Source organism: Panthera leo, chromosome E2, assembly GCF_018350215.1.
Source record: "Panthera leo isolate Ple1 chromosome E2, P.leo_Ple1_pat1.1, whole genome shotgun sequence".
NCBI classification, from domain to species: domain Eukaryota; kingdom Metazoa; phylum Chordata; class Mammalia; order Carnivora; family Felidae; genus Panthera; species Panthera leo.
In genome coordinates, this window is record NC_056693.1 from 3,379,814 (window position 1) to 3,450,704 (window position 70,891).

A 70,891-nucleotide genomic window follows, 5' to 3' on the forward strand; every position below is an offset into this window, starting at 1 on the left:
GAACGTGAGCAATTATATGGCCAATCTTGTTTGTTTCCGTCTTTTGGGCATCATCATCCAACACTGCATGTTACTCAATGCCTGAAAGAGTTGTTTTGTAAATTTTAACCTCTATTGCTTTGTTGAAAGGCAAGACTAGTTGTGATCATGCACTTCATGAGGTTGTAGTAGGAATCTTCAACTTTTTTTAAAGTTTTATTTAAATTAATTAATTTTATTTCGATTTAATTTAAGTTGTATTTAATTAAATGTTTATTTATTTTTGAGAGAGAGAGAGAGAGAGAGACAGAGCGTGAGCACGGGAGGGGCAGAGAGGAGGGAGACACAGAATCGGAAGCAGGCTCCAGGCTCTGAGCTGTCAGCACAGAGCCCGACATGGGGCTTGAACCCAAGAACCGTGAGATCATGACCTGAGCAGAAATCAGAGGCTTAACCATCTGAGCCACCCAGGTGCCCCAATCATTCACACATTTTGAATTACAGACACAAAAATAAACTGTAGAGAGACAGTGTGTGTGAGCAGGGGAGAGAGGCAGAGGGAGAGGGAGAAAGAGGGAGAGGGAGAGGGAGAGAGAGACCAGAGAGAGAGAGAGTTCCAAGCAGGCTCCATGCCTAGCACAGAGCCTGATGTGGGACTCAATCCCACAATCCTGGGATCATGATCTGAGCTGAAATCAAGAGTCAGAAGCTCAACCAACTGAGCCATCCAGGTGCCCCAAACCAGATTATTATACGAAATCATCTTGCTATTAAAAACATCTTAAGAGAAGTAAAGACATATACTTTCCCTTTTATATAAAAAAAGGCCGGGACGCCTGGGTGGCCCAGTCAGTTAAGCGTCTGATCATGACTAAGCTCAGGTCCTAATCTCACGGTTCGTGAGTTCGAGCCCCGCATCTGGCTCTGTGCTGGCAGCTCAGAGTCTGGAGCCTGCTTTGGATTCCGTGTCTCCCTCTCTTTCTTCCCCTCCCCTGCTTGTGCTCTCTCTCTCTTAAAATAAATAAATATTAAAAAATATATAAAAAAGGCTGTATAAGATATCAAATGCCTAAGAATTTACATATTTCTCAGATTAGAAGAAGGTCATTGACCATTCCAAGCAAATTAAAATAGTCCTTTCAAGTGAACTGGGATGATTGCCCCCTCAGAGATTTCATTCTTAGGTGCAGTAATTCAGGAAAAATTTTCTCCATGACTTAGTTGACTCCATGACTTTTCATACACACGATCACTACAGAGAAGCCACGTCCACAAGTCTCCCAGACATACTCCCTGGCTCTACATTACCCTCCACCAAATTTTCAAGACTGATTTAGGTCTGTAGCTCCATCCATAACAGTTTCACTGACTTCCACATATTAGATTCTCACTTCTGTTTTTTTGTTAAACCTCCTTCAACATCTGGTAGCCGAAATACGGGTCACTGTTAGGAGCATTACGCACATCTCCAATGTCTTTGCGGTTGTTGAGATTACAGCAGGAAACCCACAGAGCAGCTCCTGCCTGAGTCCAGTGTTCCGGTGGAGGGTCAAAAGGCAGAGCCATGTCTTGCAAAAGCAGCAGTTGCTCTTTGTGTTTAGCAGGTGCACATCATGCTGTGTGAAGGCTCAAAGCCCCAGGCTGCTCCACCCGTGGGTGGGTCCTGCTGAGAACACTGTGGGTCCAGTGCTATGTCCCTGGGGTTCGCTTTTCTGCTGGGACTTGGTGAGTGTTGCAAAGGGGGTTGTGCGGGAGGTGGCAGGGGAAGAGAATGCCGACACGGAGGTCCCTTCCATGGGATTCTTCTCTGGGAGGTCCTGGGCCAGTTGGTTATAGAGAGATCACCTGTAGGGTCACCATTCTCCTATTGAACGCAGGTCTGGTGTCCAGTATGAGGTGTTTGGGGATCAATGGTTTCTAGGGTAGACCTCTCTCACCAGGTCTCTCTCTCTGTTTCAGTGTTTTGTCTGGAACAAAGGATTTGGGCAAAAAATGGTGAGTGTTTCCTCCTAAGCAGTTCTGACATGGGCTGAGCTTAGGCAGCTTTGGTTGAGTCCCAACTTTCAACCTGTGTCATCCCCTCACTAACCCTCTTCAGTTCTAATTTTTAAATTCGCATCATCACACCCATTTTTGGCGGAAAGTCTTTTTCCTTCTCCAGAAAGCTTCCGGATGCCTGACTCTTCCCTATCAGCACGGCTGAGTCAAGAAGGGGACCTCCAGGTCCTTTAATAATGCTGAGAGGAAACACAGCCAAGGCTGGCACTTAGAAGGCAGACGCAGAGAGCTGGGGAGCTTGCCTCACGTCCCCAGTGGATCTGAGGCTGTCGCCTACTGGGTGTGTTGGGTGTCCTTTTCCATTGGGCAACCCCTCAGCTGCTTCCGGGTCCCTTCTTTAAGGAGGGGTCAGCTCACAAGGATGGCACCCTTGCTCAGAAGACAGACCTGAAGCAGAACGAAGACCGCAACGTTCGGTAGTCTTGTGACTTTTTGCAAGTAATTTCCTGTACTTGAGCCCTGAGTTCCTCCTCCTTTGTAACATGAAATAATGACAGAGTGTGGCACCAGTTAAGATACAAGGCATGCCAAGTTCAGAAAACAGCCTCAGATGAGGTACCATTGTGTAAAATTAATAATGGCCACATAAAACTTATTGGGGTTTTGCCCCTGCTGAGTGTTGTTCTCAGCTTTTGCATACATTATCTTATTTTAATCTTAGAACTCCTCCAAGAGGTAAGTTAATTCCTTCATATTGCAGATATACTGAGCCTTTGGTGTGACCTCCACATTGTACTTTGTGTCAGAGGAAAGGGCTTTGAATGCCAAAAAATGTCTTTGCCCTCCAACTGAAGGGAAATAATGCTAATAAAATAGATAACCAAGATCTATAACATGTGAGGTGTTTAATGCTAAAGAGAAACATGAAGAATGAAGGGGCGCCCAGAGAGTGTGTGTTTGGGGAGAGGTGCATTGGAGGAAGGCATTCCCATGTGGACACTAAAGTCTGGAGCGGGGAAGGGAGGCAGAAGCTATCAGGGAGAACACCCTTACATGCAGGAAACAAATGCTGATGTGGTTGTGCTGACGTGGAACTAACTAGGCTGGTCATCTAGATGCAGGCCAGTGGGTCTGGAGGATGGGCAGCGAGTGAGAATATTGTGTGTGTGTGTGTGTGTGTGTGTGTGTGTGTGTGCGCACGCGCATGTGTGTGTGTGTGTCGGGGGGTGAGATCAGGGAGCCAAGAGCTTTGTAGAGCAGGGCAAGAGGTTACTCAGAACGAGATGGGGCTATTGGGGCTGTGAGTGGAGAACTGAGTTAATGGGACTTATTAAACAGGATCATAGCCTTTGGTGTTTGCACGAGGGCATGGGGAGCAGTTGGGGAGTTTTGTAGAAGAAGAGGACAAAGTAAATGCAGTGATCTGATGAGAAATAATGGTTTCTCAACCCCGGGGGTGCTAACAGCAGGTGATAAGAACATAGACCCACAGCGTTCATTTCCAAATAGGACACAGCAGTGGCAAGAAACCAGTCAGCAATGATGCCAAGGAATGTCAGTTATTCTTAAATTGATGGGGAAGACTAAGTTGGATTGGATCTTTGGGGGATATATCAGGAACTCTAATTTGGATACAACTAGTTGAAAATTCCCAGTGTACATGAGAAGTTCACAGTTGGATAAATCAGTCTAGAGTTCTGGTGAGTGGTTATATTGTGTGTGTGAGACACACAGGAATAGTACACGAGTATCTATGGGTATATAGATGTCTATGTATAGACCGATGACAGAAAGCCACGTTGGGACAACCCAGGAGTGAGTACATACAGAAAGGAAAAACAGATTGAAGGACCAAGCCCAGAGGCATCCCAAAGTTTAGTGGCTTGGAGATGATGAGAAACAGCGAACCAGACTGAGAAGTGTGTGCAGGACAGAAATCAAGAGTGTGGGGTCCTGGGAGACAAATCACCTTCATCAGGCAAGGATTTCAAATATTGGCTCCGGGGGTCCCTAAAAGACCAGGTTCAGCCACTCACCACTGACAAACTCCAAAGGCAGAGACATAAGCAGTGGTGGACAGGGATTTATCTCAGGGAGGCCAACCCTGAGAAGACAGTACACTAACATGTCACAGACTGTCTGCAGGGCACTGAGAAACTTCCAGGTTTATATAAGGAAAGTGGGGGCAGAGGTTGGTGGGGCCACGCAGCTGGGCAGTAAAGGCCGGGTTGATCACTGCCTTGGGGTCAGTCATACAGGGTCTTTATTGCTTGAGGAGATAGTTTTTGTTTCCTTCATGGGATGCTTTGCCCACCAGACCTTTTGCCTGAGTTAAGAGATAAGCCAGAAAGAAGAACTTAAATCAATTAGAAAGTACAGACTGAGGTCAAACTGGAGTTGTTAGAACTTGTCTCTCGCCTCCTGGGGATGGAGAAAAGGTGTTTCCTGACATCAGCATATTTGGGGTTCGTGTCCCGTTTGTCTTCCAGGATTATTACCCCAGCCCTCCATCTGGGCACTGCCCGGGACTGTGATTCCCCAGGGCAGTTCTGTGACCATCCACTGCAGGGGACCTCCAGGAGTAGTCAGATGGCAGCTACTTAGAATAGGAACTTTCATCTCACGGTACGACAGAACCTCAGATGGATCCGAGGGAGTTTCCACGTTTTCCATCCAGTCTGTGACATACATCAATGCAGGAATTTACTACTGTATATACTGGAAGAAAGGAGTCTGGTCAGGACGCAGTGACCCATTGGATCTGGTGGTGACAGGTAAGAGACACCCCCAAGGGCACATCCTTAGCTCCTATCTCTGCTGCCCACCACCCTAGGCCCGATGTGTCCCTATCATAGGACCCCTGCCCTCTGTCTCTGCCCTCCCACCTTATCCATCTGGGTCTAAATCTCTGTGTTCTGAATGTGGTCCCATATCTCTTCAGGAAGGTGGCTGGAGTCCCCAGGGGACTGTCGTCATGGGGACAGATACTAAGCTCCCCCTCCATATATATGGCCACTGCCTGGTCTCTGGTTGTGGGAAAATGGAAAAGTGTTTGTCTTGTCCTCATAATCCCTGTAGAGGAACAATTGTTGAATTTCAACCTACTTCTCCCTTCTTTCTTTTAGGTTCCAACAAGAGAATGGTGGTGTTGTGTGTGGGTCCCTGATAATGTTAAGAGGCTCTCTTCTCTTCCAGGCGTATACAAGGACACACCCTCCCTGACTGCTCTTCCAGACCCCAATGTGACCTCAGGAGAGAATGTGACACTCCTTTGTGAAACATCTCAGTACTATGAAATCTTTAATTTGACTAAAGATGGAAGGAATGTCTCTCCTCAGGATTTTTTACGTCAGGACCATAACACCTTCCTGATCTCTCCTGTGACCCTTGCCCATGGGGGTATCTATAGATGCTATGGTTCTTCTAAAATCTACCCTCACAGCTGGTCACTGCCTAGCAACCCTGTTAAGCTTTTGGTTACAGGTGAGGAAAGAGGCTGGACTGTTAGCCCTCTGCGCTCTGCTCAAGGATGTCCCTTGTGATGTCTGGGGTGGGGAATCTCTCCCACGTTGCCTGTAAGATAAGCTGGAAAGAAGAACATATTCAATCGGAAAGTACAGACTGAGGTCAAAGTGGAGTTGGTAGAAGTTGCCTCTCACCTCCTGGGGATGAGGAAAAGGGGTTTCCTGTGCACTGTATAAAAGGACCCCTGCTAAGATCACTCCATTCAATGTAGAGACCCTGAAACTTAGTATTTATTAGGACAACTTGGCATAGATATAGGGAGATTTTCCTTGGGAAGAAAGGTCTTTAACCATCTACACGAAAGTGCTCTGTGATCTGGGGTGGTGGTTCTTGAGAAGCAGAGTGCGTGGTGGGTGTGTGGGCACGTGGTCATCCTTTACACCCTCCTTGATCATTTCCTCAGGCAGTTCCATCTGCAGGTGAGTGGGTGACTGAGTATCATCACTAGGCGATAGTGACAGAAAAGGGAAAGGAAGGGCCATACTGGTTTCTTCATCCAAGACTATTTTCATAAGCCCTGCATCATCCAAAAAAGATTCTGGGACCATAGGAGTGTCTCTCATCAGCCACCAACACAATGGAGAATGCAGAAAATTTACAGAAGAATGTCCAAGATGGGCTTATGATCAAGATCCTACAAGGCTGTGGGTGCTGCAGACAGGGGCAGCTCAGCTGTCTTGGTGGATGGGGGTGGAGTTCTGTAAGCCATAACTTTCCTGGCTGGCTGACACTTTTCAGGGTTTCAAGGGAGGGGATCACGTCTGAGCATGGGGAGCAGAGGGGATAGACACACAGGTGTGAGACAAGCATGCCTGGTGCCTTCTGGGAACTACAGGTTAGTTGTGGGAGGGTGCATGAATTAGGGATGGACAGATGGACACAAGGAGGCAGGGACCTGAGAAACAAATGGCAGGGATAGAGTAGAGAAGGGGGTAGTGGTGACTGGAGAAGTTTGTGCATGACCAGCCTGCAGGCAGGGTGCTGTGTAGCATAAAAATAATACATTTTAGTTGTTCAGTATCTGCTGATGGCTGCTAACTTATCACTCCCATCAAAAATGCTCCTCTGGGTTTCATATCCATGGATTATTGTACATCTACTCAGATACCTATTAAGCATCTCAGGAAGGCTCTTAATCAGTAAATCTCAAAATCTCCTCCTTATACTGGTCTTCCTATCACAGTAAGGTCCATTCATCCTCTCCAATGATCAGGTCACCAATAATATTTGATGCTCCTCTTCTGCTCCCAGTGCCCACATACTCCATCACCAAACCTCAACTGCCATCATTTCTATCCTCGAAAACTCCTCAAGTCCCTTTCCTTCTTTCTCCCACCACTCCCACCACCCCATTGTTAAAACACAGCCACACCCTGCAGCACATTCCCTGATGCCTTATCTTTCCACCTGGCTCCTTAAATCCATGTGTCACACAGAAAAATGCAGTATTTAAAAAATACATAGCTCTTTGCTTGTCAATCCCTTTGTGGTTCACTATTACATTTAGACCTAAACCCAGACTCTTCTGAGCCACTCTTCCCGTCCTTCTGTGTATGGGCTCTTTCTCACCTCTGAGTTGGGTTATGTTACACTGTTCCCTCTGTTTAGAGGCAATTCTCCCTGCACTTCAGAGATCTGGGTGTTTCTTATCTTTCAGGGCTTATCCCCAAAGAAACCCTTTTATTTAAAAATATAATTCGGCATAAATGGTTTTGCCCTATAATTTATCTCTATGTGTAAAAATACTTCTAGACCATAGATTCTATTGTTGGGAGTGTTTACTATGGTTTCCCAAACATCCAATAACTTGCCTCATGTAGGGAAGGCACACGTTAAATGTTTATTAAATGGATAAATTAATCCAGCAAGAGCTCAAAAACAGACCTTTACTGTTTCCTAATTCCTAGATCCACCTGCTCCTGGAAATGGACACCTTCCCATTGTGACTGGGATCTTGGCCATCGTTGTCTTACTTCTTCTCTTCCTCCTCTTTCTCTTTTACCAATGTTGGCATCGGGTCAAACACGGTATGTCCTGATGGTGGGAGGGTTAACCTGAGAGGGCTTGGTGGATCCCCTACCGAGACTCTGATCACTGACTCTCCTTAGGGAACATTGATTGTGAGACCGAGAACCAGGTGAAGTATAAGAGGTAGGAAAATTTGGACTCCCCCAGTAGAAAACCTTCCGCCTTATTTCTCAGACTTGTCTTAATACTTCTATCTTTTCTTTCTCAGCTCCTTCCCAGTCATGGATTTCCAGGAAGAAAATCAATGTAAGGGGGAGTGAGAAGGAGGAACAGCTGGGGTGGGGAAAGGGTGTGTTTGGGGAAGACAGAAGGCAAATTGGAGGAAGCAGACAAGGTGGGGGCATCACCTTACTGGACATGACATCACTGCCCTTCCCTATTTCAGTCAACCATCTCTGAAATAAATAAATACACACACACACACACACACACACACACACATATACATATTATAGGACTGGGTAGTTTTAAGGCTCTTTCTGGAGGCTTACCCCCACATCTTTCCTTGCAGATGATGTCTTAGATGACATCCAGCCTGAGAAGGACAGACAGATGGCTATGCAGGTGAGTCTCTCCTTACCTACCTACTCTCCGGCCCCAGTAACCTTCCACAGGTGCTCTCTTTTCACTTTGTACCTCCATGCTGACAGGTCCCCATAGTGGAAGACTCTCAGGAGGTGACCTATGCTCAGCTACACCAGGAAACCCTTAGGGGGAACGTGGACACGCTACTCTCCCACACCCATGAGGATTCCTCTGGCCAGCCCTGTGTGTATGCCACCCTCAACTTGTCCTGAGTTTAGAGCCAGGACTGGCTGTGTAGACTCCAGTGTTCAAGTGCTCCTTAAAGAAGGTCAGCTCCATGGGGTGTCCTACTCATGTTCCTCAACATCAGCCATCACCTTGGAGCTCCCCAAGGACTTAAGACTGGAGTCAACTTGTCAACTGTCAAGAAATTCTGGGTCCCATCAAATAATCTCTCAACAGATTCCTGGTCCCTTGTATATTTACCCATTCAGTTGCCTATTCAAGATATGTTTACAAAAGTCAACTCTTTCCTTGGATCTGTGATGGGGATATACATATTATGAAGATATAGTTTTTAGTCTCAAGGACTCATGATTTACTGAGTGAGGCAAGCCCATGATCTGACCCTTGGAAAGCAAAGGGGGTGACCCACTGGAACAGGTGTAAGGATGCTTTGGGTCACTGAGCAGACACAATGTCTAGGAATGTTTAAAGAGCGCTCATTGGTATAAAATACAAGGAGAAGTCAAGAAATAAGAGTCAGTTTGGGCACAGAGGACATTCCTAATGGCATTTTGGTACAATGTTCTAGGTGTCGCTGAGAGTTGAAGCCTTCAAAATACTGAAACTGAATAAGGAAGCTTCTTTGTGAGGGAACCAAGTTGCAACCAATTTGGCCACAGGATGGGTGGGTTCCTCCTGGGGAGGGGAATGGTGTAGAGGGCATTTGGAGGGGGGATTTATGGTTTCCACCTGATTTTGATGAATTCCTCTTTTTCAGTTATGCAATTAAAATAAATAGGACATAGTTTTTAAAAAGATGTGAATGAGAAGGAGAGGCCCTGACGCTGGTATGAACAATAACTTTTTCAGTAACTTTTGACAAAAGGAAGTAAAGTAGAAAGCTAACAGCAGGTGTGGTGAGAACCGGAGAGGTGGTTTGGAGTGAGGGGTACGAGAAGTAGTGGGGGATTGAGCATGTGTGTTCGTTGATGGAAATAACCGAGGGGAGGAAACAATGTGGATGATGCTGGGGAGGGAGGGACGGTTGACACTTGGTGGGATGGGCTATCAGGTAAGAGTTTAGACTCTGGAATAGATGAGCTCACCTGGGTTCATACTCTCCTTTGGCAACCACCAGCTGCATGATGGTGCATACATTTAAACATTCTTCTTTAAGCTGGAATTTAATTTAATTTAAGCTGGAATTTTAATTTACAGAAGGGAAACTCCAAGCTCAGGTGAGCAGGCGATGAGATGCTTCACCTCTTTAGCCATTAGAGAAAAGAAACTGGCAAAGATGAGGAGGCTGGGCCACCTCAGGTTTTGGGCGTGTGGGCACCTTCTTGTATTGCTGGGAGAAGGAACTGGTACAGTGAGTCTGAAGTGCCATTTGGCCGTGAGTAAAAGATTGGGCAATTTCCTGTTGGAAATGTAAACATAATTTAAAGATATTCTCACATGTGTCCATAGGGGTGTCTGCAGAATGATATTTAGCTCAGCATTGTTCACAATAGAGATATTTGGATACAATGTGTCTGTCCCTTATTAGGACACTGTGGGGATTACTGTGTTGAAGCAAGTAACTGTGCTGTAGACATATGAGTGGTCCATAAACCCCGAGTGTGCAGTGGAAAGATGAATGACTTCCACAGCATTAACATTTGCAAGACGCAAAATAAAGTTCTGCAAACACGAACAAATTCGCACAGACTGTGATTTCAGAGCTGCTCCTTGAAGCTGGAGAAACGAAATGAGAACCACAGGGCAGAGAAAAATCACAGAAGATGTCGATTACCTGGATGCACGTGTGCATGTGCTAAGCCGGAGGTGATCGATCGATTACTCAGCTCCCGGCATCCACGCTTCAAGTAGAAAAATACGTTTTCTTCTAAGCTCACGTTTTCCCATTTGAGTAGGACTAAAGCTGTATCTGCTTCTCAGTCTTGTGTGAGGGTCAAAGGAGGTGGTGTCTGAAAAGTGAGTCAGGTTACAAAGAAATATTTGGACACCCAAGTTTCTATCTTTTTTTAAAAGATGTTTGTTTATCGGGGCACCTAGTGGCTCAGTTGGTTAAGCACCCAACTTTGCCACAAGTCATGATCTCACAGTCTGTGAGTTTGAGCCCCGCGTTGGGCTCCGTGCTGACAGCTCGGAGCCTGGAGCCTGCTTCAGATTCTGTGTCACCCTCTCTCTCTGCCCCTCCCCCATTCATGCTGTCTCTCTCTGTCTCAAAAATAAACATTAAAAAAATTTTTTTTAAATAAAAAAATTTTTTTGTTTATTCTTGAGAAAGAGACAGAGCATGAGTGGGGAGGGGCAGAATGAGACAGGGAGACACAGAATCCGAAGCTGTCAGCACAGAGCCTGACATGGGGCTTGACCCCACGAACTGTGAAATCATGACCTGAGCTGAGGTCGGACACTTAACCAATTGAGCCACCTTGGTGCCCTTATTTATTTATTTTTTAATGTTTGTTTATTTTTAAGAGAGAGAGAGAGAGAGACAGAATATAAGTGGGGGAGAGGCAGAGAGAGAGGAAGCACAGAATCTGAAGCAGCTTGCAGGCTCCGGGCTATCAGTGCAGAGCCCAACGTGGGGCTTGAACCCATGAACCACGAGAACATGACCTGAGCCGAAGTTGGATGCTCAACCGACTGAGCCACCCGGGTGCCCTGTGCACCTAAGTTAATCTTGCCTTTGGAGTCCCTGAATGATCTAACCCAGTGGTTCTCGACTGGGCGTGATTTTGTCCTCCAAGGGACAGGTGGCAATGTCTAGATATTTGCAGGTTGTCACAACTGGAGAGGGTGTTGTGCTGGTGATATCTAGTGGATGGAGGCCAGGGATACTGCTGAACCTCCCAGAAGCACAGGACAGCCCGTCCCTACATCGACAATCACCTGGTCCAAATGTCAATAGCACCGAAGTTGGGACACCCTGTATAACCTCTATGATAACCTCATCAGCCTCAGCATTTTGCACTCTTGATTCCAGCCACACTGTTCACTTCCTGGTTACGCGAAAATGCCAAGCTCTTTGCCTCATCGAGGCTTAGGGGCATGCTAAACATGCTGCTATTCCTTCCTGAAAACTTCTTACCGCCGGGGATAATCTCAGATGTCCAACGGAAAGCTCCATGAAACCATCCCGTGAAGGAGATCCTTTAGCTAGCATTCCATCTCAACGCCTCAGGAGGCAGACACAGTACCACCTTGGGCTGGTGGGAGAAGATAAACGAGCTTCTGCGAGCTTGTGAGCAAGTCACGCTACTGAGGGGACGTCTCCAGCTTCATGAGCCGCAATTAGGAAAGGCCAGGCTGCTGGGGGAAGGGAAGAGAGGGTTCTGGATCCTCACCACATCCTGTGTCTCTGCTCCCACTCCCTGCAGCCTCCCTCCTGGGCTACAGAGCTCTGGACAGGCTGAAGGACCATGGCCCCGTCCCTGTCTGCCCTTCTCGGTCTCGGTGAGTCCTGAGGGCTGTTCTGGGAAATGCCGCGGGACAGGCAGTAGGCTGTGAGACTCAGAATGTTTTAAAACATTGGATCGGAAATGGATTTCAGGGCAATTCGGGGGACCTATGAGGTCCCTTGTTGGGTGGGAAAACAGGGCCCCAGGGAGGTGGTGTTTGTCTGTTGCTCTGTTATATTCTCTTCATGGCTCGGTTGGGAACTGTACGGGTCTTCGGCTTGGGGTTCTAACTTTGTCTCTATGTACCATGTTTTAAAAATGGACTTGGTGACATCAGGACTAGATTCTGTCAGCAAACCCTGCAGCACTGGAGGAAATAATCTGCCATTCGCAACAACACAGATGGACCTTGAGGCCACGACGCTAAGCGAAATAAGCCAGGCGCAGAAAGAAAACACTGCATGATCTCACATATATGTGGCACCCCAGAAAGTCTAGCTCACTAAGGCCGAGAGAGTAGACCAGTGGTTGCCGGGGGTTGGGTGGGGGGGAAACGAGGAGGTAGATGGACAGAGAACAAACTTCCAGTTATAAGATGAATGAGTTCCTATTTCTCCAGAAGAACATTCTTGCTAAAAGGACAGAGGCTCCAAGGGGCCAAGCAGGAAGGAACAGCTGTGTTCTGGGGATAAGAAAACGCCATGAGCGCAAACTGCCTGTCAGTCATTCGTTAACACACCCTCATGTAACACTTACTATGGGCTGGGTGTTATTCCATGGTTTTTTTTTTTTTTTTAATGTTTGTTTATTTATTTTTGAGAGAGAGAGAAAGCACAAGCTGGGGAGGGGAGAGAGAGAGAGAGAGAGACAGAGAGAGAGAGACAGAGGGAGGAGGGCAAGCAAGCACGGAATCCAAGAACCACGAGATCATGACCTGAGCCGAAGTCGGAAGCTTAAACAAATGAGCCACCCAGGTGCCCCTCGACTAATTTTTTTTAAATCAGTTAGCTTAACAATTATATTAATGTTCACCTATCTCATGTTTACTCTGGTATGTGTTATAGCTCAGTAATTTTGCTTAACAGAGAACAGCTACCTTTGCCCTATCCCGATGTTACCTCACTTATCCTCTCACCGTGGCCGCTGCTATGAGCTTACTACAGAAGCTTAGCACATCTCAGGTGGACTATGCATTAAGATTCTGTTTTCCTCATCCACCGGTGTCTCCAATTCTTTTTTTTAAATTTTTAAACATTTTAATTTATTTTTGAGAAACAGAGAGTGTGAGCGGGGGAAGGGCAGAGAGAGAGACAGAGAGAGAGAGAGAAAGACACAGAATCTGAAGAGGCTCCAGGCTCTGAGCCATCAGCACAGAGCCCGAAGCGGGGCTCGAACTCACGGAGTGTGAAATCATGACCTGAGCTGAAGTCGGGCATCTAACCGACTGAGCCACCCAGGTGCCCCCGTGTTTTGTTTTGTTTTGCTTTGTTTTTTTAAACAGACATTTAACTCACCTCTTCCCCACAGCACTCTGAGTAGGTAGGGGCTATTATTACCTCCATTTTATGGAGGAGAACACTGAGGCCCAGAGGGATTAAGGAACTTGTTTAAGGTCGCATATCTAGAACTTGAATAAACTAAAGAATCTGGTGCCACGTTCACATTCTTTACCACTAAAATATGCTGCTGGTGTTAGAATCTACCTCCTACTGGCTGCAGGACAGTGGACAGGAGACTGTCTCTATAGGCTGATCTATAAAATGGGGCTTACAGCGGTCCCTAACCGGTAGGATTGCCGTGATTCAGAGTGCATACAGGAAGCGCTCAGAAGGGCACCTGGAATACCTCCAGTCACGTTAGAAGGTTGCAGGGAAACCCATGGAGAGGCTGAGAGGGGCTTGTGTCTTGGGCAGTGGACAAAGATGTGGGTAGAGAGTGGGTATAGGGAGCAGAACCCGGGGCTCAGAGGGGGGCTGGAGATAAGCAGTCATCCGCTGAGCCCTGGAGTCAGGGATCATCCAGGTTCAGCCATTTCCCATCTGTGTGAGCTGAGAGAAACTGCGTCGCCTCTCTGTCCAGCTTCCTTATGTTTATAATCAAAACGATAACTACTCCCCCTTCTAGTGTGTGCGCATGTGTGCATAAGTGTGTGTGTGTGTGTGTGTGTGTGTGCGTGCAAGGATAAGGGTTACCAGACAAAACACAGCAAATCTCAGGGAAATTTAATTTCAGAGAAACAACAAATAATTTTTTTAAGCCTATGTATATCCTATGCATCTCATGGGTCACACTATAAAAAAATATTCACGGTTTTTCTGAAATTCACATTTAAGCGAGAGTCCTATGTTTTTATTTGCTAAATTTGGCAATACTGGTGAGACTAAAACAGGAAATGCTACCAACTCAGCCGAAAGATTAAAGGAAAAAAAAAGAGTCTTAGCTTGAGAGAAAAAAGGCAGCTGTTCAATGTAGAGAAGGTAGAAGGAAAATGGGGGAAAGGCGCCTCTAAGGGAGAAAGCGGAATTCATAGATTATACAGGTTGACAGGTGTATAAAATTACATGGGAGACTATTGGGAACCGTGTAAAGAATCAGACATTAGGGGGGCGCCTGGGTGGCTCAGTCGGTTAAGCGTCCGACTTCGGCTCAGGTCATGATCTCGCGGTCCCTGAGTTCGAGCCCCGCGTCGGGCTCTGTGCTGACAGCTCAGAGCCTGGAGCCTGTTTCAGATTCTGTGTCTCCCTCTCTCTGACCCTCCCCTGTTCATGCTCTGTCTCTCTCTGTCTCAAAAATAAATAAACGTTAAAAAAAATTAAAAAAAAAAAAGAATCAGACATTAGGGTCAAGGAAAACTACGAGGATGGACATAAGCCAGGCAAATAGTGACTCTAGGAAAAATATACAAGGCCAATACTACAATCCTCAGGCATGAATAATATTTGTTCACTCATAATAATGCAATTATACTTAAAAGTTTACTTATTTATCTTGAGAGAGAGAGAGACACAGCATGAACGGGAGAGGGGCAGAGAGAGATGGAGAGAGAAAATCCCAAGCAGGCTCTGCTCTGTCAGTACAGAGCCTGACACAGGGCTCAAACTCACGAACCATGAGATCATGATGGAACTGAAATCAACAGTCGGGGGGCACTCAACTGACTGAGCCACCCAGGCACCGCCCCCCCCCCCCCCGGGATATGGGTTAAAACAGTGGGGAATCCATGATTAACACACCTCCAGATCTCTTGACAAGATATAATGCAACAGACCCCATCTGGATCTAATGCACAGCATGGTGATAAAGCCAATGGTGCTGTGTTGCAGAAAATCCTAAGGTTTCTCACCACAAAAAAAGAGAAATGGTAATTATGTGACATGATGACATGATGGAGGTGTTAGCTAACAATGTGGAGGTAATCATTTTGTGATATATAAATGTATCAAATCAACACACACACACACACAAACACACACACACACACACACGCCTTCAATTTATACAATGTTATACACCCTGCACACAGCGCCCTTTTCAGAGAGAAGGTAATTCTCTTTATGGTTGCCAAAAGTGTGTGCATTAGGAGCAGGGCAAGGAATCTCTGGTTGGCTTTTTAAAAATTGTGGTTGGAGAGCCTGGGTGGCTCAGTCGGTTGAGCGTCCGACTTTGGCTCAGGTCATGATCTCCCAGCTCGTGAGTTAGAGCCCCACGTCAGGCTCTGGGCTGACAGTTCGGAGCCTGGAGCCTGCTTTGGATTCTGTGTCTCCCTCTCTCTCTGCCCCTCTTCTCCTTCACACTCTGTCTCTCTCAAAAATAAATAATAAAAACACTAAAAATATAAGGATTGTGGTAAAATAACAAACAGCATAAAATGTATCATTAATAACATTTACTACATTCACAATGTATACAACCTCCACCGCTACCTCTATCTTGTTGCCAGACGTTGTAACCACTCTCAAAGGAAACGGTGTCCGTGACAATCCCCTTTCGATCCCCCCTGCCCCCAGCCCCTGGCAACCACACATCTACTTTCTCTGGGCAGATTTACTTATTCAGCACGCTTCAGGTAAATGGAACCCTACAATATGCAGCCTTTTATGGCCAGCTTCTTCCGGCCCTTAAATTATGTGTGTGTGTGTGTGTGTGTCCTCAAAAAAATAAAAAATGAGGACAAGAGAAAATGGATGCATGCAAATGTCTTACCACCTGCTCTGCAGGTGTGAGTGTGGGCTCTGCGAGGTCCTAGCGTTTGGTCCTTTTCTTCTCTGCTCAGGGCTGTGTCTGGGGCAGGTGGTGCAAAGTCGGCAGGGTGAGTCCTGGATCCCTCTGGGTTCAGCCTGCACGGGGGAGGGGCGGGCGGGCAGGGTGAGGGCCCCGGGAGGAGGGGTCTGTTTGGAAGGCGCCCTCCACCAGGCTCCCCTTCCCTTCCAGTCTCTCTGCCCAAGCCCTCCCTCCACGCCCTGCCTAGCTCCCTAGTGCCGCTGGAGAAGCCGGTGACCATCCAATGCCAGGGGCCTCCGGGTGTGGACCTGTACCGCCTGGAGAAGCTGAGGTCTGGGAAGTATAAGGATCAGGCCGTCCTCTTCATCCCGGCCATGAAGCAAAGTTTCGCCGGGTGCTACCGCTGCTCCTACCAGAACGGGACCCGCTGGTCTCCCCCGAGCGACCGGCTGGAGCTGGTGGCTACCGGTACCTGGATGGGTGTGTGTGTGGGGGGGGAGGGGGTGGCTGCACCTGTGGCCTGGGGGCTCCAGGAAGGCCAAAAGGGGGATGGTAATGACAGTGAACCCTGAGTCCCAGGGGCCCGGATTAGTTAGGATGGGGCGAGTAGGGCCCTAGCCTTGCCCATGCATTTAGGGGAGGTGCCGACCGCCCGCGGTGATCCTCATAATATGTCTATGTAATATCTTTCTAAAACAATCAAAATCAACGCAAAAACATTCACGCTGAACAAAATATCACGCTTTTTTAAAACGTTTTATTTTTTGAGAGATGGAGAGAGACAGAGGCATGAGCAGGGGAGGGACAGAGAGAGAGGGAGACACAGAATCCGAAGCAGGCTCCAGGCTCCAGGCTGTTAGCCCAGAGCCCGGCCTGGGGCTTGTACCTATGAACTGGGGGATCATGACCTGAGCCGAAGTCGGTGGCTTAACCCACTGAGCCACCCAGGTGCCCTCATATCATGCTTTTAAGTAAAGGCAGAACCTGGCAGTGTGTTTTCAAACCATATCTGAGCCTGATGCAAAAGGAAATGGGTGTAGGCTCTAGCCACATTCTTTTTTTTTTTTTTAATTTTTTTTAATGTTTATTTATTTCTGAGACAGAGAGAGACAGAGCATGAGTGAGGCAGGGGCAGAGAGAGAGGGAGACACAGAATCAGAAGCAGGCTCCAGGCTCTGAGCTGCCAGCACAGAGCCCGACGCGGGGCTCGAACTCACAAACCATGAGATCATGACCTGAGTCGAAGTCAGTCTCTCAACCCACTGAGCCACCCAGGCACCCCTACTCTAGCCACATTCTAATGCATTTTTATTTTTTGATGGCATAAAGTGTTTGCAGCTTAGGCTTTTATTTCTAATATATTTTTTAAATGGTTCTATTCCAGATAGATTTTGAAAATATCATTGATGAGTTTGCTTCCACGAAAGCCAGGAGAGTCTGATGATAATAAATTCTTTTTTTTTGGGGGGGGGGTAGGGGGAGGAGAGTGGTACAAATGAAATAAACTTAGAATAATTCACGAGTTTTAATAACTTGGTTTTTCAGTATTTTTTTCAACTATGTTAATAGTGTGGAAAAAATTAACCATAGAAATACACAAAAGTGGGGCGCCTGGGTGGCTCAGTCGGTTAAGCGTCCGACTTCAGCTCAGGTCACGATCTCGCGGTCCGTGAGTTCGAGCCCCGCGTCGGGCTCTGGGCTGATGGCTCAGAGCCTGGAGCCTGTTTCTGATTCTGTGTCTCCCTCTCTCTCTGCCCCTCCCCCGTTCATGCTCTGTCTCTCTCTGTCTCAAAAATAAATAAACGTTAAAAAAAATTAAAAAAAAGAAACACACAAAAGTGTTTTGAACCTTTTGCCTCAGGCTTCACTAGGCACAGTTGGAATCTTTGTTTAAAATCTTGATATTTTGTTCACTATGAATTATTTGCATTAATTTTGGTTTGACGAATGCATTGAAATATTATTTATCTTCATTGCTGAGGGTTTTTTTGGCACCCCTTTAAACTTCGCATAGCCTAATCCCTGAGCCAGCGCAGTGGTCCGTATGCCCCACGCAAGGGTACCCGCTTTGCCTTTGGGGCTGACTCAAATGCTACCTTCTCATTAAGTATATCCCTTCCTATTCACAATTGCCTCCAAGTTTAATTTTTTCATGTTTATTTATTTTTGAGAGATAGAGAGAGAGAGAGGCAGAGAGACAGAGGGAGACACAGAATCTGAAGTGGGCTCCAGGCTCTGAGCTGTCAGCACGGAGCCCGACGCGGGGCTCGAACTCATGAACAGCAAAATCATGCCCTGAGCTGAAGTCAGATGCTTAACCAACTGAGCCTCCCAGGCGCCCCTCTGCCACTTAGTATATTATGGTTTTGGGCAAGCTATTTAGCATCGTACACCCAAGTTCCCTTTTTAAAACCGGGGTATTCATAGCGACGAATTCACTATGCTTTTGTGAGGCTTCAATGAGGCGATATGAGTCATAAGCTTGGAATGACCCCTGGAAGCTGGCATTTTGATACAGGTTTACAACATAGACTGTGTTCTGTAACACTGGCTTGCAGTGTGAGATGAGCTTCAGTTATTTTGTTACTACCATCATAGTTGGGGAGCTGGTGATCCAGTAGGCACTCTGGTAAACGCTTGATACATAATGCTTCATCCAGCCATGCCCATTTTATAGTAAAGAACACTGAGGCACAGAGAGAGGGGGAGACTCATCTCCAGGCGCCCCCCTTTCCCCCCCCCCCCCCCCCAGCTCCTCGGTGACAGAACCAGGATTTGAGTCTGGGCACTGTGATGTGACTCTGGTCACACTCCCTTAAACTTTTTGTGAGCAGGTAGCAGGGCGAGTGCGTTCTCTAGGAGGGAAACACCTGCCAAGTTCCCTAGTTCTTAGGAGGTGGGGGGACCTTCCCATACTCAGGCCTGACACGCTGGCCACTGTCTTTAATACCAGAGCTCTCTTTTTCTTCCCCAGGAGTTTACGCCAAGCCCTCGCTTTCAGCCCAGCCTGGCCCAGCCGTGTCCCCAGGAGGGGATGTCACTCTACAGTGTCGCAGCCAATACGGTTTTGACCAATTTGCTTTATACAAGGAGGGGGACACTGGCCCCTACAAGGGACCTGAGAGGTGGTACAGGGCCGATTTCCCCATCATCACAGTGACTGCTGCCCACAGTGGGATCTACCGATGCTACAGCTTTTCCAGCCAACACCCATACCTGTGGTCAGCCCCCAGCGACCCCCTGGAGCTTGTGGTCACAGGTGAGGGAGGTGCAGACCCCGCCTTTCTTCCGCAGCCCTTGCAAACTCTGCTGGAAGTTCCAGGGGGAGGGACCAGCAGGTGCACAGGAGGTGGGAGACCAGGAGAAGCCTGAGGCGTTGGAGGGTGTATTCGTTTCCTAGAGCTGCCTTAGCAAATCACCACTAACCCACTGGCTTAAAATAGCCCAAATGTATTTATTTGTAATGTGTATTTATTTATTGGGGGGGGGAGGGAGAGAGAGAGAGACAGAATGAATACAGAGCAGGCTCTGCACTGCCAGCACAGAGCCTAACGCAGAGCTTGAACTCACGAACTGTGAGACTGTGACCTGAGCCGAAATCAAAAGTCAGACTCTCAGCCGACGGGGCCACCCAAGTGCCCCCACAAATGTATTATCCCCTTCCGCTTCTGGAGGTCAGGTCCCAAATGGGTCTCACAAATGGGACAAAACAAAGCCGTCAGCTGGGCTGTGTTCCTTCCAGAGGCCCCAGGGAGGAATCTCTCCCCTGCCTCTTCCAGCTGTTAGAGGCCCCTGCATCCCTTGGCTCCCGTGGTCCCTCCCTTTATCATGAAAGCTGGCAGTGTAGCATCTTCAGTCTCTGACTCCTTCAGTCTGACTCCTTCAGTCTCAGACTCGTCTGCCCCTCTCCCCCTTCTGCTTCCATTTTTAAGGACACTGCGATTACACTGGGTCCACCTGGATAATCAGGATAACCTCTGCACCCCGACATCCTTAAGTGCACCTGCAAAGTCCCATTTACCATGCGAGGTGCCGTATTCACAGATTCTGGGGGTTAGGACACGAGCGTATTTGAGAGGTTGTTATTGTCTCTATTACAGAGTATATACACTAGAAAAAATAATTCTTAATACTACAGAGAATGTCTTGTGTCTCATCTAGGTTTCAAAACAAACAAACTTAAAACACACACACACACACACACACACACACACACACACACACACAAGCAAGTAGCAGCAAAAAACATAGGGAAGTGACTTAAAAAGTGTCCGTGTTCCAGGAAGGAAACTGACTCCCTTCATACAGTCACCATCCTTTCAGCCTTTCTTATTCGTAAGAGTCGAAGTGCGAGGTATCTTTACGACAAAGCCTGCCGCTAAGCCCTTTGCATCAACTGATACAAATGTAAAAACCATTGTTGATACTTTATGATCACCACTGTTTTGTGGTTATGTGCCTTCCCAAGTATCGAAGCAACTGAATTATTTAAAGTTTGTCTATCTATCTATCTATCTATCTATCTATCTATCTATCTATCTATCACCTATATTTAAATTCAAGTTAGTTAACATACAAGGTAGTCTTGGCTTCAGGAGGAGAACTCCGTGATTTATCTCTTACTTATGACACCCAGTGCACATCCCGAAAAGTGCCCTCCTTAACGCCCATTTATTAAAAAAAAATCTCTAATAATCTCAAGCCCCATCATGGGGCTTGAACTCACCACTGGGAGACCAAGAGTTGTGTCCTCTTCTGACTGAGCCAACCAGGCACCCGGCAACTGAACTGTTTAAAATGCCCCAATGTACAAAAGAGTGATGATTCTATCTATTAGCGAGGGGAAAATTCTTCTCCTTCTGGTCCTCAGTGGATGAATAAAGTTAGTACAGGGTAAAATGAAAATGTATTTGTACTTAGACTTATTTTCATTGAAATCTAGCTAGTGAGGTCATTATTCACTACAAATTGCCTTCCATTCTTTTTTTTTTTTTTTTTTAGTTTAAATTTTAGTTAACATACAGTGCAATATTGGTTTTGGGAGCAGACTTTAGTGATTCATCACTTACAACACCCAGTGTGCATCCCAGCAAGTGCCCTTCTTTTTTTTTTTAATTTTTTTTTAACGTTTATTTATTTTTGAGACAGAGAGAGACAGAGCATGAACGGGGGAGGGTCAGAGAGAGGGAGACACAGAATCTGAAACAGGCTCCAGGCTCTGAGCTGTCAGCACAGAGCCCTATGCGGGGCTCGAACTCACGAACTGTGAGATCGTGACCTGAGCTGATGTCGGATGCTTAACCGACTGAGCCACCCAGGCGCCCGCAAGTGCCCTTCTTAATGCCCATCAGCCGTCTAGCTCATCCCCCACTAACCACCTCCTTCCATCAACCTTGTTTGTTTTCTATCGTTAAGAGTCTCTTGTGGTTTGATTCCCTCTTCTCTTCCCTCACCCCTTTACCATCTGTTCATCTGTTTTGTTTTTAAATTCCACATATGAGTGAAATCACAGAGTATTTGTCTTGCTCTGATGGACTTGTTTCACTTAGCATCATACACTCTAGTTCCATCCATGTTGTGGCAAATTCTTTTTTTTTTTTTTTTTTTTTTTTTACAGCTGTGTTATTGAGGTATGGCTTTTAGACCTAAAAGGTTACCCCTTTTGGGATGCCTGGGTGGCTCAGTTGGTTAAGTGTCTGATTGTGGCTCAGGTCACGATCTCACGGTTCATGAGTTTGAGCCTCGCGTCGGGCTCTGTGCTGACAGCTCGGAGCCTGGAGCCTGGAGCCTGCTTTGGATTCTTTTTTTTTTTTTTCAATTTTTTTTAACGTTTATTTATTTTTGAGACAGAGAGAGACAGAGCATGAATGGGGGAGGGTCAGAGAGAGGGAGACACAGAATCCGAAACAGGCTCCAGGCTCTGAGCCGTCAGCACAGAGCCCGACGCGGGGCTCGAACTCACGGACCGCGAGATCATGACCTGAGCCGAAGTTGGCCGCCCAACCGACTGAGCCACCCAGGTGCCCCACCTGCTTTGGATTCTGTGTCTCCCTCTCTCTCTGCCCCTCCCTTGCTCCTGCTCCATCTTTCTCTCTCTCAAAAATAAATAAACATTAAATTTTTTTAAAAAAGTTACCCTTTTTAAGTGTCCACAGTTTTTAGTAAGTTCATGGAGTTGTCCAACCATCACCACAACCCAGTGTTAATCCATTTCCATCACCTCTGAGGGGTCTCTGGAGCCTGTTTATAGTCGTTTTCCATGCAACCACAAATCTACCTTCTAGTTCTATAAATCTGCCTTTTTTGGGGGGGAGGGAGAGGGGAGTTTCATATATATGGGGTCCTATAACATGCAGCCTTTTGCGACTGGCTTATTTCGCTCGGCCTAGTGTTTGTGAGTTTCGTGCGCATTGTGGCAGGTATCCGTCTTTCATTCCTAAAGCGTGCCTCTTTCCAAAGAGGACAGCGTAGTTCATAAAGAAAATGGGGTATATAACACACAATGGAAGAGCTGTCACGCAGCCTTAAAAAGGAAGGCGATCCTGGGATGTGCTCCAGTATGGATGAACCTGGAGGCTGTCACACCGTGTCAAGTAAGCCAGTCGCACAAGGACATATACTGTCTGGTTCCACTCACATCAGGCATCTAAAAGTAGTCAGCATCACGGAGGCAGAGAATGGAGAGGGGGTTGGCAAGTCAGGCGAGGAGAGAAGGGGAGTTAGTGTGCAATGGGCACAGAGTTTCAGTTTTGACAGATGAAAGAGTTCTGAGACTTCCCGCACGACAATGTGAATGTACGTAATACCACTGACTATACACTTAAATGTTTAAGATGGTACATTTAATCTAAGTGATTGTAACTGCCCTTAAAATAACACGAACATTCAAAGGAAGACACTTCTGCGTTTTTGCTGTAATACTCAGAGGCATTTTCTTCTAAGTATTGGTGTCCTTTCCCACCACATGCCTCCTACCACATCTTTTTTTTTTTTTTTATGTTTATTTTTGAGAGAGAGATGGAATCTGAAGCAGATTCCAGGATCTGAGTTGTCAGTACAGAGCCTGACATGGGGCTCGAACCCACGAACCATGAGATCATGACCTGAGCTGAAGTCAGACGCTCAACCAATTGAGCCACCCCGGTGCCCCTCCCTTAACTTTTTTAACTAAACAAATGTAAAAATGGAGATATAAGGGACGCGTAACACTGTATAAGATGTTAGAGCAAGCTGATTTGATACATTTATATATTGCAACATGATTACCACCAGAGCATTAGCTAACCTCTCCATCCCCTCACGTAATTGCCTTTGCTTCTTTGTGGTGAGACCATTAAAGAACTAACCTCTTGGCAACTTTTCTGTAATACGGTGCTGCTGACAGTAGGCTGTGCATTAATCTCCAGGACGTATGTTTACCTACCGGTTGGGGTTTGCAAGACTTTATACCTTTGCCCTCTTTTGAGCGTTTGCCAAACCACAGCAAGAGGAATCCTTTCAGAAGAGCTTGTCAAAATCAGATGATGGTCATGCCTTTGCTTGACTCCCTGGCACTCACTCCTCTCCAAGCCCCTCCTTTGCCTGATTGCCTGACCTACTGCCCCTCCCTCATTTACTCTGCTGTAGATACGCCAGCATCTTGTTTTTTTTTCAAACACTCTTTTTACATTGAAGAATTGACATACGATAGTGTGTTAGTTTCAGGTGTACAACATAGTAATTTGATACTTGTATGCATTATGCAATGGCCACCACGATAAGACTGGTTACTGTCTGTGACCATATAAAGTGGTTAGGATAGTATCGACTACATCCTATCTTGCTTTTCCTTGAATATGCAGGCTCGTTATGTCCTCAGGGACTTTGCACTTGCTGGGACACTTTCTCCAGATATCCTTTTATTTTTATTTATTTTTAAATGTTTATTTATTTTTGAGAGAGAGAGAGAAAGAGAGACAGAACCTGAGTGGGGGAGGGGCAGAGAGAGAGGGAGACACAGAATCCGAAGCAGGCTCCAGGTTCCGAGCTGTCAGCACAGAGCCCGACGCGGGGCTGGAACCCACGAACTGTGAGATCGTGACCTGAGCCCAAGTCGGACGCTTAACCGACTGAGCCACCCAGGCGCCCCGCCCAGATATTCTTACGGCTCATTCCATTTCTCCTTCAGGCCTTCAGTCAAAAGTCCCATTCTTGCCTCTCTGATGCACTCTGCTACCTTCTCTGCCTTAATTTTTCTCCATGGCATCTACACCTGTGCATACATCATACCGATTTATGGTATTTATCATCTGTCTGACCCCGCCTCCTGGAATGTGAGCTCCAGAACATAGCAGGTGCTTAGCAAATTGGAATGTGAGCTCCAGAAAGACAGACGTTAACTTCTGTTTTCTTTTCCGCTGTATCCCCACCCCCACCCATAGCTCCCAGAACATAGCAGGTGCTTAGCAAATAAACCACTAATCCTCCTGCCTCTATAGATTTTTTCCTTTTTTGGGTCCCTGTTCACTTATTGCTTTTTAAATTGCATATATTTCAAAAGTGCCTATGCTGTGGCTGGTGCTTTGCTGGGGACTGCTTGAAACTCTATATGGTATTTCTCTCTCTCTCTCTCTCTCACACACACACACACACATATATACACACAGACACCTAATACTTACATATAGTAATTAGAGCCAACACTCTTCGAGATGCATCCAGCACAACATGTATAGTCGGGACTGTGATGTGCGTTATGAATTAGACGTACATGGTGCTGTTAGGAGCTAAAGAGGAAGCAATTTGGGAAGGTTTCTCTGAATAATCAATGTCTGGTGTGGATCTCAGGGCAGAGGAAGAGGTAACCAGGTGGGTGGAGTAGTGAGATGGGCTGCAGGCATATAGGGTCGTGTGAGCAAATGTCCTGGGGTAGAAAGGGGCTGTGTCTTGTTATACAGCCATCACCCTTTCTCCCTGTATCACCTCCCCCGTCCCCACATGTATCCACAGCTTCTGCCTCTTTATCTGCTTTTCCAGGACACAAGAGTCAGTTTTACTCCAAGGGACGAAGTAAGGTGCAGATCACAGAGATCCAGGAAAAGGGACAGAACAGGGGTTCGAAGAGCAAGGAAGGCAGCTACAGGGGTTGTCATTATTAATTAGCCCTCCGAATGTGCTAGGCGTGCTATTTAATACCCGTGACAGTCCAGTGATGTGACCTTTCTCATATTCCTTTTCTAGGTGAGGAAACTGGGTCACAGAAATGCTTCATTATTTACTCAGGACCCACAGCTGACACAGCACAGAAGTCTCTCTTTTTCTGATTTCCTAGGGACTTCTGCGACCCCCGGCTGGTTACCCACAGAACCACCTTCCTCTGTGACAGGTAAATTCTGGAGGATTCATCCTGGTGTCTGGGGTATAGACCCACAGACCCCTTCTTTTCTTTCTCCCCTTTATCTGTATTTCTTAATTTTTAAAAAAATTTTTTAACGTTTATTTATTTTTGAGTCAGAGAGAGACAGAGCATGAACGGGGGAGGGTCAGAGAGAGAGGGAGACACAGAATCTGAAACAGGCTCCAGGCTCTGAGATGTCAGCACAGAGACCAACGCGGGGCTCGAACTCACGGACTGCGAGATCATGACCTGAGCTGAAGTCGGCCGCTTAACCGACTGAGCCACCCAGGCGCCCCTCTGTATTTCTTAATTTAATTCACTTCTCTCTTTCACACATTTGATATATTTAAAAATTGCTTATTTCTGCCTATAAAGAAGGCGAGTATAATAATGTATGTAACAATATTAGATTTTAAAAAAATGTTTTTTTCAATTTATTTTTAATTTTTTTTTCAACGTTTATTTATTTTTGGGACAGAGAGAGACAGAGCATGAACGGGGGAGGGACAGAGAGAGAGGGAGACACAGAATCGGAAACAGGCTCCAGGCTCTGAGCCATCAGCCCAGAGCCTGACGCGGGGCTCGAACTCACGGACCGTGAGATCGTGACCTGGCTGAAGTCGGACGCTTAACCGACTGCGCCACCCAGGCGCCCCTTCAATTTATTTTTGAGACAGAGAGAGACAGAGCACAAGCAGGGGAGGGGCAGAGAGAGAGGGACACACAGAATCCGAAGCAGGCTCCAGGCTCCAAGCTGTCAGCCCAGAGTCTGACTCAGGGCTTGAACTCATGAACTGCCAGATCATGACCTGAGCTGAAGTCGGACGCTTAACTGACTGAGCCACCCAGGCACCCTTCCTGGACTCTATTTTTGAGTCTCTGATTCCATTGGCCAGTGGTTCTCAAAGATTAGGGGGCCTGAGAATCACCTGGAGGTGATCTAGGTTTCTGGATCCCATGAGTTCCTGATTTAGAAGGTCTGCGGTGGGGTCCAATTATGTCCATTTCTGACACTTTTCCAGGTGATATGGATGCTGCTGATCTGGGGATGTCACTTTGAGAACCATTGGATTAAAGTTTGTGTGAGCCATAGTGTGCCCCCATCTTCAAAGGCATCTCAGTGGATTCCAGTGTGTAGGATACCAGCCTGTGCCTTAAGAAATTGTACATCAGGCTGTGGCATCTCTAGCATTCCCTGTGTGTTGGGGATAGACCCAAATCCCAAGGAATAGAAGCAGGCTGAAAAGAGCCAAGGAGGAGGAGAAAGTGCTGACATGTGAGGTTGAGAACAATATGGGGGCTGTCATGCCAAATGAGGCACACTGTGTATGTGTGTGTGTGTGTGTGTGTGTGTGTGTGTGTGTGTGTGTATTTCTCATTGGAATTTTAAAACTTTCGAGATGTAGGTCCACAAGAAGTTACAAAGACAATACAGAAAGATTTCGTGTATCCTTTGCCTACATTTCCCCGGTGGTTACATCTTGCATAATTGTAGTTCCACATAAAAACTGGGAACCTGACCCTGACACAATATTTGTATTCAGTTCTCCAGCAATGTATCACATGTGTAGATCTGTGTAACCACCACTTCACTCAAGATACAGAACTATTCCATCCTGGAAAGATATCCCTGAGGCTACCCCTTTGTAGTTACATGCACCCTCTCCCCTCCTACCCCTGGCAAGTGCTAGTTTGTTCTTCTTCTTAATGTATTTTGGGAATGTTTTGCATAAATGTCCATATAGCATGGAATGTTTTGAGGCTGCTTTTCTCACTCAGCACGATGATCTGAGGTCCACCCAAGTTATTATGATTATCAACAGTGTGTTCATTTTTATGGCTGAGTAGTATTTCATGATATGCACATACTGCCTGTTTAATCTAAATTCAACCCAAAATTTATTTTTTTAATTAAAAATTTTTTAACGTTCATTTATTATTGAGAGACAGAGAGAGACCCAGAGCATGAGCAGGGGAGGGGCAGAGAGAGGGGGAGACACAGAATCCCAAGCAGGCTCCGAGCTGTCTGCACAGAGCCCGACGTGGGGCTCGAACGCACCAACTGTGAGATCATGACCTGAGCCAAAGTCAGACGCTTAACTGACTGAGCCACCTAGGCACCCCGACGACCCAAAATTTATTAATGAAACTCACAGGAAGAGAAATAACGGAGAACCCATAATATCCAAGCTCTTTTTATACCACAGATAGGCGAGCATAAGCTAGGCTTTGATGAGCTGATTCTGCCATAATAAAGGACCTCAGAGACTTTCCCCACCCTCAATAGGAGCTATATATTTATAGGTTGAGGGGTTTTAGGAAATATTTTGGTGCCCATGGAATCGGGAATGTCCCTGGTTAAGAAAATGACCTTAGGAGGGAGGGGAGCCTCTTATGCTCAGAGACTGATATCAGCCACTGAGCTTGCACAGACCTACTGATCCATTTCTTATGTTTTTAGTTGAGTTGTAAGTCACATACCATGAAATTCATCATACCCACCAGAATGCTAATCAATAATAATAATAATAATAATAATAATAATAATGCACAGCAGTGTTGGTGAGGATGTGGAGAAACTAGAACTCTCAGACACCGCTGGTGGGAATAAAAAGAGCCACGGCTGCCATGGAAAATGGTCCAGCAGCTCCCTCAGGAAGAATTGTCACATGACCTTATCACAGAACTACCACAGGACCCAGCTATTCCACTTGTTGGGATATAGCCCCCCCAAAATTTAAAAAATGAAAGATGTTCATTCACACAAAAACTTGTACATAAATGCTCATAGCAGCGTTACTCATAATAGCCAAAAAAGAGGAAATAACGTAATGCCCATCGATGGATGAATGGATCCATTTCTTACTAAGCCACTGATAGAAAACAACATGTTCTTACAGCCCTTCTGTGTTTGTTTCTCCTCAGTGTCTGTACAAAGTGTGTCAGAGAAAGGGGTTGCAGGAAGCCCAGATATCTCAGAAGGGGTATGGAGTGTAGGTTCTCACTGGGAAGACCTGACGTGATCCACTGTCTTATTACCCTCTTGTTTAGAATTCCCAGAAGCCTCCAGGAGACTGAACATCTCATTTATCAACAAAGGCTCCACAACTGGTGAGTAACCAGGCACTCAGAGCCCAGCAGAAAAGAGTATGAGAACTGGTTTCTCTCTCATCATCTAGGGCCGTGGGCTTCTAGTCTGCTTCAGGAAACCACCTGACTTGTCCAAGGAAAATCCTCGGTCTGAGGATCAAGGATGGGATAGAAGTGGGCTCTGAGCTTGGGGACAGAGGAGCATTCTGGATAATGTGGCCGTTTCAAAGATGGCGGAGCCAAGGTTATGAGGGGAAGACCATCACTCATTCCTTCTGACTTTGCTGTGGTCCATGTGTGTAACCTTGTTTCCTATTGCTCAGTGCATCCTCTTACTAACGCAGTCCCACACAACATGCTTCCCTCATGCTGTAGTTCTCTTTCCCCCTCGCTTTTCCTGGAAAAAGTCTCCATTTCTGTTGAGACAAAAAACCTTGGCAGATCCCCTGAGGACAGGTTAGATATCTCTGCTCTATCCAACTCTAGCTCTCTGGTAGACTCCTGAGGCCAGCAAGTTCTTTCTAACACCCTGGTGAGATTCTCCACCATCCTGTTTCAAAATAGCCTTCTGGGTTCCTGAAGATGACGAGAAGGAAAAACAGGCAGAAGGTTTATTTGAGGAAATTATAGCTGAAAACTTCCTTAATCTGGGGAAGGGCACAGACATTGAAATCCAAGAAGCACAGAGAACTCCCACTGAATGCAACAAAAGCTGGCCATCACCAACACATCATAGTCAAATCCACAAAATACACAGAAAAGGAAAGAATCCTAAAAGCAGCAAGGGAAAAAAAGTCCCTACCCTACAAGGGAAGACATCAGGTTCGCAGATCTGTTCACAGAAACCTGGCAGGCCAGAAAGGAGTGGCAGTATATATTCAATGTGATTAATGCTTGTGGAAAATATGCAGCCAAGAATACCCTATCCAGCAAGGCTGTCATTCAGAATACAAGGAGAGAGAAAGTGTTTCCCAGACAAACAAAAACTGAAGGAGTTTGTGACCAGTAAACCAGCCCTGCAAGAAATATTAAAAGGGACTCTTTGAGTTGGGGGGGGGGACCCAAAAGTAACAAAGACTACAAAAGGCCAGAGAACATCACCACAAACATGAAATCCACAGATAACACAATGGTGCTAAATTCGTATCTTTCAGTACTCACTCTAAACGTCAATGGACTAAATGCTCCAGTCAAAAGACACAGGGTATCAGAATAGGTAAGAATACAAGAACCATCTATATGCTGCTTACAAGAGACTCATTTTAGAGCTAAAGACACCTGTGTATTGAAAGTGAGGGAATGGAGAACCACCTATCATGCTAATGGTCATCAAAAGGAAGCTGAGTAGTCATACTTATATCCAACAAACTAGATTAAAACAATTTTTTTAATGTTTATTTATTTCTGAGACAGAGAGAGACAGAGCATGAGAGAGGGAGGGGCAGAGAGAGAAGGAGACACAGAACCCAAAGCAGGCTCCAGGCTCTGAGCTGTCAGCTCAGAAGCTGACGTGGGGCTTGAACTCACAGACCGTGAGATCATGACCTGAGCTGAAATCGTACGCTCAACCGACTGAGCCACCCAGCTGCCCCCAACGAACTAGATTTTAAACCAAAGACTGGGGGCGCCTGGGTGGCTCAGTTGGTTAAGCGGCCGACTTCGGCTCAGGTCATGATCTCGCGGTCTGTGAGTTCGAGCCCCGCGTCGGGCTCTGTGCTGACAGCTCAGAGCCTGGAGCCTGTTTCAGATTCTGTGTCTCCCTCTCTCTGACCCTCCCCCATTCATGCTCTGTCTCTCTCTGTCTCAAAAATAAATAAACATTAAAAAAAATTAAAAAAAAATAAACAAAAGACTGTAGTAAGAGATGAAGAAAGGCACTGCATCATATTTAAGGGGTTTATCCAACAAGGTCTAACAATTGTAAATATTTATTCCCCCCCAACTTGGAAGCACCTAAATATATAAATCAATTAACAACAAACATAAAGAAATCATTGATAATAATACAGCAATAGGAGGGGACTTTAACATCCCACTTACAACACTGAACAGATCATCTAAGCAGAAAATTAAACTGTTAAACTATTAAACTAGTCTCAAACTATTAAAAAATATATAAATGGAAGGAAAACTTCCAAACACCTTCTACAAGGCCAGCATTACCTTTCTTTTTAAATTTTTTATTTTTGAGAGAGAGAGAGAGAGAGAGAGAGAGAGAGAGAGAATATGAGCAGGTGAGGGGCAGAGAGAGAGGGAGACACAGAATCTGAAACAGGCTCCAGCCTCTGAGCTGTCAGCACAGAGTCTAACATGGGGCTCAAAGCCACAAACTGTGAGATCATGACCTGAGCTGAAGTCAGATGCTACAGCATCTGAAATTAACAACTCAGGAAACAATAGATGTTGGCGAGGATGCAGAGAAAGGGGAACCCTCTTGCACTGTTGGTGGGAATGCAAACTGGTGCAGCCACTCTGGAAAACAGTATGGTGGTTCCTCCAAACGTTAATAGTAGAACTACCCTATGATCTAGCAATTGCACTACTAGGTATTTATCCGAAGGATACAGGAGCGCTGATTCAAAGGGGGCACATGCACCTTAATGTTTATAGCAGCACTATCAACAATAGCCAAAATATGGAAAGAGCCCAAGTGTCCATCAACTGATGAATGGATAAAGAAGATGGGGTATATATACACAATGGAATATTACTCAAAGATAAAAAAGAATGACATCTTGCCATTTGCAATGATGTGGATGGATTTAGAGTGTATTATGCTAAGAGAAATAAGTCACAGGAAGACAGATATGTGATTTTACTCATGTGTGTAATTTAACAAACAAAAACAGACGGACATATGGAAGTGAAAAAAAGAGAGAGGGAAACAAACCATAAGAGACTGTTAATGACAGGGAACAAACTGAGGGTTGATGGGGGGGGGATGGGCTAAATGGGGGATGGGCATTAAGGAGGACACTTGTTATGATGAGAACTTGTTATAGGTATGTGATGAATAACTAAACTCTACTCCTGAAACCAATATATTGCACTGTATGAAACTGGAATTTAAAAAAAAACTAAAAGAAAATCCTTCTGAATTCCTAATCACCCTTAGGATATAGCTCAGGCTTCTCAGCTTAATGTTCAATGCTTTTAAATCCAATGCCATTAGATCAGCCACTGTTGATTCCTTCAGTCTTCATTCCTCATGCAAACCTCAGCCATACAGAGTCAGATGAAGCTCTTCTGGGTACTCGACATCTCTTCGTGACCCTGAACCCAAGCCACTAGCTCTGCCTTTCCTTCCATTTCCTCATGGCTTCAGTCCCTCAGGAAACCTTTTCTGACACTGGGTTATGCAGTTTCCTCTGTCCTACGGACTACCTATTACACTGATTTTCACAGTATATTAAAACATGCACCTGTCTGATGAGTACAGCTGAACACCTGGAAAGTCTCTGGGGATACTTGTGGAGTGACAGAAGGAGGGCTAGCATGTATGGGGTGCTTATGTTATATCAAGCACTGCGTCTCATGCTGTTATTATTGTTATTGGCTTAATTTTCACATTAACCTGTGATGCATTATAATTATTTTCACTGGACAGATGGGATAACTGACTCAAGACGTTGAGTCACTTGGGAGAGGCTCCACATCTAATTCGTGATGGATCTGGGGTTCAAATCTGGATAGCCTGACTCTGTAGTTCATGCTTTTCTTATAGCCATGAGGTTTTGCCTCCCAAGTGCATATTTTCAGGATAGGGGCAGGAACAGGGCTAGAGGAGATGGTCTCTTTAAACTGCCCCCCCTCCCTTTTTGACTCCCAGAGCCTTCCAGGAATATCACCATCTTTCCAAAGGGGTCAGACTCTCCAATTGGTGAGTAACGGGTCCTCCCTGGACCCTCCCCATTCCCATTCCTGTGTCTTCCCCTAAAGCCGACTGCTTTTCCTGTATGAAAGCTAAGGCTCTATGATCTTGGGTCCTGGTGGGTAAAATATTAAGGGTAAATATCAGCACTTGGAACTCAGAATTGATCATTAACATGGGGGGGGAGAGGTTGAGATTTTCTAGAGGATCAGAGAAGGATAAATTCCATCCATCTCTTCTTCTACCCCTTGTAACAATCTTTTCTTCTGCAATTAGCCAAATAACCAGAGAGCGACTGTGTGTGGGGAGGGAAAGTATGGGAAGAGGTGATGTTTAGAGAATAAGTATCCAGCCTTGGTGAGGAGGGGAGGGGGCTTCTAGTAAGGAGACTGGCATTGTAGGTAGCAGAGAATAATAGGATCTTAGATGAGGGTTATGGCTATGAGGAACGCAAGATGTCCCTTGAAGTGGGTCCTGAAGATGGGCTTTTATAACCTGCTCTAATGTCTCTTCTCTCCTCCAGGTCTTGCCCAGCAGCACTACACCAAGGGCAATCTGGTCCGGATATGCCTCGGGGCTGTGATTCTAATACTCCTGGTGGGGTTTCTGGCAGAAGACTGGCACAGCCGAAAGAAACCCCTGCTGCACTTGGTCAGAGCTGTCCACAGGCCACTCCCACCTCTTCCACAAACCCAGAAGCCACACAGTTGGCAGGACAAGGGTCAACCAGATGGCTATACCCATGGGTGCCACAACTAGAACCCCAAGGCTTGGCTATATCTGTGAGACAGGGATTGTGAAGACCGTGTGTGGAATGTAAGATCAAGAGGGTAGGGGCTGTGGCTGTGGAGAAGGAGGGCCATGGGGCCCCTCCTTGGTGCCCCATCAAAGAGCTGTTGAGCCAGTGTCTATGGCTTTCTGAGGACTCCCTTCACTCGGGATTAGAGGTATCTAGAGGATGTTACCATCTCCTTGCTCCTATCTGGCACATTGTGGATCTAACGGGACCACCACACTGACCTTTTCCTTCAACCTTTTCTGATACATGTTCTGGATTGACCTCCACTGTCCTCAACACTCACAGCTGACCTTGTTCTACCCTCTGCACAAAACCCTCCCACACTTCCCTGTTAGCCCCTGTGCTTTCTCCGCATATCCACGAATATAAACCTATAGCTCAGATGGTTAATTCAGACTAGTACTCATTTCCTGAGCCCATCAGCCTAGCTTCTCTCCTAACCAGAAACATCTGGTCACATGTGTGAGCACTCAGGTCTTGCCCCACCATACCCATGCCTTCCCACCCTGAGATGTCCTTCTCTTTGGTCCCAAATGCCATTTCCTTGGACCTGGTCTCTGGATTCATCAATTTATGGTCACATCCTCCTCCTATCTTGCTCCATAGTTAATAACCACACTCACAGATGGGGCGCCTGGGTGGCTCAGTTGGTTAAGTGTCCAACTTCAGCTCAGGTCATGATCTCACAGCCCATGGGTTTGAGCCCCACAACAGGCTCTATGCTGACAGCTCTCTGCCCCTCTCCCACTCTGTCTTGCACGCATGCGCGCGCGCGCACACACACACACACACACACACACACACACTCTCTCTCTCTCTAAAATAAATAAAAATACTAAAAATAATTAAAAAAAAACAACAACCACACTCACAGAATCTCTAACTCACAGGAGGAATGGGCAGAGCATCTGTCCCTAAATTAATTATGTACACAGGCTACTCAGTTTCTTTTCCCTTAAAGGGGGGTTGGCTAGATTACAGTGGATGTCAACCTTGGGACATCTTGCACAGCATCTGAAGATATTTGGGGGCAAGGGGAAATGCTGGTATTTAGCGGGTAGAGAGTAGAGATGCTTCTCTTTCTCTCTCTTAACAGAACATACTCTTGGTGAGAGATACACTTAAGATAACAAAGGATTATCTGGTCCCAAGTGTCAATAGCGCAGATCTTGAGAAACTCTTGGCTAGCAGACGCTGAGGTTCCTTCCTAGCTTTTAAAGAATAGTATGCCTCTATTTCTTCTTTTTTTTTAAAGCATTTTAGAAAAAATGTTTAGTTTTGAGAGAGAGCGCGAGCAGGGGAAAGGCAGAGAGAAAGGGAGACACAGAATTGGAAGCAGGCTCCAGGCTCTGAGCTGTCAGTGCAGAGCCTGATGCGGGGCTCAAACTCCCGAACCGTAAGATCATGACCTGAGCTGAAGTCAGACACTTAACTGACTGAGCCGTACAGGCGCCCCTCTATTTCTTATTTTAACAACCCCATCTGCTCCTACTAAAGGCACTCACGAAACCTCAGACCCTGAGAATGAAGATGCTCTAGGAAAAACCTACATCCAGCTGAACAAGAGGCCTTGAGACAGAAACACAAGGAAGGAAACCTGTGGGAAGGTCCAGGAGCCCACGCTGTATGCAGTGACATCACAGAGATGATACACAAGCACGTTCAAGGGCGGTTTGAAGGGGACATCTGGGAACGTGGTGTATTTGGTGAGAATGATGAACCGATGAACCCCGGGGATGAAACAGGAAAGTAGGAGGACTGAAAGAGTAATTGACAAATTAGCGCTTAATAAAAAAGTGATTCTTAACAATTAATTGCCTTAAGGAATTTTGGGATTCTGTAGGTCACAATGAGATAAGGAGGGCTAGATGGGGAAAGGGCTACGCACACCATGAACTTATGTTTTCTGTAAGGGGGGAATTGTTAAAAAGTTAATAAGAGCAATGATGTGATCATATATGTGCTTCATTGAAGTGCTTAAGAATGCTACAAAATATCGTAGGATTTGTAGGAGAAATACCCTTGATGAGGAATACCTATAGATAGCTATCCATGCAGGTCAAGAAATACCAGAGCCAGGCAGTGACTGGCAAAGTGAACAGACCGATGGGATCACAAACATTTCTGTCCCCTTTCCCTGCTGGGTTAGGTTCTCCCCAAATTAAGTATCTTGTGTCTAAGTTTGGTCAGAACCCATTAATAAACATAACCTCCTTCATGAATGCTTTCACCTTTATTTCTCTTGATAGACTCGAGGTATAGACATTCCACCCAAAACAGGGCTAAGTCACTTGTGTGTGCTTTATGGAAGCCAAAGGCACCCCCCCAAGGCTAAAAGAACATCTGGTCCCATACCTAACATCACTGAGAGGGCTCAGAGGAAGTTCCCCCATCACCTTGACAACCTCAGACTTTACTGGAGAACCAAGAACTCCAGGGGATTCAGAAAATGAAGTCATGTGAAGAAGGTCGGTTATTGTTTGGATCTTGCTTATCACTCTCAATGGTCAGTTGTGGGTCACTTTCTTGGACTTCTTTCAGCAGCTTCTGGATTCGAGGATCAGATTCATCTATCCTCAACCTGGAGGTGCAGCGGGAGTGAAAAGAAGGTTTCTTGTTGCTTCAAGGAGGCTAATTCCAAATGCCCAAGAGCCTGCAAGTGTCATGCTTTAGAAGAGAGGCAGTCTTTATTGATTATTCTGTGCCGCAAAGTAGGGATCCATATTGATTTGATAGGGAACAAGAGATAATTCCAGGTTAACACCGTAATGGTTTTAAGATGCCTGCATGATCTCAGACGATTCTCATATTATTCTTGGAGAGACAGAACTAAATCACAGACATTTCCATCAACTCCAACACCTACCTACTCCACAGCTCATGTTGGCAACTTCTATTTGGTGGACCCAGGATGAGACATACACACTTGAACCAAGTCAGTCAGACCAGACTTGTGGCAACTTCTATTTGGTGGACCCAGGACGAGACATACACACTTGAACCAAGTCAGTCAGATCAGACTTGTGTCTCCTCTGACATGACATCAGCTGATCACCACCTTTATTTGACCTGTGATAATAGCAGCCTCATTTGTAGGATTCACCTTTCGGTAACCAGATTCATTCACGGGCATGGGGAATGGGGTGGGGGAAAGGGAATAATTAAAGCAAAAATATGTATAAAAGTAAGAGACTGAAGATATTAGCTGCCATGTTTCTTGTTGGCATTGTAGTCCTGGTTTTCTTAGTGTGTGTGTGTGTGTGTGTGTGTGTGTGTGTGTGTATACAGGACTACAATGCCAACAAGAAACATACATGTATTTTAAGTAATCTCTATACCCAATGTGGGGCTTGCGCTCATGTCCCAAGATCAAGAGTCATATGCTCTACTGACTGAGCCAGGCAGAAACCCTTGGTTTTGCTGGCTTATTAACCAACTTTTTTGTTTTGCTGTTTAAGGGTCACAACACAATCACACAACAAGGCTTCATTTTTATGTTCTGGAGATCTAATGTACAGCTTGGTGACAGTAATACTGTATTGGGTACCTGAAATTTGCTATGATAGTAGATCTTAGGTGTTCTCACCACACACACACACACACACACACACACACACAGACACAGGTAAAACTCTATGAGGTGATGGATGTGTTAATCAGCTTGATGATGGTGATGATTTCACAATGTTTTTGTATATCAAAATCACAATCAATATAACTTTGGCTAAAGTAAGGGCCAAAATGTCCATCGATGGTGAATGGATAAAAAAGATGTGGTGTATGTATGTGTGTGTGTGTGTGTGTGTGTGTGTGTGTGTGTGTATACATATACACACATACATATATACATACACACACACACAATGGAGTATTAGTAATCAAAAAGAATGAAATCGTGCCATTTGCAACTATGTGGATGGAACCAGAGGGTATCATGCTAAGTGAAATTAGTCAGTCAGAGAAAGACAAATATCATATGACTTCACTCATATGAGAACTTTAAGATACAAAACAGATGAACATAGGGGAAGGGAAGCAAAAATAATATAAAAACAGGGAGGGGGACAAAACATAAGAGACTCTTAAAAATGGAGAACAAACAAAGGGTTACTGGGGGGATTGCGGAAGCAGGGGTGGGCTAAATAAGTAAGGGGCATTAAGGAATTTACTCCTGAAATCATTGTCGCACTATATGGTAACTAACTTCGACATAAATTAAAAAAAATAAATTAAAAAAAATATTTTCAACATGACCTTTCAAGGTCAAATGTAGTTGTGTCTACTCGTGAGTGTAGGAGGTTGGTCATGGTCTGCAGTTGAAGGACAGAAAAAGTTCCCACAGTCGACCTGTGTCTGGTCAAAAGTGTTGAAGGAATCAGAAACAGGGCGCGAGCCACAGCGGAATATATAAAGGTGTTGCTCTAAGAATGAGGTGTGATGACAGGGCCTCTTTGTCTCTAAGCCAAAGAAAAGGATTCCAGTTAGGTTAAAAGAGCATCTCAGAAGGATACGAGGTAGCTGATAAAGTCAAAGAACCAAAAGCCAAGTTCTGAACCCGGGGTCTCTGTGCCTGTCTAGGGTCTGTCACTGAACAAGAAGCCCCCATCTTGAATTGCTCCCCTTGAGATTCACAGACTCAGGAGAGCACGTCTGACTGGGTGGTCTCAAGAAACAGCTCAATGTCTTTGTGGGGGGCTTTACACTTCGATTAGAACTTCACTGATACATAAAATGGGAGCTAGCTTGCCAGAAAGGGGCTAAAAACAGAAACAAACTTCAGACTCTACACGTTGCTTCTTTCGACTAGCAAGCGACCTGAAAGTCACATTAAGTAAATATTTCATCAGTTTCTCCTACATAATTATCATTTCAAGCCATCAGCTGTCTATGTTGCATCTGAGAATTTAAAGTTCCGCACGTCTGGGGGTGCCTGAGTGGCTCTGTCAGTTGAGCGTCTGACTTGGGCTCAGGTCATGATCTCACAGTTCGTGGGTTCCAGCCCCATGTCGGGCTCTGTGCTGACAGCTCAGAGCCTGGAGCCTGCTTTGGAACCTGTGTCTCCTTCTCTCTCTCTGCCCCTCCCCTGCTTGCACTCTGTCTCTCTCTCTCTCAAAAATAAACTAAAAGAAAAAATTAAAGTTCCCACGCACCTAAGAATAAAGAGTTGTAGGGTTCTTTGTTGCCATGGGAGCAAGTGAACAGCACAACTCAGGGACAGCTTGCTTCGACGACCAACAGAAGACAGAAACTCATTTCATTCAATGGCGGACTCACAGCAGAGAATGTGCTCCTAAGGTGGACCCACTGCCAGACCTCTGTAACCAACACAAACTCAAGAAACCACACGAGAGTCTGATCTTCCTCACTCAACAACAGACGGCCACCATGACTCTCCCTCACTTAGAGGAGCCCCCAGAGCCAGCTTCCCGGCATCAGACTGAGTTTGAGTCTCACCTTTGACTCATCTTACTCTCCAAAGCAACAGAAGGGGCCGACGGGAGAATTATCTGGCGACTAAACATCACTGGATAAAAGCTGAACGTTAGCGACTCACACGTCCCTGTGGTTTGCGCATCCCCCTGCACACCTGCTATCCCGGAGGAAACACCCTAAGGAGCAGAAGGATCCTACCTGAGTGTCCGGAGGGAGGAATTCTGAAGTTTCAAGGTATTACACAGCATCTTCACTCCGCTATATCCCAAGGAATTCTGGCCTAGGTCCAGACTGATCAGGCTCCGGTTGTTGCCAAGGGCAGATGCGAGAATCTCACAGCTGAAAGGGGTGATGGCACATCCCCACAACCTGCAGGGGAGACACAAAAATTAGTTCATTCATTCAAGCAGTGTTTACGGAAACCATCCTCCGTGCCAGGCACACTCTTGAGTGTTGGGGATCCAACAGGAAACTACAAAAATCTCTTCCCTCTGAGCTCATACTAATAAGAAACAGATGTATGTAGTGTGCCATATCTGATAAGGGTTATAAAGGGTAAAGGGAGAAGCTGGGGAGGGCACTCACTACAATGGCTGAAGAGAACAAACCTTAGAGAGATCTGGAGTGGGGGCTCCCCAAGCAGAGAAATAGCTGTGCAAAGGCTCTGAGGTCATGTATCATTATCATGTAAAACAATACCAAAGCAGCCAGATTCAACAGCAAATCAAGAGAGTGAATCAGGCAGGGTTGTAAGAGATAAAGCCACAGATAACAGGGAGCCATCTCACATAGGGCCCTTAGGCCATTGTAAACTTCAGATTTTACTTGGAGTGAGATGGGGAGCCACCGGGGCTTTTGAGAAGAAGCATGATGGGAGTTACATCTTACAAGTTATTCTTAGTGCTTGGCTGAAAAACTAGTGGCACTGAGAGGGCAGAATACAGACTAGGTTGAAGGCTAGACAACAACCCACACGTTATAAGTATGTGTGTGGGGTATGAGAACAGATTCTAGATATCTGGAAGAGGGTAGCAGGATTAAAACAATGTTTACTTATTTTGAGAGAGAGAGAGAGAGAGAACAGAAGAGAAGAGAAGAGGAGAGGGGAGGGGAGGGGAGGGGAGGGGAGGGGAGGGGAGGGGAGGGGTTGGGGTGGATAGAGAGAGAATCCCAAGCAGGCTCTGTACTGCCAGCACAGAGCCCAATCCAGGGCTTGATCTCCTGAACTGCAAGATCGTGACCTGAGCTGAAATCAAGAATCAGATGCTTAATGACTGAGCCACTCAGGGACCCCAGGTAGCAAGATTTTAAAAAGGCTTGGATTTGACATGTCTCTGGAGGCAAGGGAAATAAAAGCAAAAATGAACTACTGGGACCTCATCAAGATAAAAAGCTTATGCACAGCAAAGGAAACAATCAACAAAACTAAAGGGCAACCAACAGAATGGGAGAAGAAATTCTCAAATGACATATCTGATAAAGGGTTAGTATCCAAAATCTGTAAGGAACTTACCAAACTCAACACCCAAAAAACAAATAATCCAGTGAAGAAATAGGCAGAAGACATGGGATACTTTTCCAAAGAAGACATCCAGATGGCCAACAGACACATGAGAAGATGCTCAACATTATTCATCACCAGGGAAATACAAATCGAAACCACAATGAGATACCACCTCACACCTGTCAGAGTGGTTAAAATTAACAACTCAGGAAACAATAGATGTTGGTGAGGATGTGGAGAAAGGGGAACCCTCTTGAACTGTTTGTGGGAATGTAAACTGGTGCAGTCACTCTGGAAAACAGTATGGAGGTTCCTCCAAAAATTAAAAATAGAACTACCCTGTGACCCAGCAATTGCACTATTAGGAATTTTTCCAAATGATACAAAAATGCTGATTTGAAAGGACACATGCACCCCAATGTTTATAGCAGCATTATCAACAATACTCAAAGTATGGAAAGAGCCCAAATGTCCATCGATGGATGAATGGATAAAGACAACGTGGTATATACATAAATGGAGTATTACTTGGCAATCAAAAAGAATAAAATCTTGCCATTTGCAACAATGTGGATGGAACTGGAGGGTATTATGCTAAGTGAAGTAAGTCAGAGGAAGACAGATATCATATGTTTTCACTCATATGTGGAATTTGAGAAACACAACAGATGAACATAGGAGAAGGGAAGGGAAAGTAAGACAAAAACAGAGAGAGGCAAACCCTAAGAGACTCTTAGGAATAAACTGAGGGTTGCTGGTGGGGAGGTAGGTGGGGGATGGGGTAAACAGGCGATGGGCATTAAGGAGGGCACTTTTTGGGAAGGGCACTGGGTGTTATATGTAAGTGATGAATCATTGGGTTCTACTCCTGAAGCCAAGACTACACTGTGTGTTAACTAACTTGAACTTAAATAATAAAAAAGGCTTGGATTTGATATTTGAAAGAAAAAAAGGAATAAAGGATGATGTATGAAGGATCTCATTCCGAGCAAATAATATTATACAAAGATTCAATGTGTTTGTGTATACATGAACACACACGTAAGAGTTAAGGTCACGTATTTAAATTTACCCCAGGATTTGGGAGAGGCTATGAGTAATATCAAACATTTAGCATACTTCTTGGCACAGTAAATGCATATGTATTTCATTATCATAACCAACTTTCCTGATGGACATGACTTACTCCATTTCCTAAAATGTACAACCGAGATTATACCATCAGGAAGTTATGGCTGACTAGATACTTCCCTATGCCAGTAGAGCACATGGTTAGAAGAGCCCCCTCCCCATCACCATCAACATCGTCACCTTCCTGCAAACAGGCATGTGCCATGAATCATAACAACCAGTGGTTTTCCACCTGAGATCTCTAGGATTTGTTCAGTTGGCATCCTTACCAGTGCAAACTGCAGTCATGCCGAGAGCTTTAACAATACCGTTGTCTGGGTTTTACTTGAGGAGATCCCGACTGGAGTGGTCTGAGGTACAGCCTGGGTGGGTGTTGGCATTCTCAAACCTGCAAGCATTTTTCTACTACTCAGTAGAGGCTGAACACCATGACTTATCGTCTTGTGCTGTAGAGGTCAGAAAACTGGTTACCATTTGGGGGTCCTTCACAGGTAGGGTTCCAGACCCCAGTGCATCTGAGTGAAGGTACCTCACTCATGTGGAATTGTGAGACAGAACTGAATTGAGGCCATTTATCTGCCTGTGGAGGCAACATGTCAAATCCCTACCTCTCTGGAGGCTGGGAGCTGGGGCACCGGTGACTGTCTCTCCATGCCTTAGGCATTACATCCTCAAAATGCTTCACTGGTGTCCTTTGGATGGCTTACACTAGAGAGTATTCCTTTAACCACACTAGTGACTTTTCTTCCCCAGATTTACTGACGAATAATTGACGAATAAAAGTTGTATGTATTTAAGGTATACGATGTGATGATTTAATATACACTGTGAAATGATCAACAGTCGAGTTAATTACTACATCTGTCAGCTCTCACATAGTTGCTTTTTTTTTTTTTTTGAGAACACTAGATTTGCTGAGAGTAGATCTTATTTCTTATTGTCAAAATATAGAAGTTTCTGGAGATTTTCTTTAATCCTTGTTGACATATAATTGACACAAAACATCGTGTAAGTTTAAGGTGTGCAATGTGCTGATTTGGCACGTTAATATATTACAACATGATTACCACTGTAGTGTTAGCTGATACCCCCATCCTGACACACCATCTTCATTTCTTTTTTTGGGGAGAACATTTAAGATCTATTCTTTTTTAAAATTTTATTTTTATTTTGGAGAGAGAGAGAGCACACAAGCAGGGGAGGGGCGGGGGAGAGAGAGAGAAAGAGGGAAAGAGTGGGGGAGAGGGAGAGAGAGAGAGAGAGAGAGAGAAAGAAAGAAAGAAAGAGAAAAGATAGAAAAGGTGGGGGGAGAGAGACTATCTTACGCAGGCTCCATGCTCAGTGTTAGGCGGATTGGCTCAATCCTACGATCCTGGGATCATGACCTGAGCTGAAATCAAGAGCTGGATCCTCAACTAAATAAGCCACCCAGGCGCCCCCTAAGATCTGTTCTTTTAAATGCCTGTTAACTATAGAGAACACACTGATGGTCACCAGAGAGGAGGTGGGTGGGGGGACAGAATAAATAAGGGATGGGATGAAGGAGGGCGCTTGTGTGGTGAACACCAGATGTTATATGGAATTATGGCATCACTATATTGTGCACCTGAAACTAATATTACACTATGTTAACTATACTGGAATTAGAAAAAAATCTATGTTAGCAAATTTCAAGTATATTACACAGTATTATTAGCTATAATCTCCATGCTATAACGTTAGATGTCTGAAACTTATTCGTTTTTTTTTTAAATTTATTTGAGAGAGGGAGAGAGAGAATGAACAAAAGCAGGGGGAGGGGCAGAGAGAGAGAGGGAGAGAGAATCCCAAGCAGGCTCTGCACCATCAGTGTAGAGCCTGATGAGGGGCTTGAACTTCCCAACCGTGAGATCATGACCTGAGCAGAGATCCAGTCAGATGCTTAACTGACTGTGCCACCAGGTGTCCCGGAACTTCTTCATCTTCTGGCTGGAAGTCTGTATGCTTCCCTTAGCACCTCCCCATTTCCCCCACCCCTCAGCCCCTGGTAACTATCACTCTACTTTTTGCTTCTATGAGCTCAGCTCTTTTAGATTCCACATATAAGTGATGTCTTTGTCTTATTTTACTTAGCCTACTAGCCTCGATTTTCATCTATGTTATCTCAAGTGGCAGGATTTCCTCCTTTATCATGGCTAATATTCCATGGTGTATACATATCTCACTTCTTCTTTATCCAATCCTCTGTTGATGGACACTTACGTTGTTTCCCATCTTGACTATTGTGAATAATGCTTCCACAAACATGGAGGTGCAGATACCTTTTCAAGACCTCATTTCCATTTTCTTTGGATATATATCCAGAAGTGGGATTCCATATGATACATCAATTTTTAGCTTTTTGAGGACTCTTCTTACTGTTTTCCATATGGCTGTACATTCCTACCAACGGTACAAAAACATTCCGTTTTCTCCACATCCTCACCAATATTTGTTACCTGTGTTCTTTTCGATGACAACCATCCTGAAAGGTATGAAGTGATATCTCATGTGGATTTGATTTCCATTTCCCTGATGATTAGTGCTGTTGAACAGTCTCTCACCTACCTGTTGGCCATTTGTCTGTCTGATTTGGAAAAAGTCTATTTAGGTTCCATTAAAAAAAGTTGAGTTGTAGAAGTTCCTTATCTATCTTGGATATTAATCCCTTATCAGATATGTGGTTTGTAAATATTTTTCTGTAGGTTGTCGTTCATTTTGTTGACTGTTTCCTTTGGTAGACACAAGATTTTTAGTTTGATGAAGCCCCACTTGTTTATTTTTGCTTTTGCTGCTGGTACTTTTTGGCATCATATATACAAAATCATTGCCAAGGCCAATGTCAAAGAGCTTTTGCCCTATGTTTTCTTCTAGGAATTTTACAGTTTTGTGTCCTAAGTCTTTAATCCATTTTGAGTTTATATTTTTTTAATTTAAAAATTTTGGGGGGCACCTCGGTGTCTTAGTTAAGCGTCTGACTTTGGTTCAGGTCATGATCTCATGGTTAGTAAGCTCGAGCTCCATGTTGGGCTCTGGGCTGACAGCTGGATCCTGTTTTGGATTCTGTGTCTCCCTCTCTCTCTGCCCCTCTCTCGGTTCCTCTCTCTCTCTCAAAAATAAACAAACATTAAAAAATTTATTTATTCATTTATTTTTGAGAGAGAGTCAGAGTGCGACTGGGGGAAGGGCAGAGAGAGGGTGACACAGAATCTGAAGCAGGCTCCAGGCTCTGAACTGTCAGCCCGATGCGGGGCTTGAACCCACGAACGGTGAGATCATGATGCTTAACTGACTGAGCCTCCCAGGCGCCCCATTTTGATTTAATTTTTGTGTATCGTGTATGGGTTCAATTTCATTCTTTTGCATGTGGATATCCAGGGTTTTTTTTCAACCCTCTTTACTGATGAAATCATGCCTTCCCCATTGAGTACCCGTGCCCTTGTCAAAGATCAGTTGACTGTATATATGGGAGGGGTATTTCTGGGCTGTCTATTCTGTCCTTTTGGTCTATGTATCTGTTTTTATGCCAATACCATACTGTTTTGATACCACAGTTTTGTAATATAGTTTGAAACCAGGAAGTGTGATGCCTCCAGCTTTGTGGTTCTTTGTGAGAACTGATTTGGCTATTTGGAGTCTTTTGTGGATGCCTACAAATTTGGGGATTTAAAAACAAAAGTTGTGAAAACTGCTATCTTACTTTTTTCTTTTTTTTAATAATTAGATTTGTTCCAATCTCTTACACTAGAGCTGGTGGTGGTGGTGGGGAATTGCTACACTATTTTATTTCAGATACAGATTAAAATAAAAAAAAAACATAACTTACCACAGACATTTGAGGTTACACATTGGCTTCTTCAAAGCCTCACATAGAAACTTCAGTCCAGTAATTCCTATGTGATTCAGCCCCAGATCCAAGTGCGTAAGGCTTGAATTTTGCTGGAGAAGTGTTGACAGATGATGGCAGCCATTGCTGCTTATGCTGCAGTACCAAAGCCTAGAAATCAATCACACGGAGAAAATGAACTCTGTGAGTCCTCCCTGGTGAGATGTACCAAAGCCAGGACTGTCGACCTCAAGCCATAGGTTGTACACAAGCTAGCAGACAATGAGATGTGGAAATGACATCACGGATGGAGTCACAATTACTACAAAAGTGATTACATAGGCTGCCCCCCCACCCCACCCCCACTCCAACACATGCAAAGGTGTCTACATCCTCATCCCCGGTCCCTGTGAATATGTCACATGTAAAGGAGACTCTGCGGGTGCCATTGAGCTAAGGATGTGGAGATGGGGAGATTACCCAGGTGGGCCAATGTAATCACAAGTATCCTTATAAAGAAGGAGCATGAGAGTCATAGCCAGGAGGGGGAGGGATAAGAGGGACAGAAGGACATTTGAAGACACTATGCTGCTGGCTTTGAACATGAAGGAAGGGGCCTTTAGGAACATGCAGGTGCCTTTAGAAGCTGGAAGAGGCCAGGAAATGGATCCTTCCCTGGAGACCTCAGAAGGAACACCACCTTGCAGACACCTTGATTTTAGCTCAGTGAAACTCATTTTGGACCTCTGGCCTCTAGAACGTTAAGACAACGAGTTTGTGTTGTTTTAAGCCTCTTCGTTTGTGACAATTCATTACAGAAACAATTAGAAAACAGTCATGTGATACATCCAGGGATGTGCAGTCACAGACAGCCTTTGAGAGGAACCAACATACACCTCTTAGGCTTGGAGATTTGTGAACTGATAGAAACTCCCAGGACTATGGAGTAACAGAGGAAGACCCCAGCAAGACAGACACATGAAATTAAGCTCTGACAACTTAGTAAAGTGGGGGCATGGCTCACAAAACAGAAACAGATGAGGTCCAGAAAGAAGATTTGACCTATATTTTCTAAGAGTCAAATAACTCCACCTACACCCAGTTGCAGATAGAACTTATGTTACATGTTATCAAAAACATTCATTTAAAAAACCCAAACAGGCACTTGGGTGGCTCATTCGGTTAAGCATCCAACTTTGATTCAGGTCATGACCTCACGGTTTATGGGTTCGAGCCCTGCGTCAGGCTCTGTGCTGACAGCTCAGATTGTGGAGACTGCTTCAAATTCTGTGTCTCCCTCTTTCTCTTTGCCCCTCCCCCATGTGTGCTCTGTCTCTCAAAAATGAATAAACATTAAAAAAATTTTTTAAAGGTTAAAGAAAACCTCAAACAAACCTTGAAACCAGTGACATCCCCCAAATCCCTACAGATTATTGACACTGTATCTTGTATTTTTTTCTTTTTTTAAAAAAATGTTTATTTTTGAAGGAGAGAGAGAGAGAGACGGAGTGTGAATGGGGGGAGAGGCAGAGAGAGAGGGAGACACAGAATCTGAAACAGGCTCCAGGCTCTGAGATGTCAGCACAGAGCCCGACGCGGGGCTTGAACTCACGGACCGGGAGATCATGACCTGAGCCAAAGTCAGACGCTTAACTGACTGAGCCACCCAGGCGCCCCATATTGTTTTCTTTTTTTTTTTTAAAAAATGTTTATTTTTGAAGGGAGAGAGAGAGAGACAGAGTGTGACTGGGGGAGAGGCAGAGAGAGAGGGAGACACAGAATCCGAAGCAGGCTCCAGGCTCTGAGATGTCAGCACAGAGCCCGATGCGGGGCTCAAATTCATGAACCATGAGGTCATGACCTGAGCTGCAGTCAGACGCTTAACCGACTGAGCCACCCAGGCTCAGTATTTTTTTTTTTTTCCTACTTGTATTTTTTTTTTTTTGTATTTTTTTCCTACTACTGCGTCTCATCAGATCTAACTGTCAGCATCATACTTGGGGTTATCAGAGGAATTAGTGAATGTTTGCATCTGTGTTACTTGAATCCAGGATACACGAATGCACATACACGCAGTATAGACTTACACCAGCGTCTGTAGTTGACAGTCCGGGTAACTCAAGCCCTCGCACAGAAGTTTCACCCCTCCATTTCCGAGAGTGTTCTTTGCCAGGCACAGGTGTGTCAGACTCTGGTTGACGATCAAAGCAGAGGAGAGCTCCTTGCAACAGGCTTCTGTAAGGTGACAGTTTTCCAACCTGCCAAAGCGCCATACAAGCAGTAAGACGGCGAAGACATTTCCGAAGCCCGATTTTCTTGGCCATCCCCAAAGGCTCGGGGTCCCAGCTGTATACAGCTCTTGTTGGGAATCCACTTCCTCTCTCATCCTGCGGTTAATCCTCACAGCCATGAAGGACCAGGAGTGAGAGAAGAAAATGCACGAGCCACCCGCCTGGGACCAGAAGCGGAAACCAGGTATCTACATCAGGGGGAAGTCCCATATGGGTCGCCCAGCAAATCCAGGTGTTACCAATGCTGTTCCCCATTGTGGCCCCAGACCCAGTGTGGAGATGCTCCACGGGGACGGAGGCGGCACTTACGACAGCCTCTGCAGGAAGCACCTGGGGTGTGTCAGAGTCTTGCACAGCAACCTGGCACTCTCATCTGTAAGCTCATTTGCTGTCAGGTTGAGGCACGTGAGGGACTGGTTGATCTCGAGGGAGGAGGAGAGATGGGCCCATTGCTGAGCAGAGGCAGAACAAGATACCAACCTGCAGGAGAAAGGGGAACAAGTCGTTCTTGAGAACCAAACCCTGGATAACGGTCTCTAGTTGTGCCCCTCATGCCACTCCATCATGTCATGTCCTGGACTTAATTGTGTGGAGCAGCCTCTAAGTGTGGTCCCCGGGCCAGCCGCATCATCATCACCTGGTAAGCAGTTAGAAATGCAAGTCCTCAGACGCTCTGGATGCGGAATCCACTGATCTCTGTTTTAGGGGGTCCTGAACCACCTGGAAGATTCCTGGGCCACATACCCAGAAGTTGCTTCAGAAGATCTGGGTGAGATCCAAGAATCTGGATTTTAACAAGTTCCTGGGCGATGAAGCTGCTGCTGGTCTGGAGACCACAAGTTGAGAACTATTTATTTGGAAATCCAATCAATCAAACATATCAGGCAACAAGTCGCCCATACCCTATTCCTGGAGAGAGAGATTCTTACCATGGATGAACGGAACTTCACTGGGGCATTATGTGTATTGTGGCCTTTGGAGTGGGGTTTCTTACAAAAAAAAAAATCCCAGTTCTGCCATTTACAGTATATGAAACGGTGGCCAAGTTACTGAACTTCATCAAACCTCATTTCCATCTTTAAGTTGAAAATAAGTCCTACCCTCATGCTGAGTGTTGATTAAGGTTGATAATTCACAGGAAGTGCTAAGTGGACTGTATATCATATAGCTAAAACTTACTAAAATCCAACAAAAACACTTTTTCTCTTAGAGTGTGTATTCTCATAGACTCTCTATGGAGAATGGCTATAGAGATTCCTCCATAATAGAGGAATCAAATTTAACCAGGGCACTGGAACACAAAAGAGAATGTTTAATGGCTTCCAATAAAAGAAGCTAAATTTATAGGAGTCTCCTTCTTCCATTGTGGTATTCGTTTATTCCTCGAGAATAATGACCAAATTATTATGTTAATGACCAAAGTTAATGACCAAAATCTTCAAACGGCACAATTTCTTTTCCTGGTGAATCCTCACAGGAAAAAGAAAGGAAGGTCTTAGGGATGGTGAATAGTGACAGTGGCTACTATCAATAATGCAATGATGAATACTTGCACTTGGTTTCATTCATTCCTCAAATCCTCGTGAGATGTGCACTACTCCATCCTACCGATGGGGATAAGACCTACTTCAACAGCCCAAAGTCATACTGGTAGAGGCAAAACCATAATTTGAGACCAAAAGATCACCTTAAACGTCTTGCTATTACTGCTCAAATGTGGTCAACTGGGGATCAATGGAAACCAACGATGAGTGATGAAAATCATCGCCAGAGCAATCATGTGGAGAACATCCCCAAACGGGAGATCTCTCAACCCAAGAAAGGGGAAATCTGATGCTCCCAAAGCATCCTTGCCTGGACAGAGGAATCTGGACAAAATCTGGCATTCTGAATCATGACATAAGAGAAACATAAACCATAAACAAATTCTCTCTGATAGAGGAGGATATCAAGTTTCTGAGTGTTTCTTTGGACTTGGGGATCTTATGGACAGTTACCCAGGCTGTTCAATGATCAATACAAGTAGAAACTAAACTCCAACCCCATTTTCTGTCCTGGGACATGTGCCCTGTGTAGTACTGTTTCTAAGCAGAAATAAGGGATTGCCCCCCACCCCTAATTTATACAGAATTGATATAGAAGCTTGAGACAGCTCTGTTACATGCTCGGTTTTTCAGTGATGGTGAGATATACCTGAGGCATTGCAGATTACATTTGGGGTGTCTCAAGATCTCACACAATATGGGAAGCATATCATCCTGGTCATTTCCTTGAAGGGTCAGATGGGTTAGTGTCTCGTGACCACCAAAGACAACGCAGAAATCCCGGTAAGCATCCGCTGGGGAAATATTTTTGAGGCTAGGGCAATGAGAACAGAGGTGAAATGTTGACTTTCTGTATACACAGAAACAAAGGGTGGCAACAGGTTTAAACACTAGAAATTACTGTTCCCGTTTTTTGCCTTCATTGAGGTATTTATTGTCAAACTGTACACATGAAGGTGTATGAGTTCATGTTTTGATAGACACGTGCCTTGTGAAATCATCACCACCATCAAGCTCAATCAAGCTAGTTAACGTACCTATCACCTCACATAACCACCATTTCCATTTTTATTTTATTTTATTTTTTTTTGTGGTGAGAACCCTTGAGATCAAGCCAAGTCTCTGAGCACATTTCGTGTATCCGATGCAGTAGTAACTGTTGTCACAATAGTGTAAGGTTAGGTCTCCAGAACTCACTCACTCATTTTGCAGAAACTGGAGCTTTGGGCCGCTTGCCTAACATCTAATTTGAGAAGCCATCAGAAGCTTCCACTATTTTAGTCCTCTCAAACTTTTACAGAAGGGAAGCTGGTCACCAACAGACATTTCAGACAACAGCTCTTCTTCTACGGCTTGTTGAAAAAGATAAGGAAGGGGAGCAGTCCCTTTCCCTGAAGTGTTACCAACGGGCACATTTCAGGAGCACTACGTCCTGCTGAATATGGTGCATTCAGAATCAGGATCCCATGGAAGTGAGCAAGAACTTTTCTCTAGCCTGAGAAAGAAATCTATGAACGAAGACACCCGTAGCTGGAGAAGGTCTCACTGGTACCAACGCCCCTTTGCCGCCTCAGTCAGGTTTGCTCTCCTTCCCTAACCACCCCATGCAGCCCGCCCACATGGGAGCTTGCAGGACGTTCCCTGCACAGAAGCCTCAGGTTGAGACGAGCCTCATGTCCAGGGAGACTCGGAAGTGCTCCCTCAGGTGGACAGGCGCACACTCTGTTCCAAGAACAAGTGTTTAAGTTCTGTGATGAGCCCCACCCTTTCTTTCCAACTTCGTTCAACTACACAGATTTTTGGATCGTATTCAGATCGACATACACCCAGCCCAAGCGAATTTTAACTTTACACAGCCCAGCTCGCAGACCAGTCTCAGCATCATCTCCAACAGCGTTCCCCATCAGGGGTGATTCTGTAAACTCTGTGGGAACACCTGGAAATGTGTGGACAGGTTTTAGGTTGTCACAACGGGGCGTGTGTGGGTGCCACTGGCATCTGGAAGGCAGAGGCCGGGGCTGCTGCTAAAAATCCTACGATGCACAGGACAGCCCCCCTCCAGCCCAAAGTGTCAGTAGAGGTTGAGAAATCCTGCTCTATGTGTAGCCCTGTGGTCGTCTTAATGGGATTAAAACCTCCCCCAGGATCTGGATGTTCCTTGTGGGGTTTTGTGGACATTCAAACCATATTTCACTTTGTATTAAAATTACTTGATTAAAAAAAAAAAAGCAGAACAGTGGTTGCCAGGAGCTGGGGAGAAGGGATCCCGGGGAATTATTGTTTAATGGGGTCAAAGTTTCAGTTTTACAATGTGAAGAGAGTTCTGGAGATGGATGGTGGTGATGGTGGTGGTGGTGGTTGCCAAATACACTTAAAAATGCATAACTTTACACTTAATAATGGTGAGTTTTATATCACAATAAAAAAAACTGGAAAAAATTACTTCATATGATTCAGTAGAATTCCTCGTGTTGAGTACCCACTTGGGACTCTGGGAAAGAAATTCAGGGGCGCCTGGGTGGCTCAGTCAGTTAAGTGTCTGACTTCGGCTCAGCTCATGATCTCACGGTTCGAGGGTTCGAGCCCCGCGTCGGGCTCTGTACTGATGGCTCAGAGCCTGGAGCCTGCTTCGGATTCTGTGTCTCCCTCTCGCTCTGCCCCTCCCTCACTCATGCTCTGTCTCCCTCTCTCAAGAATAAATAAAAAAACATTAAAAAATTTTTAAAAAAGATTAAAAAAAAGAAATTCAAATATTACTCCAATATTAAAAATGTAAGAAGCTTGGCTGTGCCATGGGGGTCTTAATCCAGGGGTTAGCTTCCACTTACGCCACTTTCTGAAGATTATGGGTAGCAGAGGAGAGTTTTTCACAAAGAATCTTCACTGATGAGGTACTCAGGAAGGTCTGACTGATGTCTAGAAATACCAGATCCTTGTTGGAGTCGAATACGGAACAAAGGTCCATCCAGAAAGGAAGTACATATTCATCATTCTGGGACCTATTGGGAAGAGGCAAAGGAGTGAATTTACCGAATGTTGCTGGAGAGAAAACCAACAGTTTGCCATCATTGTGAAGACATTTAGGGTTGCTCTGGGCCTACATCCCTAATAAATAAGTGTAATTCTAAAAGTGAGATGATTCCATCAGTTAGCATCACTATCCAACAACCAATCGTGTCAACAGAGAAAGATAGATCACAACAGTCTAATAAGGTTGGAATAATCCAAAATTCTAAGTGGATCATTGATAAAGATTGAGAGTGAGGGGCTCCTGGGTGGCTCAGTCGATTAAGCATCCAACTTCAGCTCAGGTCAGGATCTCAGTCCGTGAGTTCTAGCCCCACATTGGGCTCTGTGCTGACAGCTCAGAGCCTGGAGCCTGCTTTGGATTCTGTCTCCCTCTCTCTCTGTTCCTCCCCTGCTCATGCTCTGTCTCTCTCAAAAGTAAATCAACATTAAAATAAAAATTAAAAAAGGATATCCAGGGTACCTGGGTGGATCAGTTGGTTAAGTGTCTGACTCTTGATTTCAGCTCAGGTCATGATCTCAAGGTCCTGAGACTGAATCCTGTGTTGGGCTCTGTGCTGGGCGTGGAACCTGCTTGGGATTCTCTCTCCCTTCGCCCCTGCCCACGTGTGCTGTCACCTATGCACACAGGTGCTCTCTCGCTCTCAAAAAAAAAAAAAAGTCCGTAAAAACTTGAGAAAATACAATCTTTTTTTTCAATATATGAAATTTATTGTCAAATTGGTTTCCATACAACACCCAGTGCTCATCCCAAAAGGTGCCCTCCTCAATATCCATCCCCCACCCTCCCCTCCCTCCCACCCCCCATCAACCCTCAGTTTGTTCTCAGTTTTTAACAGTCTCTTATGCTTTGGCTTTCTCCCACTCTAACCTCTTTTTTTTTTTCCTCCCCCTCCCCCATGGGTTTCTGTTAAGTTTCTCAGGATCCACATAAGAGTGAAACCATATGGTATCTGTCTTTCTCTGTATGGCTTATTTCACTTAGCATCACACTCTCCAGTTCCATCCACGTTGCTACAAAGGGCCATATTTCGTTCTTTCTCATTGCCATGTAGTACTCCATCGTGTATATAAACCACAATTTCTTTATCCATTCATCAGTTGATGGACATTTAGGCTCTTTCCATAACTTGGCTATTGTTGAGAGTGCTGCTATAAACATTGGGGTACAAGTGCCCCTATGCATCAGTACTCCTGTATCCCTTGGGTAAATTCCTAGCAGTGCTATTGCTGGGTCATAGGGTAGGTCTATTTTTAATTTTCTGAGGAACCTCCACACTGTTTTCCAGAGTGGCTGCACCAGTTTGCATTCCCACCAACAGTGCAAGAGGGTTCCCGTTTCTCCACATCCTCGCCAGCATCTATAGTCTTCTGATTTGTTCATTTTGGCCACTCTGACTGGCGTGAGGTGATATCTGAGTGTGGTTTTGATTTGTATTTCCCTGATAAGGAGCGATGTTGAGCATCTTTTCATGTGCCTGTTGGCCATCCGGGTGTCTTCTTTAGAGAAGTGTCTATTCATGTTTTCTGCCCATTTCTTCACTGGGTTATTTGTTTTTCGGGTGTGGAGTTTGGTGAGCTCTTTATAGATTTTGGATACTAGCCCTTTGTCCGATATGTCATTTGCAAATATCTTTTCCCATTCCGTTGGTTGCCTTTTAGTTTTGTTGGTTGTTTCCTTTGCTGTGCAGAAGCTTTTTATCTTCATAAGGTCCTAGTAGTTCATTTTTGCTTTTAATTCCCTTGCCTTTGGGGATGTGTCGAGTAAGAGATTGCTACGGCTGAGGTCAGAGAGGTCTTTTCCTGCTTTCTCCTGTAGGGTTTTGATGGTTTCCTGTCTCACATTCAGGTCCTTTGTATTTTCTCTAAACTCAAAATGGATAATCTTTAAGTAATTACATATCCGTATACACAGATGTATCAGAGAATGTTCATTTTGTTCTGGGGGTAGGGTTTGTGTAGATGACCCGATTTCTCTATCTTTTTCAACATTGCTTTAATTTTCTTTTTTTAAAAAAAAATTTTAATGTTTATTTTATTTTTGAGACAGAGAGAAAGCATGAGCAGGGGAGGGGCAGAGAGAGAGAGAAAGAGACAGAATCTGAAGCAGGCTCCAGGCTCTGAGCTGCCAACACAGAGCCCGACACGGGGCTCGAACTCATGAACCGTGAGATCATGACCTGAGCTGAAGTCAGACGCTTAACCGACTGAGCCACCCAGGCACCCCTGCTTTAATTTTCTATTTATGTGTGGGACGTTCGCAGTCGGGGTGGGGGGGAACTGATTTTCAGGAAAATGGTGCAAACACTCTAAACCAAGAAGTGTCAGAAAATTAAAACATTTTAGTTACCGATGGAGAAATCCTGTGGGGCTTAAGGGATAGTCTAATATCTGAAGGTTTTCCTGGAGAAAAACAAAGGTGTAAGCGCCCAAGGAATAAAGGTAACATGTCACTGAAAGAAGCAGCTGGTACTTTCAACAATTTCAGAATTAGGCTTTTTTTTTTAATTTTTAAAGTTTATTTAGTCTGAGAGAGAGAGAGAGAGAGCAGGGGAAGGGTAGAGAGAGAGGGAGAGAGAGCAAATCCCAAGCGGGCTCCACGCTGTTGGCACAGAGCCTGACGTGGGGCTTGAACTCATGAACCGTGAGATCATGACCTGAGCCTAAATCAAGAGTGGGATGCTCAACCAACTGAGCCACCCCGGTGCCCTTAGAAGTAGGCATTTAAAAAAAATTAAAAAAAAAGAAGTAGGCATTTAAGGGGCACCTGGGTGGCTCAGTCGGTTAAGCGTCCAACTTCGGCTGAGGTCATGATCTCACGGTTGGTGAGTTCGAGCCCCGCATCAGGCTCTGTGCTGACAGCTCAGAGCCTGCTTCCCATTCTGTGTCTTCTTCTCTCTCTGCCCCTCCCCTACTTGTGCTCTGTCTCTATCAAAAATAAATAAATGTAAAAAAAATTAAAAAAAAAAGAAGTAGACATTTAAAACCTACTACTCTCCAGTGGGTACTGTGGCTACTTGGAAATAATAGCACAGAGGCGCAGAAAGTGTCTAACTTGCCTCACATCATCACACACTAACAGAGACAGGACTCAAAGTCAAAGAATAAGATCCCAGCACCTGTGCTCACCTCTTACCATCTTCTACCTATCAGCTCTCAACTGAGTTCCACTGATTTCCAATCAAGGCAGTTGGTTTTCAGAGCATTACAATGTATCTGAATAATTAACTTATTATTTCCACCCCGTCCCTAAGCCTTTTGAGGGTGGTCACTCAGTCACCCTCTCTTTTTTAAAAAATGTTTAATGTTTATTTATTTTTGAGAGAGAGACAGATTATGAACAGGAAAGGGACAGAGAGAGAGAGAGAGAGAGAGAGAGAGAGACAGGAATCGGAAACAGCCTCCAGGCTCTGAGCTGTCAGCACAAAACCCGACGCGGGGCTCGAACTCACAAACCTCGAGATCATGACCTGAGCTGAAGCCAGACGCTTAACCACTTGAGCCACCCAGGTGCCCCAGTCACCCTCTCTTCTGAAGGACAATTTTCCTTCCTCCTGCAGAAGGACAAGGTTATACAAGACTGTGTTTTGGGGATGCTCTCCCAGAGGCACTAATGGAGTCCTAATTTTATTTGGGTCAATGTCAATATCTTCCTAAGGTTCAAAAGAGCCCAGAGAAGAAATAGTTTCCAAAGACGGAAGCTTTGTTAGTAGACTTGACTGAAGAGCAAGTCCTACACACAGGAGACAGTTTGTGGTTTGAAATAGGGGAAGGAAAGAGAAACCAGACAGAAGTTAGATTTGGTCAGCTCCAGGGCCCTGGCTGTTTTAAGACAAGGTTATACCTTTGGGTTTTTTAGTGGTACTTGCCCTGAATAAAGACACATTTAAAACAAATGACCTAGGGGTGCCTGAGTGGCTCAGTCGGTTAAGCGTCCAACTTTGGCTCAGGTCATGATCTCATGGTTTGTGGGTTCGAGCCCCACATCGGGCTCTGTGCTGTCAGCGTGGAGCCTGCTTTGGAGCCTCTGTCCCCCTCTCCCTCTGTCCCCCTCTCTCTCTGCCCCTCTCTGCCCCTCTCTCTGCCCCTCGTGCTCGCTTGTTCTCTCTCTAAACATTAAAATAAATAAATAAATGACCTATTGTAAAACTTGAGGCACCATGAAGATGAGCCATTATCAACCTAGATTTGTGACTTTTCTTTAAAAATATTTTTAATGTTTATTTTTGAGAGAGAGAGAGAGACAGAGAGAGACACAGAAAGGGAGAGACCATGTGAGCTGGTGCAGGACAGAGAGAGAGGGAGACACAGAATCTGAAGCAGGCTCCAGGCTCTGAGCTGTCAGCACAGAGCCTGATTTGGGGCTTGAACTCACAAGCTGTGAGATCATGACTTGAGCCGAAGTTGGACGCTCAACTGACTGAGCCACTTGGGTGCCCTGAATCTGTGACTTTTCAAAGAGCATGGTCTATGTGCTCTGGGGACTGAGGCGGAATCTGGGGCTGTGTAGGGTTAATGTCAGCAACTGTCTTATCAAGATAAGATAATCAAGCCACTATGAGTCAAGTCATATGATTTTTGTCTTTCTCTGACTAATTTCACTTAGTATAATACCCTCCAGTTCCATCCATGTAGTTGCAAATGGCAAGATTTCATTCTTTTTGATTGCCGAGTAATACTCCATTGTATATATATACCACATTTTCTTTATCCATTCACTCATCAAAGAGACAAAACAGATGAACATAAGGGAAGGGGAACAAAAATAATATAAAAACAGGGAGGGGGACAAAACAGAAGAGACTCATAAATATGGAGAACAAACTGAGGGTTGCTGGAGGGGTTGTGGGAGGGGGGATGGGCTAAATGGGTAAGGGGCATTAAGGAATCTACTCTTAAAATCATTGTTGCACTATATGCTAATTAATTTGGATGTAAATTTTAAAAAATAAAATAAAAAAAAGAATAAAGCAAAGATTTGGGGGGAAAAAAAAGATAAGCCACTAAGTAGAGAAAGTGATTTGATTAGAAGGTGTGTTGTGACTTAACCATTCTGCGAGTTGCAAACCAGCAATGCAATGCTATGGGGTTGCTGTGATGGGGCAGCACAGAAGGGAAAGTGGCAAACAGCATGTGAAAGGAACTTTCATGAAAAGCAGGAGTTTGCATTACAGACCAGAACGGTCATAATTAAACCTAAAGACATCCATGCTGCCTTTTCTGCGATGGGAGCTCTGAGAACCAAGCAGCCGGACTGTGGTTAATGAAATGCCGCTTAACACTGGTGCCATTGCTGATTTTAGCCAAACCAAGGTTAAAAAGAAACAAAAAGGTGGAGGTTCCTCAAAAAAATTAAAACTAGAACTACCTTACGACCCAGCAGTAGCACTACTAGGAATTTATCCAAAGGATACAGGAGTGCTGATGCGTAGGGGCACTTGTACCCCAACGTTTACAGCAGCACTTTCAACAATAGCCAAATTATGGAAAGAGCCTAAATGTCCATTAACGGATGAATGGATAAATAAGATGTGGCTTATATATACAATGGAATACTACTTGGCAAGGACAAAGAATGAAATCATGCCGTTTGCAGCAACATGGATGGAACTGGAGGGTATTACGCTGAGTGAAATAAGTCCATCAGAGAAAGACAGATATCATATGTTTTCACTCACATATGGGTCTTGAGAAATTTAACAGAAGACCATAGGGAAAGGGAAGGGAAAAAAATAGTTTCAAACAGAGAAGGAGGCAACCCATAAGAGACTCTTAAATACAGAGGACAAACTGAGGGTTGATGGGGGACAGGGGAAAATGGGCGACCGACATTGAGGAGGGTACTTGTTGGGATGAGCACTGGGTGTTGTATATAGTGAGCAATCATGGGAATGTACTCCCAAGGCCAAGAGCACATTGTATACATTGTCTGTTAGCTAACTTGACAATAAATTATATTTAAATAAAATAAAATATAAGCTCTGATACTCTAAAAAAAAAGAAACAAACAAGCAAACAAACGGGAAAATAGAGCCTATTTTGACTTGGGATCTTGGATGGGATAGAGACAGGAGGTTATTCATGCAATTTTGTTTTCATCCAAAGCATTTCTTGGAGGACTCTCCTGCAGAGGAAGGACTTAAATAAACCAGCATGTGGGCCTGTCCAAACACTTGGATGAGAGAAGAAACAAAATCAGAATATGGATGAAGGGATATGGTCTGTGGACTGCTGATGTTCTGGGAGGTGGAGAGATGTTCATGCCAACCTGTTGTGCTCCTAATGCTCCCCTGGCAGTGACTCAGTTTCATGTGGAAAATAGACACCTCCCCCAGGAAATCAATGAGGGCATTTTATTCTGGCCCCATGAATGTGCATGAGGGTTTCAGATACTGATTTTGGAGGACAACTTAGGGGTTAGGAAGAGGTGAGTGGATAAGATAAACATCAGTATCTTGGGGGGCCCTACACAGGACCATGAGCAGTGATCATGGATTGTGACTGTAGGACTTCACGAGCCAACGGACTTGAGTCTAATCCCACTCAAGCACCCTTTTCTGAAAACCAATATCTTCATCTCGACACGGAGGATTACACGGCACCCACGGGCACCGGGTGAGCAGCAGCATTTGGAAACTCTGTAGGAGCTCCGTGGATGTTACTCGAGCCTACATCAAGAATAACAACGCATCACAACCGTCTGGGGCCACCCTCACGGTCTCTGTCCTGTTGGGCAAGGCGCCTGTGGAAGGACTCCCCTTCCATCATGGTGGCATGGAGCCTTCCCACCCCTAGTTGATTCAACCTCTGACTTCACATCTTTAATGCTTTTCTACCCATCATGCCAAATGGGACAATCGCCCAGAAATGGGAAACCTATACAGCCCACATGTGAACTGAGACAGGCTGGGCCGTTTGCAAAAATTGCTCAGCTAAGGGAAAAAGGAGACAGGTCTCAAAACACTATCTGGTTCCAATGACCCCATTCCTAGTATGAATATAGCGCTTCCCACCTTGAGTGGCAAGCTGGCAGGAGAAATTGTGGCCAGAAGCCCGTTCTGACCCTCAGCCACACGGAGCGGGAAGTCGGCCCCGACCCGGGTGCCGCAGGGTGGGAGGCTGAGGGCGGGGGCAATTAACAAAGTGAACCGTGAGGCTCCTTACCCGGCAGCCTGGGCCTCGGACCCCGACGCGGTGTCGTCGTCCAGGAACACGCCCTTTTCCACCCGCAGACACAGCTTCTGCAGCCGCTCGCAATGCTTGAGGCAGAAGGACGCGTGCGCGAGGTCCGTGGGGTCTTTCAAGTGCAGGGACACTTCCGTGACCTGGGCCACGGCTTCCTTCACCAGCGGTTCGTCCTGCGATTCGTAGAGACGGCACAAGGTCTCCCTCGTGTCCGTCACCGAGGAGAAGGGGCCGTTCTCGGGGGACCTCACGGTGCACGCCAACAGCTCGCGCTTGAGCTCCGTGGACACCGGGCAGCCGAAGGCGGCCCCCAGCTCCCTGACCCTGTCTTCGTTGGCGAGGCCGAACAAGAAGCGCCCCACGTGGGCCAGGTGGGGGTTCCGCCGCCCTTCCTCCTTGGAGAGCAGCCTCCGCACCCCGCGAGCGCTCCAGCCGGGGCCGCCCTCGCCGCCGCCCAGCACGTAGAGCGCGGCCGCCAGGAGGTGCTGCAGGCTCAGGTGCAGGAAGCGGTAGCAGCCCGCGCACTCGCCGCTCTCCTGCAGGAGGCTGCGGTCCACGAAGGGGCGCAGGTCGGCCTCGCGCACGCCCAGTCTGCGCAGGTCCCGGGGCTCAAACAGCGAGGTCTGCGCCCACACGCCCTCGGCCGCCAGGAGGCACAGGGCGCGCAGCGGGGCCCGGGGGCGGGGGCGCGGGCAGCTGCCCGGCGCGGGCGCGAACCGGCTGCACAGGAAGCGCAGCAGCAGCGACGTGGCGGTGCGGCACGTGCGACCCGGGTCGTCGCCCTTGTCCGCGGGCAGCCGCAGGCAGGCGCCCAGCATCCAGCACACGGCGGGCGCCGAGCCCAGGCGGAGCAGCGCCGCGTTGCTTCTCATCAGCTGCCAAGCGCGCCGCGCCTGAGCCTCGCCTCCCAGCTGTCGCCGCAGATACGCCCTGCGCTCCGGCTCCGAGAGCCCCTCGACCTCCACCAGGAGCGGCTGCTCCACCACCAGCCGCAGCTCCCCCAGGGCCTCGGGCCGCGTGGTCACCAGGAGCGTGGCCGCGGGGAGCAGCTTCCTCTTGAGCAGGCCCCCCAGGAGCACGGGCGCCGGCCGCCGCGCGCCCCAGTCGCCGCCCAGGTCGCGCGCCAGCGCCGCGGCGGGCACGTGCAGCTCCTCGAAAGCGTCGATGACCAGCAGGAGCGTCCGCGCCCGCGCGAGCAGCCGCGGAAGGGCCCCGCGCGGGCCCGGGGCGCTGTCGGCCAGCAGCTCCGCCAAGGTGCACGGCCCCCTGCGGCTGAGCGCCTTGCAGCTGAGGTAGAGGGCGGCGGGGCGGGCGCGGGCCTGGCCGGCCTGCGTCCAGTCCAGCATGCACTTCTTGGCCAGCGTGGTCTTCCCGACGCCCGCGGCACCGTGCAGCACCACCGTCTGTGCGAATGGCCCTGCAAGCATTTTAGCATTACAGGATGGGACCAGTGTCTCGTATCTCTGGGTGACCATGTGGATGTTTTCACTGGCTTCTGGCCAAAAGTTCTTCTTCCTGCTTTGCCAGACCTCCTCTTCCAATATACTTCTATATTCATCCTGTTTACCTTCGGTGATAGGAGGTAGGGGATAGGAAGGACATAGCTGGTTATTCATTAGGGGGAAAAAAATACTGTGTGTGTTAAGTAGGAAAGGAAAACTAGAGAAGTTTACGAATAGCACCAGGCTCATCCAGGAAGACAGGATACAGACCTGGCTCCTCTCCTTTCGAATCTTCCTTCGCTTCTTCTGGGTCTGTGACATCTTCTCCCTGCACTTGTGCAAGTGCTGCAAAATACAAATTAAATGGAGCTTGATGTAAAAACAGGTGAACTGCTTTTTTTTTTTTTTTTTCCAGAGATACGAGGTTGCAAGGAGTTCACATTCTAAGTTTTTTGTTCATATGATGTGCTGGGAGGTATGACAGCTGGGCTTAAAGAGGTGACTAGAGCAAATGACATTCTAAACCATAAGAGACTCTTGGATACGGAGAACTGACTGAGGGTTGATGGGGGGTAGGGGAGAGGGGAAAGTAGGTGCCCGGCATTGAGGAGGGCACTTGTTGGGATGAACACTGGGTGTTGTATGGAAACCAATTTGACAATAACTTATATTAAAAAAAAATTAAACCAAGTGACAGCCCTCTTTAGTAACATCAAACTCCCGGATGAGACACCCGGAACAAGAAATGTTTGTTCTATTTGCTCATTCAAAACTCAGTGTGATCCATGGAAACTACTTATCTCTCCCCACCGGACTAGAACATGCACCAGGATATCACGGGATAGACCTTCACCATACAGCCCAACCCATTATAGCTGCTCGAGTATCTGGGTAAACCAGTAGTGTTATGCCTGTGTGGAATGCCAGACAATTCCTAAGTATCTGCCCGAGCTAAAAGTAAACTCTGTGTACATCAAGACCAGCACATGAAGGTTCTTGGCAGCATCATGCAAGGCAGTCAAGTAGAAAAAATTCGGGGCGCCTGGGTGGCTCAGTCGGTTGATCGATCAACTTCAGTTCAGGTCATGATCTTGGGGCCGGTGAGTTCGGACCCCACGTCTGGCTCTGTGCGGACAGCTCAGAGCCTGGAGTCTGCTTTGGATTCTGTCTCCCTCTCTCTCTGCCCCTCCTCTGTTCACACTCTGTCTGTCTCAGAAATAAATAAACATTAAAAATTTTTTTAAAATATATTTTAAAAAAGTGGAAAAAATTCAAGCATCCATCTGTCCATGAATGGGCAATGTGAGTGTGACTCATCCATACAATGGAATATTATTCTGTAATAAATATGGATGAGTTCACGATATATCCAACAATATGGACGGACCTCAAAAAGATTATGCTAAGTGATGAAAGAGAGACACAAAGACCACATATGTCCAGAAGAGGCAATGCTAGAGACACAGAAAGTAACAGTTGCTGGGAACTGGGCGACAGAGACCAGAGAGTGACTACATGTGGACACGAGGGGACTTTAGGGGGTGATGTAAATGTTGTAAAATTGGAGAGCGGCCATGGTTGCGAAAGTCCACATTTACACAAAATCATTAGTAGTACATTAAACTTTAGGCTACATAACATTTATGATACCTAAATTCTACTTCACTAAGGCCATTTAAAAAAATACCATCAGGCCAACTTAAGAAATTGACTGATGTTAAACTGACCACAGCACTGGTTGAGGCAAGACACCTACCTCTGGCAGGTCTTAATTTTCTCATCTGGGAGTTTGATATTACTAAAGTCTGAGCATCTGAAACTGAAAAAAAAAATATGGAAAAACTCTATACAATACACTCCTTTTCTGTGAACTAAAGAAATTCCAATTCTTTCCAATGTTCATTTCCCCGCTTTGTTCTTTTTTTAAAAAAAAAAAATTTTTTTTTTAACGTTTATTTATTTTTGAGACAGAGAGAGACAGAGCATGAACAGGGGAGGGGCAGAGAGAGAGGGAGACACAGAATCTGAAGCAGGCTCCAGGCTCCGAGCTGTCAGCACAGAGCCCGACGCGGGGCTCGAACTCACGGACCGTGAGATCGTGACCTGAGCCGAAGTCGGACGCTCAACCGACCGAGCCACCCAGGCGCCCCTCCCGCTTTGTTCTTAAGGAAGGGAAGAAGGTATTTTCTGAGAGACATTTCGGGATTATAAATAGTGGAGGGAAATGAGGTTGGAGAGAGATGGAGAGTCCGGTCAGGGTGGGTGGGGGGAGGGAGAGGAGAGGTCACTCAGCTGGCTCCAACATTGAGCGTTCTATGACCAACCTGGCTCCTCTTCTCCTGAACACTGTTGTGTCTCTTCCAGGTTTGCACATTTTGGTTCCGGAGTCCTGGTGATCCCTGAGAAAAAAAGGGGGGCGTTTGTAGGCTTGTCACTATGTAGCATTGCAACTTCCGCCCGGGGAAGAGAGTGGGACTTTAAGAAGGGTCATGTTTGACAACTGGGTTTCAATAGTTAAGCCCGGATTACATGAACAGGATGTTAATGTGATACTGGAGATAAAATCAAAGTGTGCCAAGCCATGATGTCAGGCTTACATGCCTCTGTGGCAAGTGGGTTCCTATGCAGTTCAGAACACACAGTGTGTGTTCCATCTCAGGGAGGTGTATGCAGAATAACCTCCAAAGGCAGAAGGAGCCCTAAGACTGAAGAAAAAGGCTGACAAGTCCAGTTGACAAGAAATGGCTTATTAAGAAGCATGTCGAGAGCATCCACAAGACAAGATCTTTGGAACCCTGCCTTTATAGCTGTAGAGGCTGGGAGTACATGTGGCGAGGAGAAGGAGAATAGATGTGTTCCACAGTCCTATCTCCAGAGCAGATCAAGGACATTATGCACTGAGGGTGTACTTAAGGGTGTGGTTAAACAAAAGGAAAGACCGTGGACATGGGGGGGGGGGCTGGGCTCAAGAAGACTGCAGGTCACAGAGCAGTCATCATGGTGGATTTGTCCTAGGTGTCACCAGTCAAGTTCACACAGTGAGAGAAATGGGCACCTATACACCATTACTTCTTCCTGAGGGCATCAAAAACCTTCTATGCGTTAATTCCCGGGTTTCTAATAAGGTGGTTAAAGCTTCAGTGACCTGGGAGGGGCTATAGGAACAGGGGGGAGTCACGAAGGGAGAGGAAATACTTCAAACTCAACACTGGATAAATGAAGAGGGGAGTCTAGGAGAGTCTTGCAGAAATACCCAGGAGGCAACTGGCTGGAGTATCAATAGTTGTACCTTTGCTTCTCAAACCAGCCTCTGGTTTACTGTTGGCTTGAGCCCAGGTCATGTTGTTAAAGGTACTGGTGATTGATGATGTCAAGAGAAGAGAATGTTGAAAATCACAAACTCAAAAATCCTTTTGGCCAGGGTTAGCAGATTTTTTTTTTTTTTTTTTTTTTTTTTTTTTGCTACTGCAAAGGACCAGACAGTAAATATTTCCTGCTTTTCAGGCCACCTCTCTCTACCTCTGCCCTTGTGAGGCAAATGCCGTCACAGATAACGTATGAGCAAATGAGTACGCCGTGTGCAAAGCACACTTGGTTTATGAATACTGATGTTTGGATTTCACATGGTTTTCATAGGCTGGAAAATAGTCTTTGATCCCTCCCCCCCCCCCCCCCCCACACAATTTGTTCTTAGCATGTAAGATGCACAAAAGCACATGGTGGGCCAGATTTGGTTTGTGAGCCAAGGTTGGCCAACGCTTGCTGTAGGTCCGTCTAAAATCCAGACAGTCCAGATTCCAAGGCAAAGCTCACTCTTTCCAGCATCTGTGTGTATTTACTCATTTCTACTGTAAATACTGCCTTTTTGAGCTCCTTTCCCTGTGTCTTAACTCTTCACCCACCTGGATGGCAGCAGAGATGAGGGCTTGGCTTTCTTTGCATCCTTAGTGCACAGCACCACATTTTGTCTATTTAAGACAAGCTCCTGAATTCCAAAATCTCTCTCTCTCTCTCTCTCTCTCTCTCTCTCTCTCACACACACACACACACACACACACACACACACACACGACTGTAAATGAGGTAACTTACTTAATGATGGAGGCTTATTTCCCAGAAAAGACTTCAAAGCTACTTCTAGGAAAGGAGGGAGAAACTGCACTTTTCAGAGCCAAACCCTTATAGGCATCCAACTCTGAGTTTCTTCCAGTTATTTCTAAATTCGTCATCTTCAGAGGCCAGCTAGGGATGAAAACCCTCGCCCATCTATCTGAAGATAGGGAACATTAAAGCTAAAAATGGATCCCTGGATGGAATAAAACTGGCCTTTTTTTTTTTTTTTAAGAAAAATAAAATCGTAGGATAGGAAAACGATTTTGAATACCCTTGCCGAAAAGCAAGAGAGAAAATGTCCTCTAGAGCACAGTGGTCTCCAAGACAAATGTAACACCTGTCACAAAAGTATGTGATTTCGTATCTTCCTAGGAACCACTTTATGAAAGCTGTGAAGAGGTACAGCTGATTTTCATACTTTTTAAATGTAGCTCTATGTAAAATACTAACACTTAGATGTGTAGTCGTTATAAGAGTTGTTCATGAGATAGTACGTAAAACTGTGCAGTTAAAAGCCCGTGTGTATTTTATCCTTGCAGCACACCTGAATTGAACCAGCCACACCGCAAGTGTGTAACCACATGTGGCCGCTCTGTTAGGTGTCAGAGCCCTGGATGATATTATAAAACCTTGGGTGCACACAGGTATCACCTGGGAAGCAGTTAAGAACCTGACACCTGGGTGGGGGAGACACAGATCACTTCGCTAAATAATGATCTCCGGTGGTAGGTTCTGGACATCAGCGTATTTAAAGCTCCTGAGGACATTGCCCCTAACAGTGAAAGTTGACAGCCGCTAACCTAAAACACAGTTCTCCACTCAGGGGACATTTGCCAGTGTCTAGAGACCTTTTTGGTTGTCACACATGAGGGGAGTATGCTGCTGGCATCTAACGGGCAGAGGTGTTGGGATGCCAGCACTGGGGCCCCAGGGATGTTGCCAAATACCTCAAAGGAGGTTCCTAGCCCCACACGTTGTTAGTGCTGCTAGTCAAGGGGAAGGTAGGGGTTTGCATATTGAGTGTGCATCAGAGTCTATGGAAGCAAACACCGTAAGTGGGAACTGAAAGTGAAACAGAGTGTGTACGATAATTTAACATCTTGGAGGAGGTATGGAAGAATGGGATCATGAATATATTCTCTAAGGAACAGCTTTGGACAGAGCGGATACAGAGGGAGGAGGCCAGGGGAGGTATACAATACTTGGGCAGAGTGGAAAGAGCTGGAAAAGACTTGGAAAAGAGCTGAAAGATACCACCCGACTTAATGAAGGTCTAGCATTTGGGTTCAGGGCAGGTAGCCTCTCCAAAGCTCAGTGTTACTCTTGTGCATCTGAAACCTTAGAGGCTACTACTCTTTCCTCCTATGACACAGTGTGGGCTCATTTCTACTTACCCCTGAGCTCATCCTTTGCTTTCTCAGACAGATCTGTTCGGTTCATCTTGTCAAAGACTTGGATGGTCACCATCTCTACCCAATGGCTGGGGCAGCGGTTGGTGAGAATTGCTGCCAGCTGCTTCCCATCGGCTTCCTCTACCTCTGTCGGAGGGATGTGCTGTAACTCATCTTGCAGGGAAAGGGGCCTCAACAGAGACTTGAACTCGTTCAGCTCATCCTGGCTGAGCTGTTCCAGAAGGGGCTGCAGGTTGAAACCCAGCTGTGCAGCAGGTACCATCTTGTCCTACGTGAGAGATCCGAGCTTTGGGCATTAAAGAAGAATCAAGGGAGGAAATGAAAGAGAGAAAATTGGCACTCCTCTCTCAAACACCAGTTGCCTCTGTGTTGGGACTGGGCAATTCTCACTGCCCAACTGCTGCTTTAAGAAAAAACTCCCCAGGGGCACCTGGGTGGCGCAGTCGGTTAAGCGTCCGACTTCAGCCAGGTCACGATCTCGCGGTCCGTGAGTTTGAGCCCCGCGTCAGGCTCTGGGCTGATGGCTCGGAGCCTGGAGCCTGTTTCCGATTCTGTGTCTCCCTCTCTCTCTGCCCCTCCCCCGTTCATGCTATGTCTCTCTCTGTCCCCCCCCCCAAAAAAAAAAAAAACGTTGAAAAAAGAAAAAAAGAAAAGAAAAAACTCCCCAAAAGGCCAAATTCACACGAAACTCCCTTAGTTTTTGGCTGGATACAGTGGTTCACGTTTTTAGAACCTGAGACCCTTTTGAGAGTGTGCAAATCCCTGAGGGTAGGTAGGAAGCCCATGCTGATGGGTCTTCTGGACTTAGCAGATCACCTGTTAGTTTTATTAAATTTGGTGGACAAATGAACTAATGAGAACTACCGACTTTAGCTCTCTAGGACCCTTGGCTCAAATGCTCAAACTGTTCAATGAATAGAATTTCAAATACATGTCTCTTGAAGCCAGGAGATCACTCTTTTTAAGCAATAGTATATTGAGAAGGGGTACCACTCAACTGCCTGGTGAGCCTCTGTTAAGATGCTTTCAAAGTCGAGACCATTCTGTAGTCAAAGGCCCTTACGCCCGAATTTCCAGTTGTAAAACAAATATGCCGTCACCCACCATATTAACTGGCTTTGGGCCTTTGTCTATTCAAGTAGAAGCTCCCGCTGGGTGCTGGGAACAATTTTAGAAATGAAGGGACCACTATAAAGGTGGGTAAGAAACCTGCCCACTTGGGCTTTATGTTCAATTTTGGGTACACATACATGGTATGGGAGAAGCAGACATTTCACACATAAACAGAAACAAGTGACATCAAAATATGAAGATAGGGTGATAGAGAGAAATAGAATGAAGGGAATTTTACAAGACGTGAGCATGGACATTTTCTCAGAGGAATAGGTCAACCGCTAAGATGCAGACAAGGAGCTGCCAGATGTGGGAATTTTGTGGGAGATGAATTCTAAGCAGAGTGAACAAGGAGTATGAAAGCTCAGGGCTGAGTGGAGCTCAGCAGGTTGGAGGCAAATAATACAGATACACACTTGCTATAGCAGATGAGCACAGGATGAAACTCATACCCTAGGGTCAGATCTCTGATTATGAAGGCAGTGGCATGGTAAATTGGGATTTTTATAATTTGATTCCAGGTACAGTCTAGCAGGGATGCCACACCATCTGTCCTATACTCAGAAGCACTTTGTCTTGTTGCACGGGTAGGATAGAGAGCCATACCAAAGAGCTGGTAAGGGAAATGTATTAATGATGCTTGAAGATGATAATGAAGGCTTTACTGGAGAGGCAGCTACAGCCGGGGTTTGGAGGCAGAGGACAGAGATGGAGCTCAGCTCCAAACACAGCAAGGACAAGTGGGTGGATCCAAGGAGGTGGGGGTCGGTGGGTGGACAGTCACCGAGAGGAAACATCAAGGCTACGGGCATTCTTGTTAGATCCATTCACCAAGATTCCTGCTGAGGGAAGACCAGGGTGAGCAGATGTCACCTGGTTGAGGAGGAATTTGATCAGATAGCAAGGGTGGGGGAATTTTTGCTAAGCTGACCCAGCAGGATTCTGGCTCAAGTTGAACTAAGTGGACCAAGGAGAGAGCCCAAGGACAAGGCCCAATGGAAAAGAGTACCTAGGATGCCGACTCCAGTTCAGTCAAGAAGACCATCTTTGTCAGTGCCTGGCTTAGGATTCTGAATTCATCCTGAGGGTGGAGGGGTCAGGTCACACGTTGGTAGTCCCTGCAAGGTGGCTGGCACTGCAATCTGCCCTTTAGACTTAGCTCATTTAATCCTTACGATATCACCAAGTGTTATATTCTCCTTATTTCAGATATTGATACTGAGGCACCAGAGAGGTAAGATAGACCATTCAAGGTCACATGACCACATGGACTCTGAACTAGATATTATAAATAGCTCTGAAGCCCGGGTGTCAATCACCCTGATGGGACGGTTGTTTGACTTGGGTGTAGTTGTGGAGAACTGAATTACATCTTTTGAGAGAAATCAGTGGTTTCTGGGCAATAAGGGAGGGAAATGAAGAGAAAATGAGGACCCAACAAACACCCAGGATAGGGGCACCTTCCACTTCCAGCTGCTTGGATTTCCACATTCCCTTCCCAGTGAGGAAGGGGCTGGGTCTAGGGTTAGGGTCAAGAACAGCCCCTCCACTGTGTTCCTGAGGTGCATGCCCACTCTACCTGCTTCTTAATTTGTCACCAACTCCATTCATAAAACCACGTTTCGGCCAAGGGTGGTCATGGGACGTTGCTGGCCCACGAAGTTAGCTTAAGCATTTTTGGTTGGGCTTCTGAGAATGTTATTTTTGTCTTGATATAAAGGTGGCAGAAACAGCTGAGTATCCTTTGACCTTTGTCCCCCGACCCTGCCAGGCATGTGGAGAAGGTACATGTGGTCAGGAAGCCGCAGTCGACCTGCAAGAGGGAAGCTGGGCCCTCTGGGAGTTAGCCTGCGGCAGCTGTATTTGCTCCAGACTGTGGTGTGAGGGATAAGGTCATCTGAAGCATCCCCAAACCACAAAGCCAGGAGACTCGTCCCAGCTTCCACATGCACCAAACCTGCTCCAACATACGCCTAGTAGTTCTGTTTGTATTGGGTTTCAAACAAATCCTGTTGACCAACATTTTTTTTCCCTCATGTAAGCATGCATATATAGATTTCATTTTTCTTAAGGTAAAATTTATGTAACATAAAATTAACCATGAACCATTTTCAGGGAACAGTTCAGTGGCATTTGATACATTCAAGTGTGCAACCACCACCTCGGATTAGTTCCAGACATCTTCATCTCCCTAAAAGGAAACCCCACTCCCCAAACGCCCCTCCCTGCAGCCCTCTGGTGACCACCAGTCTGCTCCCTGTCCCCAAGGATTTGCCTGTTTGGAAGATTCCCACAAATAGTCACACATTATGTACAAAAACTAACTCAGAACAGACCAAAGACCTAAATGGAAGGGAAAAGCTACATAACATTTTAAGGTATTTAAGGTATTTATGAGTGCCTAAAGTTTTATGCCAGGACAATTTTTCTAGTGTTTCTTCTCATATTAATAGGCAGCTGTGATCCTGCCTCCCCATCTACCTTCCTCCCTCTGAAGGCAGAGAGCCACTGCTCACTCAAGATCTTCAACACCTTGATTCCCTCCCCCCTCCTTAGTTTGTAGAGTCCTTCTTGGCCCTACGATCTCCTCAAATTTGACTTCAGGTTATATTTACCAGCAGATTTCATGTGTCTTTTTTTTTTTTTTTAAAGAGATGGTGGCAATGTGCCCCACCAAGTGCCATTTATATGCTAGTCAGGTCAGGTGTTCAACATATAATTTAGTCCCTTTGAAAGAGTTGGACGGGGTCATTGTGTAAAATGATCCTTTAAAACATGGAGAATGGAAATTTACAGAGGTTAAGTGATGGCCAGTTCTCACCCAGCTGTGAAGTGTTGAAACCAATATTCTACTCAAAGCAGTCTTATCCCAGAACCTGTGATCTCAATTCCTCTGCTAATTGATTCAAGTATCTGCCACTCTAAAGTTGCCAGTAATTACACAGATAAAATGAGGACCAGGCAGATGAATAAAGTCAACTGGTTAAATACAGAAGAAAGTATTCTCTTAAGCCAACAGATAGATTAAGCAAAGTGTGTCAACACCTGATGGGTTTTCAAGGCTGGTGACTATTATACAGTACTCACTGTGTAATTACAGTGGAAAAGAGAAAAGTTAAACTTGCGATTTTGTTTAAAATTACAGCAGCGAAGAGAATCTTATATGGAAATAGGATATATATATCTAAACACTCAGTGGTTGCATTTACATTGCAACGCAATGGGGGATTCTTGTTGAGCCTCTTGAACTCTCAGTCTCTAATTAGCATGCATTTTATTTGTAGGAGGACCTATTTAATAGAAAAATGATTCAGCGACATTTCGGGGACTTGTCAGAAAGGGACCAAAAAAAAAAAAAATCCTTCGCGTTTAGCAGACAAGGTCTTAAGAAAATCAATTTCAGGAGAATAGTAAGGTAAGCATCTAGAGTGTAATGAATAAAAACATGCATGATATTCTCGGGGATATGGCTGTAGAATGCTACTTGTAGAAACTCAACCCAGGAGAGAGAAACTTTTGCACAAAGAGGAGTTTCACTTGAAATCTCAATAACCCTTCAGAGGGGTGACATCCAAACATTCAAAGAAAGGGAGGAGGAATTTTTATTGTAGAGATGTAGCAGTGGAATAAAGTAAGGAGGCAGGGGTGTTACTCACCTTTCCAACACCAGGAACTCCTCTCCCACGGTGAGTACTGCGGGTACAGAAAGCCTCCTATTAAAAGAGTTTCTCCTTCTGCCCTGAGCTCTGTGATTGGACCTTGGGACCCAATCCCATTGCAGAGAACTTGCTGGATCCACCCCAGT

The 70,891-nt window shown here is 45.7% G+C and overlaps 3 protein-coding genes across 5 annotated transcripts; 2 read left to right on the forward strand and 1 right to left on the reverse strand.

Moving 5' to 3' along the window:
* The first annotated feature begins 1,511 nt into the window (after window positions 1-1,511).
* Window positions 1,512-9,169, forward strand: LOC122207975 (natural cytotoxicity triggering receptor 1-like). Its single transcript, XM_042918433.1, has 9 exons — window positions 1,512-1,704; window positions 1,939-1,974; window positions 4,467-4,751; window positions 5,173-5,460; window positions 7,410-7,529; window positions 7,611-7,653; window positions 7,739-7,776; window positions 8,042-8,094; window positions 8,181-9,169. Exons 1-9 carry the CDS (start codon window positions 1,671-1,673, stop codon window positions 8,325-8,327), a joined length of 1,044 nt encoding a protein of 347 aa, XP_042774367.1. The 5' UTR covers window positions 1,512-1,670; the 3' UTR covers window positions 8,328-9,169.
* Window positions 9,170-10,883: 1,714 nt separating this feature from the next.
* On the forward strand, window positions 10,884-33,481 carry GP6 (glycoprotein VI platelet). Of its 3 annotated transcripts, none has more exons than XM_042918434.1 (8): window positions 10,884-11,745; window positions 15,964-15,999; window positions 16,122-16,391; window positions 18,886-19,170; window positions 25,222-25,275; window positions 28,339-28,398; window positions 32,207-32,257; window positions 32,772-33,481. In XM_042918434.1, exons 1-8 carry the CDS (start codon window positions 11,712-11,714, stop codon window positions 33,005-33,007), a joined length of 1,026 nt encoding a protein of 341 aa, XP_042774368.1. In that variant the 5' UTR covers window positions 10,884-11,711; the 3' UTR covers window positions 33,008-33,481. The 3 variants fall into 3 exon arrangements, with proteins under 3 accessions (XP_042774368.1, XP_042774369.1, XP_042774370.1); XM_042918435.1 differs by having other exon boundaries at window positions 16,122-16,379; XM_042918436.1 differs by lacking the exon at window positions 15,964-15,999.
* Window positions 33,482-35,261: 1,780 nt separating this feature from the next.
* NLRP2 (NLR family pyrin domain containing 2) lies at window positions 35,262-66,235 on the reverse strand. The gene is made up of 11 exons (XM_042920257.1): window positions 65,956-66,235; window positions 62,773-62,847; window positions 60,680-60,793; window positions 58,986-60,573; window positions 51,623-51,793; window positions 49,444-49,608; window positions 47,560-47,730; window positions 47,047-47,217; window positions 44,960-45,130; window positions 38,679-38,849; window positions 35,262-35,628 (listed from the first exon to the last, which is right to left on the reverse strand). Exons 1-11 carry the CDS (start codon window positions 66,233-66,235, stop codon window positions 35,490-35,492), a joined length of 3,216 nt encoding a protein of 1,071 aa, XP_042776191.1. The 3' UTR covers window positions 35,262-35,489.
* Between the last annotated feature and the right edge of the window lie 4,656 nt (window positions 66,236-70,891).

Bases quoted from the DNA above. Each gene is read 5' to 3' on its own strand.
- NLRP2 (XM_042920257.1), bottom strand. From the start codon at position 66,235: ATGGTACCTGCTGCACAGCTGGGTTTCAACCTGCAGCCCCTTCTGGAA. The intron at 60,794-62,772 runs GTTGGTCATAGA...TGTATTTTGCAG, and splicing joins TTCAGGAGAAGAGGAGCCAG to CACTTGCACAAGTGCAGGGA. The intron at 49,609-51,622 runs GTAAGTGGAAGC...TCATTGCCCTAG, and splicing joins CATAATCTTCAGAAAGTGGC to CCTCAAAAATATTTCCCCAG.
- LOC122207975 (XM_042918433.1), top strand. From the start codon at position 1,671: ATGTCCCTGGGGTTCGCTTTTCTGCTGGGACTTG. The intron at 4,752-5,172 runs GTAAGAGACACC...CTTCTCTTCCAG, and splicing joins ATTGGATCTGGTGGTGACAG to GCGTATACAAGGACACACCC. The intron at 7,777-8,041 runs GTAAGGGGGAGT...CTTTCCTTGCAG, and splicing joins TTTCCAGGAAGAAAATCAAT to ATGATGTCTTAGATGACATC.
- GP6 (XM_042918434.1), top strand. From the start codon at position 11,712: ATGGCCCCGTCCCTGTCTGCCCTTCTCGGTCTCG. The intron at 19,171-25,221 runs GTGAGGGAGGTG...CTGATTTCCTAG, and splicing joins CCTGGAGCTTGTGGTCACAG to GGACTTCTGCGACCCCCGGC. The intron at 25,276-28,338 runs GTAAATTCTGGA...CCTCTTGTTTAG, and splicing joins ACCACCTTCCTCTGTGACAG to AATTCCCAGAAGCCTCCAGG.